This window comes from Mytilus galloprovincialis, chromosome 8, assembly GCF_965363235.1.
Source record: "Mytilus galloprovincialis chromosome 8, xbMytGall1.hap1.1, whole genome shotgun sequence".
NCBI lineage: Eukaryota > Metazoa > Mollusca > Bivalvia > Mytilida > Mytilidae > Mytilus > Mytilus galloprovincialis.
This window is the reverse complement of record NC_134845.1, coordinates 16,070,156-16,138,506: the sequence shown is the minus strand read 5'-3', so window position 1 is coordinate 16,138,506 and position 68,351 is coordinate 16,070,156. Positions and strand designations below refer to the sequence as shown.

The following is a 68,351-nucleotide window of genomic DNA, read 5'->3' as shown; positions in this document are numbered from 1 at the left end:
GTGGTCAAATATAATGCCTACCCATATTAAAATGAGCATAGAGCATGACATGAAGGAATTATTTCGATTCTAATAGGACAAATACAGTACTTTTATAGGTCAAAGCGTACGAAATTACCGTAAAAATGTTTGGCTGTTACCGTTTCCTCCTGGAGGAGTCTGTGCATTGCATTTCATATTTGATAAGTTTAAAAGCTACGAGCAGGGTAAATATATGTTGTTTCATAAAAAAATATAATAAAAGTTTATGTTAGCTGCTTAAATGTATATATTTTAAAGGATAACGATGGAAATAACGTTAATATAAACAGTAAGTTCGTGCGCATATGTCAAACATATTTTGTGCTCATTAGAACACGGCTTTGTTTACAAAGCGTAATAAGGACGTCATATTAGAATTATCATTTTACTTTCTACTATACTTTTTGTGTAGGCGTCTTTGTAAGATTTATTTGTATGTTTGTTTTAATGTTTTAATCAGTTGTGTTCTATGGCTGTAATGTAAGTTTTAACAGCTTGGCTTCTCAAACCCAAATATTGTCATGTTAACCTATACGGCTATTATGTCAGTATAACAGAACTATAAACAACTAACATACCACGGGGAGGTTCGCTCTTCTTATTAAGTTGCCTGTACCAAATCAGGAGTATAACGGTTATTTTTCATTTGTTCCGTTTGTTGATGGTGTTTGATATTGTCAGATTTTATGGACTTTCTCCCTTTTTTAAATTGCCTTGGAGTTCTGTACTTTTTTTATTACTTTTTTCAAACATAAAATCCATTACCAAAATAAAGCAAAGTGATCACCTTTTGTGTTTATATACATTTATTGATCTCCTTTCAGATTTGAAGTTGGGTTCAGTTGTTGAATCTTTAAATTTCTGCGCAACATTGTGAGGACTGTTACCTGTCATTATGTCCTTTTTTAACTACTGCAGTACTGTCTGTCTTTCTGAGATTTGGTGTTTTTGATTGTAACACTGAAACCTGTAATTTTGTATAATTATGTCATTTTATGATTGCTATTAAGTGTTTAATAAAAAGAAAGAAAAAAGTCCTCATCATTATGCATGGAAATACATTATACATATGAATCTCACTGTCGCTTATTTCCGATTGAATTTTATACTGCAAATCAGCTGTTTTGATATACAGATAAAGCTCTACGTATACACGTTATCTTTATACGTTAATGACCTCAACTAACCTATAAGCCCCGCCTATTAACTGGAACTACTGTATTTCATCAACAACGTCACGTCACAACCATGACATCGTGTAGTAACAATGGTCAAACTTCTATGAATTTTAACTTGTTATGTCTTCAAATTGGTAATTCATATACCATGTTTATCAAATGTTATTAATTAAGTTCATTTTCCCTTTCTGATTCCTTAAAATGGCAACGTCTTACCGCCTGGACAATGCTCATAGGGAAATACCCCAAAATGGTACCCCAAGAGGGAAATTCCACACACTTTTTTTAACAATATTTGTTAAATATTTTTTTAAAATTTTTAATTTTCTATAGATTTCAGTATAAAGATAATATACGTATAGTGTCTTGAAATATAAAATTTATTTGTATTCGGCACAAAACGGGAAAATTTTCGGTAAAACCCCGCATTTCCCCCGTTTCTGAGCCTCATACAAATAAATTTCATATTTCATACACTATACGTATATTGTCTAAATAATACGCTAGCTGGTTATTTTGTATGAGCCGATATCGTTATCAAATACCTTAACATTCTTTACATGTTATACTTTACTACTCAATTAAGTTGATTTCATATTTGACCTGTTATGACCATTTAATTCATAAGCAATATGAATTTCGAACTCAAAAACAGTTCAAATTTCATCCACCAACTTAAAACTTTTGAATCTTTACAAAAGCAAATCCTATAATGACAAGTGGAAAAAGTATGCAAGCATAAACAGTAGTAAACACATATACAATAGAGAGAATGAATATCGTATATTACTGAATATGTTAAAAATTCGAGAACGCGACAATAAAACTTGAGACAAGTGTTATAAAAAGCTAATTAAACATAGCGTTAGCGTTGATTGGAGTATATCGAAGTTTAAAAAAAAAAAGATGAAAATAAGCGCATGAATAATTTAATGTTTCGTTAAAAAGTGTCATCTAAGTTTGTTTGATAATATCTATATATTTAAAGTAATGAGCGTATTTTCAAAGTATACACATGCCTACATACAATACCAGTTTAATGAAACAATCATTTTCCAACCTATTTTAACGTATTTTTAAATGTTAAAATTAAACACTGATGTCAAAGGTTAAGGTATGCCTCGCATCATTCTTCATATGTGCCTATCCCAACCCAAGCAGATCACAAATAAGTGGTTGGTATCGGTTGCTCTTTGTACCATTGTGCTCGTGTATTGTTGAGGTATACATCAGGCTTTACAAAAACAAACTCATCGATAACAGATAACAGACTTATTGGTTTGTTAGCCAGACTCATAAAGTTTTCAATTTTGATTTGCTGAACAATATATAACAACACCATCTCTTATGGCTAACTAAACGGTATGGGTTTCGCTCATTGCTTAAATCTAGACAAATACCTGTAATTGGTAATTTCTTAACAATTTTGTCTTAATGGATAATTTGTCATTGGTTACCATACGACATTTTCTTATTTTTCTTTTGAGAAGGGTTAAATAAAAAAAATGTCAAATACATTGTGTTTAATTTGTTCTCTGAAATCTACAAAATACAGATAATAAAAACATAAAAATTAATTCGGAATTGTTTCTGTTGTATTGACATTAAGATGCAAAACATTCTGAATTTGAATTCATTACAAATTACGCAAATCTAAAACAGCACACAACATAACAATAGATAATGCGACACAAGCTGGGAATTCCCAGATTCGGTGTTTCAAAAAAAGACTGTGAAATATGTCATTCGTAACTTGAGAAACAGCCACATTATATTGGCAACCATGCGTGATTGCGACTGTTGTTATGTTGTGTTTATTTCTTTCGTTGTTCCTGTCTTCAAATTTGGAGCACAGTCAAAACTTTTGGTTAATCAAAAGATTATAAATTTTAAATCGAAATCCTTATCCCTCAGAATAAACCAATATTGCTACTAAAAGTAGTTAAGAAAAGCAGATCGTATCATATATGTCCCGAATCGCTTGATAGAGTGCAATAGAAAATAATGTCATTGTGCATATAACCATAATTATATGATGAGTAAATGAATGACACATTGTGCAAATGTGTGTTAGTCTGAAGAAAGGTTGTATGGAGCACACATACAGTTTTGATTATCAGAAACAAATCGGAGGAAATTTATTTAGGTGTAGGATGCATCTACGTCTGGGGTGGATATAATAGTAATATCTGATAACATCCAACTCAGTGGAGGTGGCAAAAGCAGGATAACAAAAAAGGGCCCTCCATCAGGAATGAATAAACTCATTATAGATTCCAGGATTAAATTTTGAATATACGCCAAACGCGCGTTTCGTCTACAAAAGACTCTTCAGTGACGCTCGAATCCAAAAAAAGTAAAAAAGGTCAAATAATGTACGAAGTTGAAGAGAATTGAGGACAAAAGTCATAAAAGTTTTGCCACAATTGTATAAATCACTTTAAAAAAAAATTGTCAAAATAAATAAAAAAAATGAATTTATAAATATTTTTGGTGAAATCGGACAGTTATACATGTCGTGTCTTTTTGTTCATTACTAGTATCTTATTCTGAATTTGAATGTCTCTGAAAGATACGAAGGCACCTTATTGTTGTATTGGGGGTATATTAAAAAAAGATTTGATATACAGTGAATATTTGTTTTAACAATTATTTAATGTACTTTGATGGATTTTTATATATATTTTCATTTATATTGTCAAAAATGATTACGGGGACTACAAGTGAACCACAATACGTTGTATACCAGCGCCTTTGTGTGTATTGTATTTATTCAGAAAATTCTTTGATATGTAATGGGCATTCATATACACGTCATGCAGACTTACTTGAAGTACATGTAGCATTCACGTAATTTCTGTAATAATAAACAGTGAATTGCAATGTCGGTGGTATATTGTCATTGTTTACTGTAGTTACCACCGACGCATAGGAGGTTTTGTATTGATTAGGATTTTCTTTTGTATATACTAGTTTACTGAATCGATTTGTATGAACGTAACATCTATTATATGGGTTATTTATTATGTTTGATATAAAAAAGCACTGCAAAAAATACTTAAGGGTTTGAATTAAACTTATAATGTACCTAACATCAGTATCAATTATCTTTAATTCTTGACTTATCACTTGTCAAAATTAACCTCAAATGAAAACGCAAATATTAAATTCTATCTCTGAAACATTCTGTACTACATTTGTATGTTTCGTTAATGTTTGTAGTGGCCGACCTATGTGTAGCATAGTGAATTTAAGAAGATATGTTTTTATCAGGTCGTATTCTGTCAAATTGTTTAAATGTATGTACATGTCTATCTAGAAAATGCTTTTGATGTCAATATTTTGATATTAAAATTTTATGCTATCTTCGGCAACTATTTCAATTTTACTAATGTTCAGATTTATATAATTGATTTCAAAACGCTTTGCAGACAAAACATAAAGAATCCAAGGGTTTTATGCAGTTGTCAGGTGTATCTGTTTGCAGCAAACATTAAATATGACTTCAAGTCGAAGTTGTAAGAGTGACGTTAGTTAAATATTGAAATAAACTATAAACTTCAAATACAGTTCCGTACCAGTAACGTACTGTACATTCGTTGTCTGCTTTTACGATAGTTATTATATATTCACTTTTCAATATTATTTATCTTTTCTCAAATTTCAATCTTTGTTACATCATAATATATATTCGTATAACTGAAAGTCAAGTTCTGAGTATCAGTCCACCGGTAAATGTACTACGTTGGCCCTAGCTACAAAATGCAAAATTTAATATTGCTCCTTCAGTTTTCATATTAATGATTATGTAACATAATTTAAATGTAATCATGCCACTTATATCTTAAACTGTTATATATTAATACGTTATTGATACAAGGATAAAATGTGTATGACATACGCACTTTTCGTCCACAAAAGTCTCATTAAAGTCGCTCAATCCAAAAAAATATGAAATGGCCAAAATACAGAACGAAGTTCAAATGTATTGCGGACCTAAAACTTCTAAAGGTTTTGCCAAAAAAAGCTAAGGTTACCATTTTCATTTGGGAGAAACTTCACAGTATTTCGAAAAAAAAGTTTTGTAAACAGAAAATTCATGGTTTATTAAGTGACCATATGAATGATAATTCATGTAAACACTGAAATGTAATCTAAATTTGAAAATGAAAATTTGCAGAATTCTTATCATTCCTGTTGCAAAAATGGTTTTTGATTTGAATATAAAAACTACATATTTGTTTGTTTTTATAGTAATTAAGATTATAATGCAACGATTATGTTTTCCTATTTTTGACATGTCTTATATTTTATTTTGTTCAGATATTGTTGTCAATATAATGAAAATTTATGCGACCGTCATACAAACGAGAGGTTACTCTAGCTATAAAACCAGCTTTAATCCACCATTTCTACATAAGAAAATGCCTGTACCAAGTCAGACATACGACAGTTGTTATCGTTTCATTTGAAATGTTTGTACTTTCGATTTAGCCATTTGATTATGGTCTGTCCGTTTTGAATTTTCCTAGGCGTTCAGTATGTTTGTGATTTTACGTTTTGCCCGGGATCACATACCGACGATGTAATCATTATAAAAGAACAAACAAATACTGCAAAGAAGAATGTTATCTATGTAAAACTCTTCTCTCTGAATTTCAGTAGGCACATTAGTATATCAGATTCCTCAATAGCCTGAATTGGTGTTTACTTTTGTTCAGAGCTCTTATGATCATAGTGTTTTTTTGGGTTTTTTTTTTTTTTAAATATTCTACATATAATCTGCGATTTTGGTGGGGTTCGTGTTGTTCGCTCTTTAGTTTTCTATGTTGTTCCTTGTGTACTATTATTTGTTCGTCTTTTTCATTTTTAGCCATGGCTTTTATTCAATTAATTTTTGATTTATGAGTTTCCTCTGGTATCTTTCGACCCTCTTTTGGTTTCTACAAAAGACATGAATTGAATACACGAGGTTCATAAAATTATTTTTACTATTATTTCAAATGAATCTTATTAAAGCTAAAAGTTCATACTGTATTGTTTATTATGTCAAAAATATATTGTCAATAGTAAATTATAGTACAGTAGCTATATATATAGTGGATTAAGTTTGTGTTGTTTTGTTATTGTCTTTGTTTGTAGAAAGGGGGGGGGGGTAATCGCAGGTCCCAATCCTGTCTGGGGGGGGGGGGTGATCGGAGGCCCCAATCCTGTCTGGGGGGGGGGGGTTGATCGCAGGCCCCAATCTTGTTTTAGTGGAATATTTGTATAATAATTTTTTTTTACCCCTATTTTTAAAACTCATGGTTTCTACTATAATATAAACAAAATATTATATATTGTAAAAACGAAATGCAGTACTAATATGATATCGAAAACTAACAATAATTCTATTAAGATTAAGTAACTATAAAGGGCTAGACAATGCCCTAAATAATATTGCAAGGACATTAGATGTACAGTGCATTACAAGCATATGAAGGCTTACTGACATTATAGAATACGTTTTATGTTTGTATTAATATGTTACATCAGGTTGCACATTGATAAAGCATTAAATTTATATAGACGATTTATAATTTCTAAGTGACATATTAAGGCCTCCTTACATATATTGAGGATAACATGGTTGAGGGAATTTTTATTAATAGTATCAGTTTCTGTAAGAATAATATTTATTCCAATTCTCATTTTGACTGTTTGGTAGAAGAGACATGTTTGTAAACCATGATAGTTCATTCATTGTCTTTTAGCTGTCACTATTTAATTGATAGGTAAGCTTTTGTAAAAGCCTTTATTTCGATATCATTATTGACGTTGATGGCAGTTTATTATCTGGATTATATTTGGAAACACAATATGATTTTAAAATAGAGCTAAATCGAGAATTGTTTGGACCACACAGTTAAAATAAACAGTTCTTTTATTACGTATTGAACATAATGTAAGAACTGATCTAATTCGCATACTTGACTTTGAAATACTGTGTGGTCCTAACAGTGTCTAATTGTAAGAAAACCTATTACTAGAAAGGTCTCATGGTTTTGTACTCGCTTTGTGCAAATAATTATATTTTGATATCAAAGTAGCATTATGATTCCTATGCTCATATCAACGACAAGCAAGTTCGAAAATGTCCGTTTATTTCCTCGATAGTAAAATGTATTGGTATTTCCACAGGATAACAGCGATTCCGTTTGTTTTCTGTATATTTGAAATATCATTTTTTCAAAGTACATGTATTATTGATTTAATTCTGTAGATTATAAAAAGAGAGATGGAATATGTCTAAAGGTGTATATTTGAGGACAATTAAGATTGTTGAAACTCAGGGGTCTCAATATATACAGTGGTTATGTTCTTCTCATATATGTTATGATGGTATGATACTAAACCCCTAACGGGAAGGATTGTGCCTGATGTTCATATGATGAAATCGTAATCTTTCAGTCAGTTTAATTGAAGTCTGGAGCTGGCATGTCAGTTAACTGCTAGTAGTCTGTTGTTATTTATGTATTATTGTCATTTTGTTTATTTTCTTTGGTTACATCTTCTGACATCAGACTCGGACTTCTCTTGAACTGAATTTTAATGTGCGTATTGTTATGCGTTTACTTTTCTACATTGGCTAGAGGTATAGGGGGAGGGTTGAGATCTCACAAACATGTTTAACCCCGCCGCATTTCTGCGCCTGTCCCAAGTCAGGAGCCTCTGGCCTTTGTTAGTCTTGTATTATTTTAATTTTAGTTTCTTGTGTACAATTTGGAAATTAGTATGGCGTTCATTATCACTGAACTAGTATATATTTGTTTAGGGGCCAGTTGAAGGACGCCTCCGGGTGCGGGAATTTATTTCTCGCTACATTGAAGACCTGTTGGTGACCTTCTGCTGTTGTTTTTTTCTATGGTCGGGTTGTTGTCTCTTTGGCACATTCCCCATTTCCATTCTCAATTTTATTAGTATGCTCTTTTAAACTTTGAATTTCATGTTTTGCTATCGAATACTCCTTTTTTGATTTTTTTTTTAGCTAAAGAAATTTGAAATAAAACTGACTGCTAGCATAATGAATAATGAATAAAGAATTACGAACCAGCCGCTGTACATACATTTTGTTTGAAACAGAAAAATTAGGTTAAACTCGAAGAGTTAAAACTGATATCTTTAAAAAGTGTGAAAGCAACCGACAGCCATACATGAAAGTTTTAAACAGCCCAGACAAGACCAAACATCACTAACTTTCACAAAATCACTTTGTTTACATTTCGTACCACCATCTAGCAACATACGGACGTAAAATACGTTGAGATTACATACTAGTCTGTTATATATACCAATATACCACCAATCTTTAATCTAGAAAGTTCTAAATATTTTGTTTGTTTAATTTTTAATGAAAAAATCTTAATTTTAGTCTATATAATCAATGAAATGACATTATTTTCAAAATGCGCATCTTGTGCAGTCAAATTGGGACCTTTAATGATATCATATGTATGATTTAAAAGTACACTTATATGAAAAATTAAATTTTATACTTTAGATTGACGATATGTATTGTTTCTTTGTATGCCTCGAGTAGTTGATTTAAACATCTTCAATGGCTGCTGAAAACTGCCCATGGGATGTTGCTACACAGAACTGGAAAGTTTGCTATAGGAAAATTAAAATCATCGCGTTTGTCATAAATTTTGGTATTCAACCTACCATCAGTAGTCGTTTCGAGAAAAAAGGTCTAAATATGAAGCAGATTTATCTGTGTCGGTAGTATCTTTAATTTCAAGTTCACTTGGATATATTAAATGTAAGTGATCACTGAATCTATTATTATTAAGAGACAGTACATTATCAATATACCGAAAGGTGAAATTAAAAGACTGGGCTTATGTCTTTTCTCATTTCTGTACAAGCCCTTGGATAAATTCTGCTTCATAGGAATATATAAACAAATCTGTAAGTAGAGGAGCGCAATTGGTACCCATTGGGATTCTAATAGTTTGTTGGACGACCAAACCTCCAAATTCAACAAATATGTTGTCAATTAAAAAGTCCAGCATGACAGTGATATCCTCTTCGGTGTATTTTTTCCTTGACTCTGTATGATTTTCACAAAGTAAGCTGAATTCCAGCCCAAACTAGATATTTAAAACGTCTAGTGCACTTTTTGTTTAAGAAACATAAGCTGACGAGTTCTTTCAGTCGAGCTTTAAGTTTAGTATGTGAAATAGTGATATAAAGGGTTGAAAAATCAAAGGTTTAAATGGTGGTACAATGTTTTAATATTGAGATTGTATATTCATCAATAACTCTTTTGAATTTTTCAGTATCCGCATCTGATTAACACCACTTCTTGAATATGCCGTTTCAGAATATTTCTGAAGTCTTCTTGACTGCATGAATATGGCTGTAAGAACTTAAGAAAGGAGTTAAGTGGAATACTTGGAAGAACCTGCAATATGCCTTTCCTTATAAGGATTCTTGTGAAGCTTAGGATATCCAATATAAGGATGGAAGATCCTTGTCTTCATCCTTTGGATTACCACCAAAGGAGATTAGAACCGATTTGTGGTTTTCCGGGATCTCCTGCTTCGCAAGCGTACTTAGTGTATATGTAGGATTTTCAAGTGTGTTATCTATCCCCAGTTCCTTAATCAGGCAGTCAATGTAGTGTTTCTTGCAAACAAAAACAATATTGATTGAGGCTTTGTCAGCTGGAACGACAACATATTTGTCATGGAGGCAAGACAGCTCCTCTATGATTTGAGGGTCTTTAAAGACGGAAAGCTTAACAGTTGTCCCAATACTATGTCATCATTTCATAGTTATATATTTTGTCAATTACGTTTCTTTTTAAAATTCTCTTTGAGTTTGGTATATGTTTTATTTTACTTTACTTTTTATAATCCTCTAAATCGATAACTACGTGGTAAAAAATATAGAAACTTATATTTAAGAATAAATTTAAAGCTTCCATGTTTTTTCTTGTCTTTCGAAGTCATATTTGTTTGTTTACTTTGATGATTTGCATTTAAATTCAAATTATCCTATTCCTTTATATAGTTTCTTAAAAAATAGTAATTATAGTAAAAAAGCTACATCACAAAGATTTACAATCGTGTGCTCCTTTGTTACATATATGTTTGTTTTTATAGTGATTAATATGGTACCACAATGTTGACTTCTATACCCCTATACTGATATTTTTACCTATTATGTTTGTTTGTTTTGTTACTGTAATACATTGAGGTCAATAAAATGGATTTTTTTTTTATAATTTTATGCGACTGTCATAAAAATGAGAGCTTAAGCAAGCTATAAACCAGGTTTAATCCAATGTTTTCTACATAACAAAATGCTTTGTATGAAATCAGGAATATGACAGTTGTTTTCCATTTGTTTGATGTGTTTCAGCTTTTAATTTTGAACTTTCCGATTTGAATTTGCATTGGAGAACGCCATGTTTTAATTTGAAGTGACACATGTTATACTTAAAATCGTTCCCTATACATGATGTAGCTTGACAGATTGATAATGTAGTTAACCAAATAATATCACTGATTGGTAAACATCTATTAATAAAAAAAAAATGGCATTTGGATTCAGGTCTAAAGTGCAATAAATTAAAGCAACGGGAAGTGTGTCAAATTGTTATCATGTTAAGTTTTACTTAAAAAGTGTCTCATATTTTTTTTTTATTTTAGCATAGAACCATTTCTAATTGATTTCTATGGCAAGCCGTTTTACTATTTATTCGAATTTCAAGATATCTCCTATAATATATAAGATATCTTCTATAATTTCATTTTTATAAGATATCTCATATATTATATAAGATATCTTTAATGTTATATGAGATATCATCTCATAAAGTTTATATGATATCTTATATACTCTATCAGATATCTTCTAAAGTTTATAAATAAAGGCAACAGTAGTATACCGCTGTTCAAAAATCGTAAATCTATACACAAAAAACAAAATCGGGAAAACAAACTAAAACTGAGGGAAACGCATTAAATATAAGAGGAGAACAACGACACAACATTCAAAATAACACACATAGCAACGGACTAAGCATTAGACAAAATCCGATGAGAATAACCAATATAACATCAAAACCAAATACATGAATTTGGGATAGAAAAGTATCGTGACACGTCTTATAGTAATGTGAATTCACACTCAAATATAGGAGAAAACAAACGACACAACGGAAACACAACGTAAATATGTTAAACACACAGAAACGAACTATGATATAACAATGGCCATTTTCCTGACTAGGTACAGGATATTTTTAAAGAAAATATGGTGGGTTGAACCTGGTTTTGTGGCATGCCAAACCTCGGACTTTCATTGCATTGTTAAATATAAGATTAAAATGACAACATTATAATACAGGACTTCAATACAAATAAATAGGAGAACGTATTAGGCAAAGAAAAACATGAATAATAGATAACAAAAGGCATCAGGTTTAAAATTCAATACGTCAAAACCGCGCCTTGTCCACACAAGACTTACCAGTGACGCCCAGATATAAAAGTTCGAAAGTCAAAAAATGGTACAAAGTTGTGCAGCTCTGAGGTTTAAAAGTTGAACAAGGTTGTGCCAAATACGGCTAGGGTTTTCTGCTTGTGATAATAACATCCTTATTATTTAGAACAATTTATTCTATTGCAAACAGTAAATTTTATCAAATGAATATAAAAGATTTACATGATAAAACTGACGTCTTAACTAATTACAGAAAACAAAACCCGAATACATAATACATTGAAGACCAACACAGAAAATAGAAACACCCGACTTGGTCCAGGCCTGAACGCAAAAAGTCATAAAATGACGTCACATACAAGTAGTAAAAAGGCACAAAAATTACATCACGCAAACATTTGAATTCCTGAAACAACACGAAAATGACGTCACATTTGAAGAATTATATCTCAAAAATAAGATAGAAATAGGATTAATTTGAGATTATAATAGAACTAAATACTGATATTATATTTAAACACAATGCACATTGCAATACTAATTAATAGCAATTAACTATATTATATATATATGTCCGATTTGTTTTGAATCTAACTTCAATCATAAAATATCGTACAGATTACGTTGAACAAAATCAAAACTAGTAAATGAAGGTGGTGATTAATTTTCTTTACCATAAGATATCTTATAAAGTATATGAGATATCTTATAAACAATTTTTATATAAGATATCTCATATAATTTATAAGATATCTTATATAGTTTATAAGATATCTAATATAGTTTATAAGATATCTTATAGAGTTTATAAGATATGCGATGTAGTTTATGAGATATCTTATAAAGACAATTATATAAGATATCGGATAAATTAAATGAGATATCTTATAAACTGTATGAGATATCATATAAAGTTTATGAGATATCTTGAAGTAAGAATAAATAGCAAAACGGCTTGCCATAGATTTCTCCTATAGGATTTCATAAAAAAGAGATAATTTAAGGTTAGAGATTGAAATAAGAAAATCCCTAATTCAAGGAAATGTTTGTTTTCTTCAACTTATAGTTTTTGATTGCTTCTTATGATATTCTCCTGTTTTAGCAACCTATGAAATATCCCTTCAGCTAGACAATTTAAACCACATTTGCTTATTGAGATTTAATACATAAAAAAGGTAATTCATGTTCAAAATATAGTCGTGTCATTGGAGAAATTGCGCTATGTGCAAATTATTTATACAAATTGATCATACGCATATAATACTCAAACATTGACAAAGATGTGACTTCCATTCTGATCCAGATGATTCAATATCTTAATATATTACAATTTTATTTTAGAAAGACAGAAAAGTATGAAGAAGAGGAAGCATTTGAAGGTAGCATATTGAAAACAGAAAGAGCATTTATAGCTTATAATTGGTGATCAGTATTTGTTTAGTGTTACGTCATATGGTCTATGGTGGATAGATTTCAATTTCAATATTATTCTCTTTGATGATCATCTTTTAACAACAACGTAAACAAAGGCAATAATTGTATACCGCTGTTCGAAAGTTAGGGAGAGGGTTGGGATCCCGCTAACATGTTTAACCCTGCCACATTATGTATGTATGTGCCTGTCCACAGTCAGGAGCCTGTAATTCAGTGGTTGTCGTTTGTTTATGTGTTACATATTTGTTTTTCGTTCATTTTGTTTACATAAATATGGCGTTAGTTTTCGCGTTTGAATTGTTTTACATAGTAATTTTGGGGCCTTTTATAGCTCACTATATATGCGGTATGGGCTTTGCTCATTGTTGATGGCCGTACGGTGACCTATAGTTGTTAATTTATTTGTCATTTTGGTCTCTTGTGGACGATTTTCTCATTGGCAATTATACCACATCTTCTTTTTTTTTCTATAAATCGATTGAAAGAAAACAAATCTGGGTTACAAACTAAAACCGACAAAAACAAATCAACTGTAAGAGGAGAACAACGAATCAACAGAAACAGTAAAGTGTTACAAAAGCCCAAACGACAATGTAACACACACAGAAACTATAAGATAACAATTGTCATTTTCCTGACTTGGTACTGGACATTTTAAGAAAAAAATGGAGGCTTGAACCTGGTTTTGTGGCTATCCAAATCTCGCGCTCTTATGTTAATGTTAAATGTAAAACTAAAATGAAAAAATTACATGACAGGACTACAGTACAAATCAATGCAAGAACATTCAGGACAGAGAAATACACAAATAAACAATACAATAGTAGTACATTTCGACATACTATAAATCGTTGGTTTCCTGTTGCATTTAATTTATGACCCGTTTGATTTCCTATTATTCGACAGCGTTGTGTTTCGGTTAATTTTATCAGTGATTTATATCAATACTTAAGTGACAAAAAAATATATATTATAGATAAATAAAAAAAAAGAAATGAAAAAGGATGAATTATACAGACAAGACAAAGATCATGATATGAATTGAATACTTTATTAAATTTATATTTGATAATTTTGTTAGATGATTTCGTCACACATGACATTTCTTGCGAACACCATATTTATTGTATGAAAGAAACGTATGGATATCTCCATACTAGCGTTCTATTCTAGACTTTCAAATGTTATACAAAGCAGATTTGATAACTGTACACAGAACGCATTCGATCTTTTAAGCACACACTTTTGGTGACAAAGATGATATAGATTCAAAATATTTAAAAATATCCTACTGCATTAAAGTTAATTGCAATAATGAATGATAAATTTAGATAGATTGATAGATGATGATATTGATGGAAGGAATTAATTCTTCAAGTTCGTTTTACGGCTTGGCTTTTGACTCAAATGCACGATTCATACGTTGCTTCAGTCCCGTTGTTTTTCTTGACAAAAGACGTCTAATATTCTTTAGATTCTGTTCGGTGTTTTTCCTGGCTTTTTCTTTCCCGTTGACCACCTTCTTCTGTTTTGTCGCTTTTATCTTTCTTGTAATCAGCTGGTAGACCTTTGTTTTAAGCTTTTTGTCATCGACACCTTTTCCTAAGTTTCTTTTTTTGATAGAATCCTTGGCTTTCTCTATTCCACGTGCATATACTGAAAGACATGAGATACATTTAAGGAATGACTGTAATATTTTATTTTGTCTTTGAAGAAAAAAACATCAAAAAGGCGGTGCACACTGTATAACGAGTTTTGAGGGTTATTTTAAAGTGTGCACCACATTTTTTTTTATGTTAATTCGAATAGACAGAAAAAAAAATTATTATAGTCATTCCTTCTTAAAGCCGGAGTAAATCACAAAAAAAAAAAACGTTGATGACGTCACGGTCACATGACAAATGTGTGTCTATGAGAGAATTGACAAAACACTCTCAGCCAATCAGAAGACACATTATATCCTAAATTAAATTATTATTTGATCAAATCTTAAGACAGGGAGAGCGAAGAGTTGCAACCAAAACTTTTTCATTGTCTTCAATTATTACTATTATTTATTTACACATGGAATTACTCGTTTCACGAATTTAACGTGTTGATTTTGATATAAAATATTTACAATGTAAAAGGTTAAATGATTCTTAATGAAGTTCGCTTGTTATGTTTTGGGATTTTTGTCAGATTTTCGGAATCCTCTGGTTTTATCCATTTAAACTTCTTTTAAAAATTTGCCAATTGACCCCCATTTTTCTTTTTATAAATCTTTAACATGTATAATGATAAGCCATCTGTAAAAGTCTTATGAAATTTTGACCTATATATTTTTTTTTGCTCTTTTGATGCCTTTATTAATCTCCTATCAATATAAACAAGTGTTTCGAAAAGTTAATGATTTGGAAAAACTGAGAAGCGAACCAGCTTAAGATTCAATCAAAAACTTTACATCGATGAAAAAAACCCAAGAACATACTGACCGAAAGGAAATGAAATTTGAAAAAAAAAAATAAAAAGTCTTCAAATTTTACAGAAACGTCATGAATTAATCGCTTAAGCCTTCAAAAGATATGAACCAATATGCTCTGATCTTGTACTCATTAGATTCTCAACTAGTTACACCAATCAAGTTATTAAAGTGTCATATATATACTTAAATGGGGTAAATTTATAAATATTTTCAACTTTAAATAATTTGAATATTTTTATGTGTTTTTTTTATCTTTAAATGATACAGTTCGGTATGGCAATAACGAATACAGTCGATATATCATAGGCTGTAATTCGTTGACATAAATCATATCCTTTGTCTTATAGAGTGTCTTGAATATTGACTGTCAGTATACCTGTACAGAACCAATCGTTTTCCATACTGGAACAACTGTCAACTCCACTACATATGTCATTGATATCCACACAGTCACCACTGATGCATTCTTTGACATTTCCATCTGTGAGATCTGTCATTAAAAAAAGAGACGGATTTTAATAATTCAAAAAAACTAATGCTAAATACACCCCTTACAGTAAAATCTATGTAAATGTTTGCATACAAATACTTATCTTAGCTGACGGAGGCGTCGGTTGACGAATGGTATGTGTATTTCATTAACTGTATCACTACAAAAAATGTAACCTGAGGTCACAAAAATTGATGAAAATTGCATTAAACTCCAAATATCATTCATGTTAGCTTACTAATCAGTTGTTTTCAGCTTGTCTACATAAATGTCTTTATATGTAAATTGTTTTACATTTTCACCTATTGACGTGTCTGAATGTTCATGATTCACTTACTTGACTGTGTTGTCAAATAAATCATGAATATAACTAAAGTCTGCATATGTCAATAACTGTTGACATTGTGATGACAAAGTGGGACAGTATTAAAATCTGACTCATGAAAGGCTTTCTTACGAAGGTTAATTATATATATATAATATATATGCTGCTAAAGTGAACAACCGAACTTTATGCAACTATATTAAACGACCATCGTTTTCTAGATTAAGATGTTTTGACAAGGGTAACAATTAAATCAATATCTTGAGGAGAATGCAATGAATGCATAACAATCTTAATCAATATTGCAACTTTATTTAATTTAGCATAACGTACTTACCGCAGTCATATTAATCATACCAATCGTTCCAATCATAGTAATCCCAATAATCATCACCATACCAATCATAATCATCATACAAATCATAACTATCATAATCCCCATACCAACCATAATAATCATAGTCTGTCAAAATACAAACACAAAAAAAGTAAATAGCATATATGTTAGCTGTAAGTCAATTAAAAGTCATAAACTAGGAAAGAATATTAAATTCTGAAAACGTTTTTAGAATTATATTAGTAATTAATTAATAGTAAATTAGTGAGATAACTTATCTTCTAGGAATTGAATAATATGGTGTAAAATACCGCCCGCAAATTTTCGTCTTAATCCAAAATTTGTATTCATAAACATTTCTATATTACCATTTATGTCAAAGTAGATATTAGAAGAATAAAGCGTTGTTTTATACAATCATATTTTCAAATAAAATTGTTAAAGAGGGGCAAAAGAAACAGAGAGACATTCAAACTCATTAATCGAAAATAAACTGATAACGTCATGGCTAAACAAATACAGACATTAAATAGTGCACAAAACACAACATAGAAAACTGAAGACTAAGCAACGCGAATCCCACCTTGAATGATGGGGGTGGGGTTCAGGTGCTCCGGAAAGGTAAGCACGTTAAATGCCTAAATGATCATACGATGCAATAAACGTTTGTTAATGTGATTAAGAAAGAAGACTTGTACTGAAATTTATAATAATGAGTTAGTATAAAAAAAAGGAGATGTATAATTGAAAATCAGACAACTGTTCTTTAATGAACAATGGATCAGGAGGTTATCATTTATAGATCAGCAGATGACCTCCATCACTGCGGTTAAAGTCTTATCGTATCGTAAGTTTAAATATATCCATCAGAGATTCATAACAAAACGTGAAATTTTTCAAAAGAAGCAACACTTACAACCTCACTATGTTAAATCACAAAACGGAAAATTAAAATGATGAACAGCAACAAACCACGACTTAATTACCCGCTCTCAACTCCAGACATGGACTTAAAATGTATCGGGGACAAAAAATCATCAAAGGGACCAAGTTTATGATTTAATACGCCAGACGCGCGTTTCGTCTACATAAAGACTCATCAGTGACGCTCAGATAAAAAAGTTATAAGGCCAAGCAAGTACAAAGTTGAAGAGCATTGAGAATCCAAAACTCCAAAAAGTTGTACCAAATACGGTTATCTATTCCTAGGATAAGAAAATTCTTATTTTTTCGATAAATTCAAAGTTTTGTAAATATGAAATTTATAAAAATGACCATATGATTGACAGTCATGTCAAGACCGAAGTGCTGACGAAACGTCAACCAGCAGTGGCATTGACCCAGGGGTGTAAAAAGTTATCAAAGGTACCAGGTTTATAATTTAATACGCCAGACGCGCGTTTTGTCTACATAAGACTCGTCAGTGGCACTAGTCAAAATAGTTATAAAGCCAAACAAGTACAAAGTTGAAGAGCATTGAGGACCCAAAATTCCAAAAAGGTTGTGCCAAATACGGCTCAGGTTATCTATTCCTTGGATAAGAAAATCCTTAGTTCTTCGATAAATTCAAAGTTTGTAAATAGGAAATTTATAGAAATTACCATATAATTGATATTCATGTCAACACCGAAGTGCTGACTACTAGGCTGGTGATACCCACGGGGAAGAAACGTCCACCAGCAGTGGCATTGACCTAGTGGTGTAAAAAGTTATCAAAGGTACCAGGTTTATAGTTTAATACGCCAGATGCTCGTTTCGTCTACATAAGACTCATCTGTGACGCTCAGATCAAAATAGTTATAAAGCCAAACAAGTACAAAGTTGAAGAAACTCAAACATGTTTTAGTTCTCGACAACACATTAAAAACATAACAGTTTATGAAACATAAAGACACTATAGTATTTCTTACCCCATCGTTTGTTCGCCTCCTTATGAGATTTGGTTGGAACAGATACAACTACTGTGACAGCAATTGCAATTAACAGCGTCAATAGCAAAGGGGTCTCCATTAAAAAACAGAATTATATATAATTGATACATACTGCCTATTACAAAATTGTGTTACCCAGGTTATAAATTTTAAATGTGCACATCCTCATACTTGAGATTAAACGAAAAACTCAAAGTAAGTCAAATCTGTCAATAAAGTTTTACTAAAACATAATTCAAACTTCATCGGAATAGCTTCAAGGTTACAAGAGGACACGTAATCGTTATGATTTTTTAAAGTGGTATTAGTGGGGTTCCATATCTAATTTTTTGAAGACTTCACAATCTAGAAAAACAATATTGGTACATGTAGCAGTTCCAGGCACTAGCTATAGCAATATCACCGTTATTTAATAACTAAAAATAACTAAAATATGTAGATGGTAATAAAGCAAAAGTTGACCTAAATTGCTATTGAAAAATATTGGCTTTGTCACAGATTTTGGTGAATTTTGCATAAAACTTTGGGTTATCGATTTATGTCATAAATTTGTTTCTTTTAAGGAATGACTGTAATATTTTATTCTGTCTATGAAGAAATAACATCAAAAAAGTTGTGCACACTGAATAAGCCGCGTTTATTTGATGTAAAATTTTAATTATGATGATAGAGTCACCGACTTCGTTTTAACGACATACATTAATTAAAGTGTGCACTAGCTGAAATAATACCAGAAAACAATGCGGTTATATAATCGCAACGACATCGTTTTGTTTGCCATAAATTAGCGATTGTAGATGCTTTTCACAACATACAAGATTACAGGTAATGCACCACAAAACCCATGTCGATGACCATATATATATTTTATATAAATAAAAGTAAAATTCATGTATCAGCAGCACATATTTAAAAAAAATATATGAATTTGAAATTGGAGATTTGTTAACACAAATTTGTGGACGTTTTCGCCGATATTATATTATGTGCTTTCTCTTAATAATCAAATATTCACCTTTTTGCAATTAGAAAAATATCATGCAGTTATATGGCAGAAAAAAAGACAAAGGCATTGTTTTTTTTCAATTTTTAGATATGAATAAACAAGCTAAGGTAGTAAGTTCTACCAAAATCTGTGACACAGCCCATTTACTTTCTTTGACTAAATATATATTGACCTGTGGTATCAGTTATTTTCAATGTATTGAATGATTCGTAGTGATTGTTATATGTTACGATTTGTTAACTTAGGTACCAGAATCCGAAAGTTAATTTGCCGGAAGCATTTCCACACGATGAATTTGTTTTTTTGCAATTATTCTGTACGGATTCTTTATAAATGTAAAATAGGATTAAGTAGATTTATATTTTTTCATTGGTTCAAAAATTCCCTCCACGTAAACATTTTAAACACTCATTCCATTTGACATTAAGAAAGAAATAATGTGTTAATAATTTTGTTATTAGCGAAATAAAATAATTGCTTCCTATCGGGTTTTAAGTATGAATCGAAAAAATAGCTATGTGATGAAATGGCAGAAAACTTACTTACCGAATTACAAGTGTACGACAGAGCGTTCAATTGGCAAACTATTTGTTTTATATCCCGATATTAATATCACATGGTGAACAGTGTAACCCGTACATTGTTGAACAAGCCAACGGAAGAATAAACTTGGTTTCGAACACTTTAATTAATTTGATATTGTTCTTTGTGGTCTGCAATGTGATATTCATCTGACAAAGCAAATTCTATTTTAAACGTCCGCTTTTAAAAAATCATGAAATGGAAAGAGATCGAACAATAATATTGTTGTTCATTTACGAAGAGGTCAATCTTAATAAAGATAAAGACATTTGTCATGTGTATGTAGTCCATATTTAAAAAAAATGTATGAAGACATGTGGCACCGAATCAAGGTTAAATTGAATGCTAGCTAAATTTGGAAACGCTAAATCATAGTTTAGATTATGTTGAATTGACATATCATATAATGGACTAAATTTTGGAATGGTTTATTCCGTATTTGTTTTAACTTGATTCTGCGCCTAAAAGACGTGCATAATACAGTAATGATTACATATAAAAAAATAACACTGAAAACAAAAGTTTGGTTCGACTAACCATGCTTAATCATCTCGATAGAACACATAAAAAATCGTATTTTTCAATCTTAAAACCAATCGTCAGACAAGTCACTGGACATAGTATAGTAATGATCTCATTTACCCCTGAATGCTGACTTGGAAGGTCGTATAGGTGCAATTGAAATCCACCAAAACTGCCCTTCCTTCCAATAAAAAAAAAAAAAAAACATAAACAAAAACGTTTACAAGGATAGAAAAGATTAAATGGCATCCACAAGAACAAATATTTAAAAACAATTGTTAATTGTTTGATTACTTTTAATGTAAACTATAAAGACTAAAACTGACTGAGTGTGAAACATCTTCGTAACAGTCACAATTCATAGAAGATGATGTTTTAAACGTTTTTCCAAAAGAGCAGGAAGCCGTTAAATTAATGCAAACACCCTACCTTATCGAAAACTATAGGTTAATAGAATTGAGACTGGAAATGGGGAATGTGTCAAAGAGACAACAATTCGACCAAAGAGCAGACACCAACCGAAGACCACCAATGGGCGTTAAATGCAGCGAGAAATTCCAGCACCCGGAGGCGTGCTTCAATTGCCCCATAACAAACATGTATACTAGTTCAGTGATAATAGACGTCATACTAAACTCCGAAATATAAAAAAGAAAATAAAAAAAATACAAGACTAACAAGACAAGACTTGGGACAGGCGCAAAAATACGGCTGGGTTACTCATGTTTTATGAAATAGTAATATCACACGATAAATTAAGATTTAAAGATTTCTAACGTTAAGTGATATAAAGTGAGTCATGCAAACTTTATCCCAAGCACTTAGACAAGCACTTAGATTTCAAATTTTGATGTACAAAGTAAAATGAAAAAATAAAGAAATCCAAGGAAACTCCAAATCGGTAATTTCCCCACTGAAAATAATTAGATTGCAGGTTTCCTTATTCTTAATATGCACAAAATGTATTTATCGTCATATCCTTGTTTAGTATTTTGAAGAACTTATTGATAAGAATGCATTTTCATCTGTAAATCTATGAAATGATACTTAAAAAGAAAATCTTACTTTTATACTTTACATTCGTTGAAACCAAAAACATAAGAGTTAACAAACATCTGATGGTTTGTATCGTACTTATTCATAAAAAGCTTATTGGTATGCAGTTAAGTGGTTAATAAGGCTGTACTATATCGTCATTGAAAGAAGCACTCACAGTGTTGTCATTTTAGAGAAACATGAATGATCATGATTGTTTTGTTATGATCTATAAAATACAAACTTCGACTGAAATGTTAACAAGAGGTCACAAAGACTCGTTTCGTTAGCTGGGTATGTGTTAATCTTCCACTATGGCCATACGCCAACATTGTAGTCTAGAATATAATTCATGAATACCATGTTTTTCCTATTGATCTTGTGTGTTGATCAATTTGCTGTCTACTGAGTTTTTCCATTCAAGTGTTTCCTTAAAAAAAAACGCAAAACACTGTGTAAGGAGCACATGCCCGTTATTCAGGTCCGTTATTGTGATGTAAACACTCAATGCAATATTGGTTATTAAGCGATTGAACAAGATCAATATTCGGTTGAAAGTAGGCCAGTACTGGTGCACAATAAGAACCAAATTCATATCGCACATTTCTATTCTGTCAGATTTCGTCTATCTATAGCGTTGTATTACAGAACAACCTACACAGTATCCAATGTTCCATACTTACCCATGTAATAATGTTGCCAAGGAAGCCACCAGGACAAATTATTTCATAGACTGTATAAAATAAGCAATAATAATCGTTCTAAGACAGGTATGATCAGATATACGGTAAGTTGCATATTTTTGAATCTCGGACGTGGAATAACACAGGCCTAGACAAATCGTCATTAAAGTGCAAAACTCTAATATTGGGAAGGGGGTGGGGGTAGGTGTCGTTACACGATTTCAACTGGCTTTCTGGTAATTTTGATGATTTTGAGATATTGAGATTTAAGACACGTCGGTGTTGACATGAATATCAATAATGTGGTCAATTCTATTATTTTCTTATCCCAGGCATAGAGTACCTTAGCCGTATTTGGCACAACTTTTTGGAATTTTGGATCCTCAATGCTCTTCAGCTTTGTACTTGTTTGGCTTCATAAATATTTTGATATGAGCGTCACTGATGAGTCTTATGTAGACGAAACGCACGTCTGGCGTACTAAATTATAATCCTGGTACCTTTGATAAATATTATAACATAAGCAACACGACGGGTGTCACATGTGGAGCAGGATCTGCTTACCCTTCCGAATCACCTGAGATCACCCTTAGTTTTTGGTTGGGTGCTTATTCTTTAGTTTTCTATGTTGTGTCATGTGTTATATTGTTTGTCTGTTCTGTCATTTTAAGGCGTTGTCAGTTTATTTTTGATTTATGAGTTTGACTGTACTTCTGGTATCTTTTGTCCCTGTTCCTTCATAAGGTCTATTTTTCGTATTAATTGTTCGATCGAGATAATTCAAAGCTTTACTAGAAAAAATTCCCACTGCCACATATTTATATAAATAAGAAGATGTGATATGAAAGCCACCTCTCAACCCATATCACAACGAATAAAAAGATAATCATTGTAGTTCAAAGTGCTACATTCAACACTGAGCCTTCACTTACACTGAACAACAAGGTATCAAAGGCATTAAAATGACTAGTGTAAAACAATTCTAACAGGAACACAAACAGTCTAATCTGTATGCATAAACGAGAAACAACAACCACTCAACAACAGGATCCTGACTTAAGACAGGGTTTAAATGTTTTAACAGACACCAACTTTCATCCTAACCAGAGACAGTAGAGTAACATTACGACACAAAAAAAAAAAACAATGTATAAAACATCGATTGAAATGGCTCAACTCGTTTGTTGCTGTGTTACACATATGCTTTTCGTTCATTATTTTGTACATAAATTATGCCGTTAATTTTCTCGTTTGATTTAGTTGTCAATTGTCATTTTGGAACCATTGATAGCGGACAATATCATATGAGCCTTTCTCATTGTCGTACTGGTGCCTATAGTTTTGATATTCTGTGCCAATGAGTGCCTTGTGAAGATTTATCTCATTGACAAACATACCACATCTACATTTGTGTTCTTTTAATTTAAACAAAAAAAAAAAGTTAACATTCACTGCAGAAATCAGTTCGATCTATGACACAATATAAATACAACTAGAACACACCCGCGAAATCGCGGGCATATAAAGCTTGTAAACTGTTGTAAGGTGAACTTTTGTAAAAGATATTATGACTGGAGAATTTCATATAAGGTATCAAAAGCCTTCTCCCTTTTTCCAAAGTCCGTTATTTGTTTCCTTTCTGTTAAATTCAATTATTTTCGTGTTTCTGGCCTTAAACCACAATTATTCTTCCCCTTTGCTACAATGCATTTTTTGGTAAAAGTCAAATTAGATTAAAAATTTGCACCGCTTCAAACATGAAATAAATGAATCTGCTTATAGACCATTATTATTCTAATAAAATATGCTTCTAGGACAATCCATCAGTGTTTTTCCTTTTGAGAGCCCTATTAACATACCAATGGTAGGATTTGAATCTCGTATAAATGACTAAGGCTCATTTGAGGTGTGGTCGAAGGGCTAACTCCCCGACAGTTCCACTTCCGATCTGCATACGGGTCCGCATACTACTCTACACATTGATGGAGTAAAGGAAAATAGTTCCGGAACGAAGACGATCACTGTACAGAGTTTGATCGGAGGGGCCCTGATCCCGTTATCCCAGGCTTAAAAACATGAAATCTCGAGGTGCGTATTTTAAGGAAATTCATATCCCGACATCCCGAAATTCAGAAAAAAATATTCCCGCATCCCGTACGGATCAATCCCGAAATTCCGAGCTATAAAACACCCGATCCCGACGTCCCGAATAATTAGTCCTGCCTCCCTCTAATCTCTGCCCTACTTTCATTGGCCAAATCACTACTGTCACTTTCAACAATATGCCCCATTTATTGACATTATGTTTTCTAGTCTGTGCGTCCGTTCGTTCGTTCGTCCGTCCGTCTGACCCGCTTCAGGTTAAAGTTTTTGGCGAGGTAGTTTTTGATGAAGTTGAAGTCCAACCAACTCGAAACTTAAAGTAAATATGTTCCCTATGATATGATCTTTCTAATTTTAATGCCAAATTAGAGATTTTACCCCATTTCACGGTCCACTAAAAATAGAAATGTGGCATCCGTATATAATGGAAAAAATAATAAATATTTCAGAAAGCAGTAGACAGAATACAGAGAGTCTTTATATATTATAGTAGTATAATCGTAGTTAACATGTGGATAAACGCTAAAAATAATTGTCTCTAAGGAGGTATAATAGTTGTGGTTCTTGCGAGCTAAAAAACATGATATGGAGAACGCTCTGATTAGCTTATTTATTTTTCATTTTTGTAATCTATCATACGATTGGTTCTTCCTGTGCATGTTTAAAACCGGAATTCTTAATTATGACTAAAAGTCAGTCTGATGACGGAAACAATATCCGGACACCTATTTTGTGGTTTTTCTCCCAAAATAACTTAATCTGAAAAATCATAAGAATGGATGACAAATGCGACTATGCATGTTACCTAAAGAACACAGAGGCATGATGATTCATTTATTGTGGAAGGAAGAGAAGCGACACACAAAATGAGGTCTTCTCGTTTAATAGTATAGATATGGAATTGTAAGTGCCTTTATAACATAGACACTATGCTTATCAGAATTCGATTCTCAAACTGTCCATGCAGTCAATTTTGTTCGTCATGCAATTCACTCAGTTTTTTTGTTTGTTATCACGATTTTTCTTATTAATCTATTCATTGTTTTACATCGTCATTTCGGGGCCTTTTATAGCTGACTATGATGTATGAGCTTTTTCTCATTGTTAAATGCCGTACGGTGGCCTATAGCTGTTAATTTCTCTGTCATGTTGGTCTCTTGTGGAGAGTTGTCTCATTGCCTATCATACCACAGCTTCTTTTTTATATCATATTACATCAACATCGGTAAACCATTTTGACCAAATTCATGGTATCAAGCTTGTTTTATACCAGATTGAGATCATCATAGAGATGTTATCTGATAAAATACTTTCAACAGGACTCCAGCACGTGCAATGCAAAATAACAAGAAAGATATTTGTTTTAACTAAAATTTTATTTCAATAGTAGAATTTGTTTTCCTTCATCTCTGGCCTAAAAGTTTCTCCTGATCTGAAAATTTCTCTAAATTTTTGTCTTTATTGGATCGTAAAACAAGGTAAAAACAAAACAGAACGATCAAAATTTGTAAAAAGTGATTAACTTGGAAATATCGAATCAATTAGTTGGAAAAAAAGTACAGAATATATGTAAACATGACCAAGATGTCTATCTACCATTGTCACCTGAAATATAAAGGAAACATGATTAAAATCTACTATAAATACCCAAATATAAAGGAAACCCAAAACTCTTGAACCATATAATTTAAATGATTAAATTAAGATGTCAGACGAAGCCACATTACTTTCATTTATTCTTGTATCGGACTATCTGTGATGCTTATAATAATATAAACGACGAATCATTCGAATATTAAACTTGTTTTCCTTTTACCAAAAAAAAAATCCGATCAGTTATAGAATACACGTTCATACAATAGTAAAGAAAAAATATGTTGCAATAATATGTAACTTTAAAAGCTTTGGTATTAATGACTTTAAACATCGAGGACCTATAAACTGGTTACCACTGTTCAGAGCATTAGCAGACGCATGTCCTTAGTCAAGTTCTTGGAATGATAATAGTTGGTTTAATGATGTATGCATAAAAGTTTAAGTTTGTATTTAGAAAACACTACATATTATTCAATGTCTTTAAGGCCGTACATTGACCTATAATGGTTTACATTTTTCTAAATTGTTATTTGGATGGAGAGTTGTCTCATTGGCGCTCACACCGTATCGTCCTATATCTATGTTAAGTTAAAAGGAACAAATGGATATTTTTTTATAAACATACGCTGTCTATATAGAAATCTGAATAAAAGTATGTGTTTGTTATAATTGTGAAATTCATTTATATATACAAATCTAAGAGCAACGTATTAATACATTATTTTATGTTGTATTTATCTGTGCTTGTATTAGACAATGGAAAAAAGGTCGCTATTTAGTGTCTAAGCAACTTAATATAATGTGTATTGATTACATTCCGTAAATACTGATTTTTGAGGATTTATCTTTAACTTGAGGACGGATCGTACTTTCGCTGATGTTTGATTTCGTAGTTTTGCAAACTAAGAATACAGTCATAAAAAATTGTAATTCGGCTTTTGAACGCATAAGCTACTAACTAATGTTATAAGGTTACATTTATTTCCAGAAATATGAAGTATTTCGACTTTCATAGAAGTTTGATATATCTGACTAGGGTTATTTCATTTTACAATATATTTTGGACATGATTGATCATGGTTTGTCCTTTTACTTCTTAAAACAATGTAACACTATTTAATCTTTATCACCAATATATCTAAACTAGCTTACCATTGCAGTAATAGGAATAACATGATTTGTACATATAAGCTGAAACAAAACATGACAGACTTGTTAGATTAAAATCATAAAATAAACACAAATAATAACCAGAGCAAATATATAAAATAAAATTGAATGGTAATAAATTATTCAATTGACACTACATGTAGCAAATATAGGAAAACTAAGATTGCATATTTGAGATGTATATAATATCAAGATGGTATACATGCATACGACAACCACTTTAAGTTGAAAAACTTGTGACTGATCCTTTTGTCATTTTTAACAATAAAATATGTTTAAACTAACCATTTTTGATGATTTTGACTTTATTATGTTGCAGGAGTTTTCCTCAGTGAAATATAAAGATGAACGTGTTGCTGCTGTATTACAACTTAGTTATGCATCAGCAGATTCCTTGGTGTTGTGACATTTGATTTTGAACGGTTTTGAAAAAGCTTAATAAAAAAGGGTGCTTTGGTCGTGAAAGATTCAAAATTCTTTGAAATATCTTGCGATTTAATCTTTTGAAAAAATATTTAAAGAAAAGTTTTGCTTACTAGTTTGATTTTTTGTTTTCTTTGACACCATCATTTTTAACATAATAGAGTGCATTCAAAATGAAAATTGAATGTTTCCGACTTGCCTTTTATAATTATCTTGTTTTTACCGTTTTGATAAAGATAAACGAAAATATGGTCATCGGAATTTTCAGAATCGTTTCCATTTACTACATTAATTGCCCCCTCCCCCAACAAAAATTTGATAAAATAAATGACTTACTTCCCTCTGTATATTGCTTACAGATAACTTTACATGCTACAAGATAAGAATATGTAAATTGATATGCGTTATCAATTCCCTGTTTCAGAATATAATGCATTCTGGGTAATATTTTCAAAACCGTACACCAAAAACGTTGTAATTGGTTAAAACGTTCTAAACAATTGAAATTCAACCAATGATGTAACGTTATTTTCATTTGGGTGTTCGCGATTACCCAAACAATGCTTTAAGGCGAATTGCTCAATAATACTAACATTTGATATGTTTCTTCTTCAGTGTATTCATATACTTGCTCACGTTTACTACTCAGAGAATTGTAGCTGATCGTTTTACGTTTTTTTTCCAGAAAAAAATGCTCAGGAGTTCATTGTTTCAGAATCTAATCCACTCTCGGTAATATTGACAAAATCGAACCCCAAAACACTATCATTGGCTAACAACATCCAAAACAACTAAAATTCAACCAATGAGGTGATGTTGTTTCTTTTTGTTTTGGTACGAACTATGAGATTATCTATGGTCTTTCAAATTCTGAAATGTCGAAGCGAACTCATATAAACGAACTATTTTAGTGGAGACCAAATTGTTTGAAAGACATAACCAGAATTAAATAGTACCAACTTTTCTGCTTACAATGCGCATGTCGAGTAAATCACATCTTCTTTTTTATGTTCAGTGCTGCTCGATGCCAAATGATTTGCAAAAATTATTCAAAATATGAAGTGCTGATAAAACCAAAATGAACAAAAGGTAAAGCAAAATGAATTTTGGCATGTGCGACGTTTTTATGTGAATATGCTAATTCTAAACTGATCTGAAATAAGGAAATACAACTCTGTGTGATCGAATATTGGAGGGACTTGTATTATTATTTTTTTATTGAAAAACTTATTGCCGATACTTACGATAGCACTTTCCAGTTTTCTTGTAACAGTATTCATTATAACTACATTTCACATGAGGACATTTCGTAGCGGCTGAAATATAATGCATAATTGAAAATTACTTTAAAAAAACAACATTTGTTATAATAAGGCAAAACCGCTGACTGTGCGATATGGGTTTAACTCATCAATGATTGCCGTATGGTGACCTGTAAATTTACCTTTTACGCCATTTACTCTCCAGAAAAGAGTTGCCTTATTGGCAATCACATCACATCTCATTATTTCGTTTAGGTTTTTCTTAAAAATCTGATGTGAATCGTTTTGATTTATAGGAACAACATAAATAAAAAGAAACATATCAAGATATTAAGAATAATTAATCTCTTTATTAAAAAAAACCCGTTTATTCTGTCAAGGAAACGATATAGATCTGTTTACAATTCATAGCATTACGCAATGTTTGTTTTATCTTGATATATACATTAGAAATTTAAGCATAAACACAGTTTTGTTCTTAGCGGTACTCAGTGAACTTACGCATTTACGAACGTGATCTTGTCGTCCGTAAACAGTTAATACCTAAAACAATGGCATTGAAAAGCAAAAACTAAGAACAATTGAGTATTAATTTGTTTTAAACATATACATTTATTTATCTATATAAGGTACGTTACCGTTCAAAAATGTATAAACGATGAATAGAAAGCATTATTACCTTTACACGCGTTTTCATGGTAATAGTACCCCTGCTGACATTCACATTTGGGTCCATGATCTGTATTTTTACAAACTTCGTTGTATTCACACTTATTATAAGTTGCACATGTTGCCACTGTAAAATATAACAATAACGTTCACACTTATATGAGTTTTGATTGAACTTTATTTTTGTTGATTGTTCTTCATTGAATGAATCAGTGGTCTTTTCCGGTGATATTTTTTTTACAGTGTCTAAAATTAGTATAAAGTAATTGATAATTTGATGAAAGTATACTACTTCTGAAGAATATATTATTTGAGGTCAAACACTGTGAAAATAAGGGGATGTGGTACGATTACCAATTAGACAACTATCCGTTAAAGACAGATATTAAAAAAGACACGTGTTAGGATATTTTTTTTTCTTGCCCCTTGATCTTAAAGTAAAACAAAACACAAAAAAATTAACACCCTCAAATGATTTAAGACATCAAGGTTGTTAGATATATAACATAAAAATATTTCATATAAAAGAGCTATCCACAAACGATCAAAGGACTCCGACAACAATTTCAGGTCGCTGTACGCAGCCTTCAGCAAGACTCAATCTCTTATCCTTATCAAGGAGAAAATTAATTCACAGAAAAGACCCGGTTTAGAACTTGATTAATAAAATAAATTCGGGACAGACAGTAACCATCGATGAGCACTGATCTACACGATCAGGTTAAAGGCAAGAAGCAAACACACATTGAAATAAAATTAAATATGTTTGTGAGAGGTCTTAACTTACAATTTGACAGTGATAAATCAATGCAACATTAGAAAAGCCATTAAAATTCCGTTTGAATATTTTGACTCGGCAGATTTTATTAAGAATACGTAGAAGCAAATAAGCTTTAAAAAAGTGGTCCTTTCTAAACCCGGGTCATGATGTACAGATATGACAAATTTCCTTATCAAAAACATATTTTCTAATAGTGTTTTATATATCTTTCAGAAAACGTATAGAAATAATCTCATTCACACCAGAATATAATGTTTCCAGTGATTGAATAGTTTGCCTTTTTTTGTGAAGAGTGTGGTTCAAAGGTCTTTCCATTTTGAAGATCTCTTGTAATTCGTTATTTTTGTTATTTTACTGTTCACAATTGAGTATATAAGCGTAGAAATTGAGGCTAATTTAGGTAAAATTTGATAACTTTATCTTTTTTTATGTAGCTCATTTATTTTTTTTCCTTTCAGAACATAGCAATTAAAGATGAACTGGTATTCATGCATCAAAGTTGAAAATCAATAATAAATATATCCTATAGACTTTGTACATTATATAATCAATTGTTATGTGTTTCTTTTTTAATTGATATATTTTAAACTGTCCTCATCATATCCCGTGATAAAGGAGAATGCATTGATAATAAAGATTTACCTTTACATTTATCTTCATGGTAGTAGTACCCCTTTTTACATTTACATTTGGGTCCGTAAGCTGTATTTTCACAAATCTGGTTGAGTTCACAAGTATGTTGTGCGCATGTTTTCACTAAAATAGAAATCGTACGCATACACATGCATATAGGGTTTTGTGTTTCGTTATGTCTCAAACACATGTGGATTTTGATCCAGTGAATAAAACGGGTGTATTTATTTTCTAGGTGAGCTTAAAATCAGACCCGTTGACCGTTTGTTTTGGTTTCACATGAAATTAAATGTTCATTTTGTGTTCAGAAATTTACCTTTCTTGACGTTTAATTTTTCGAAACATGTTTAAGCATTTCTAAACACAGACCAATGCTCAGCTGCATTTTGTACAACTTGTCGACATGTTTCTTTTTGTTGCGGTTCAACTTCGGCTGTTACTTACGTAATGCATTATTTTGTTTCAAGCATCATATGGGGGTATATAAAGACTTATGTGTGCGGTTTGTATCTTTAATCGGTTGTTTTAATAATCAAATTTTTTTGTTACAAAAAAAAAGAAAAAAATGAAGTATATAAAGTAAGTTGAGTTGAGACTTTATGTTTTGAATTCTCCTCTGAATTATTGTACTTTTGATTAATATTCTTTCTCGGCTATTGATACATTTTGATTAATATTCTCTCTCGGCTATTGATACATTTTGATTAATATTCTCTCTCGGCTATTGATACATTTTGATTAATATTCTTTCTCGGCTATTGATACATTTTGGGTTGAGTTTTTGTTTTGTTTCCTTGAATTGTATCTACATAAACCATTACTTCATTTTAACATAGGTTAACTACTATCGCCATTATCTACCTTTAAATCCATTTGCAGTATAATAGTATCCTTTCACACATTCACAATTTGGTCCCTTTGGTGTTTATTTGCACTTTGGTATTAGAATGAAGATTGTACGTCACGTGACTTATATTCAACCTATAGTTACTAGTAACTACTATATTTTTGAGGTAATCTTTATAACTTGTTATAATAAATAAAAAAGATATGCAGGTGCTGTGAATGTGTTTGATTAAAACATTGTTTAATCTTTTTCCGTCATTTGAATAAACATTTTCAAATTCTTAAGTCAAATTTGAATTTCATGATGCTGAAACTCTCTTTAGTTCTGGGCATTTGTTCGGATGTGAAGTAAAAATGTAGATAAGACTTTTAAAATTAACATAAAAATATTGGTGGTATACATTTCATCATGTTTCTTGGATTTGTATATACTTTTAATTTTAACAACCGTTAACTACTGTGGCCTTAATTTACCTATACACTCGTTGTTCACAGGGACTTTTCCGGCTGGACAATATGTGCATTTAAATGATCCTTGTAGGTTCTCACATATTTGTTTACTCCGATCACAATTATCTTGTTTTGTGGCACACTCGTCGATATCTATATGAATATAACAAAACACATATTACTATATATTAAAATTAATTGAACACAAAATGAAAATTGTGAATCAATTACTTCAATTAAATAATTAAAATTTGACAGTGTGTATCAATCTGGAATTAAACATAGCTCTTCATATAACTGTTATTGAAATCTGAGCACATCAAAAGTAAAAAAAAAATCAATTAATTCTAGATTTAGAATAAAATATGTTTTTACCACATTTCTTCTTAATTGTAACATATTGCAAAATTGAAATCTCAGGGTTCTATTTATCATTTCCTGTTAAATTCTAGTTTAAACAGTCCGTGTTTAAAACAAAAAATTGTGACGGGCGTATAAAAAGTCGTAAATAAATGAAAGAAATCTAAAAACAAATATAAGGGAATACACGTGTATTAAACCATTGTATGCCTTAACGTACAGTAGAAATTATATACATATTCAACCCTAATATACTATTTGGCTTTCTGCGAGTTGATCGGTTTCCACTGTTACACCTAAATAATGGGTGTTTGGAATACATCAAAAAGGTGTATATTTTATAATATTTTAACTTTATTTCTGCATACCATAATTAGAATAACAAATAATATTGTTTGTAGTAAACCATATATGACATCTGAGTTTATAAACACGGTTATGTGCAAAGTAATTTTAATATGCTTTTATAAAATTTCGTCTAAATACTCGAGTTACGATCGTCTTTCAAAAGTTACGACCATCTTGTGTAAGTTACGACCATCATCCAAAATACTTTATACGGATATGGTGTTAAAAACATTAGCACCGTTTGTTGTGGTTTACCATCTTTGCAGCAAATTTATTGTTCTCTACTTCGTATTAAAATTAATATAGAGATTCATTTTGTTACACCTTGTGATGAATTTATTTGGCGATCGCCAATGGCAGTCAGCAGGGTGAAAGAACATCAGTTGTTCGACCTGCTAGTCAAATGCGTTTTGTTATAATATATTTTTTTCACTCTTTTGATCTTTTGGAAAATGTTGTTTGTGCTGTATTTAGACCCCTCAACAACGAAATTTGTTACATGTGCACGTATAAAAATTGCGGTTTTTATCCAACGCAATCATAGGTTTGTACGTTGTTTTCAATTTAGACTTGTTTATATTTATATCGTTTGGGCTTGTATTATATTTTCCCTCCAGTTTATATAATCCGCTCATCCTATTTTGACTCTTTAAAATCCAAGAGTCTATCCTTAATTGAGGTTAATTAAATGGTCTTCCAAATACTTTTCGATCCCTAACATCACTGAAAAACATTAATTGTCGAAATCCGGATATGGTGTAAAACAATTAGCACCTTTTGTTGTGGTTGATCATCTTTGTCGCAAATTTATTGTTTTCTACTTCGTATTAAAATTAATATAGAGAACCATTTTGTTACACCTTGTGATCAATTTTTTTGGCAATCGGAAATGGCAGTCAGCAGGGTTAAAGAATATCAGTTGTTCGACCTGCTAGTCAAATGCGTTTTGTTATAATATATTTTTTTCACTGTTTTGGTCTTTTGGAAAATGTTTTGTTCTTCCCTCGCACGGATTGGAACCCATGCTACTGAGATATCGTGACACCAAATCGCCTGCACTGTAGTCGTCCCGCTAGACCAGACGACAGCCTGGGCTTCATAAAATGAAGCTTTCGGTGGCCGGGTGTTACCTTTCAACGTCAGTTTTAATCTAGCGTCGTACTACAGTACATGATATATAAGGCATGAAGATGTTATTTTTACAGATCAGCTAAATTATCAAAGTAAATATATATATATATAAACGCCTACAAAATGTACACAACAACACCAATAACAAAAAAGAGGACTTATAAATGTAATTATTTATAAATATTTCGGATTACAGATATCCTTCATCAGTATGATTGTGATGTTAAATGAATCATATATCAGTCTACTTAGATTAAACTATAACAATCTTATAAATTTCAAGATTGTTATTGTTTAACGCCTGCTACTCTGAAACAACATACATGTGTACTTCGACCCGCAGTATTTGACCAAAAAGTGGAAATTACTGTCACTCTTTCGTTGAATAGGTTTGCAATTAATTTTGGAAACTGAATCTCTTATAGGTATTTATGTTTATATATAAATATATATTGGTGGTAAAAATTCCATCATGTTTCCTGGATTTGTATATACTTTTAATTTTAACATCCGTTAACTACTGTGGCCTTAATTTACCTATACACTCGTTGTTCACAGGTTCTTTTCCGGCTGGACAATATGTGCACTTAAATGATCCTGGTAGGTTCTCACATATTTGTTTACTCCGAATACAATTATCTTGTTTTGTGGCACACTCGTCGATATCTATATGAATATAACAAAACACATATTACTATATATTAAAATCAATTGAACGCAAAATGAAAATTGTGAATCAATTACTTCAATTAAATAATTAAAATTTGACAGTGTGCATCAATCTGTAATTAAACATAGTTCTTCATATAACTGTTATTCAAATCCGAGCACATCAAAATGAAAAATAAATTTCAGTTAATTTCTAGATTTAGAACAAAAAAATGTTTTACCACATTTCTTCTTAAATGTAACATATTGCAAATTTGAAATCTCAGGATTCTATTTATCATTTCCTGTTAAAATTCTAGTTTAAATAGTCCGTGTCTAAAACAAAAAAAATTGACGGGAGTATAAAAGGTCGTAAAGAAATGAAAAAAATCTTTAAAAAAATATGAGGGAATACACGTGTATTAAACCATTGTATGCCTTAACGTACAGTAGAAATTATATACATATTCATCCCTAACATACTATTTGGCTTACTGCGAGTTGATCAGTTTCCACTACTACCCCTAAATAATGGGTGTTTGGAATACATCAGAACGGTGTATGTTTTAGAATTGTTCAACTTAATTTTTTCATACCATAATTAGAGTAACACATAATATTGTTTGTAGTAAACCATATATGACATCTGAGTTTATAAACACGGTTATGTGCAAAGTAATTTTAATATGCTTTTATAAAATTTCGTCTAAATACTCGAGTTACGATCGTCTTTCAAAAGTTACGACCATCTTGTGTCGGTTACGACCATCATCCAAAATACTTTATCCGGATATGGTGTTAAAAAAATTAGCCCCTTTTGTTGTGGTTGCCCATCTTTGCCGCAAATTTATCATTTTCTACTTCGTATTTAAATTAATATAGAGATTCATTTTGTTACACCTTGTGATCAATTTATTTGGCAATCGCCAATGGCAGTCAGCAGGGTTAAAGAACATCAGCTTTTCGACCTGCTAGTCAAATGCGTTTTGTTATAATATATTTTTTTTACTCTTTTTATCTTTTGGAAAATGTTGTTTGTGCTGTATTTAGACCCCTCAACAACGAAATTTGTTACATAAACACGTATAAAAATTGCGGTTTTTATCCAACGCAATCATAGGTTTGAACGTTGTTTTCAATTTAGACTTGTTTATATTTATATCGTTTGGGCTTGTATTATATTTTCCCTCCGGTTAATAATAATCCGTTCATCCTATTTTGACTCTTTAAAATTCAAGAGTCTATCCTAAATTGAGGTTAATTAAATGGTCTTCCAAATACTTTTCGATCCCTAACATCACTGAAAAACATTAATTGTCGAAATCCGGATATGGTGTAAAACAATTAGAACCTTTTGTTGTGGTTTATCATCTTTGCCGCACATTTATTGTTTTCTACATCGTATCAAAATTAATATAGAGATCCATTTTGCTACACCTTGTGATCAATTTATTTGGCAATCAGCAATGGCAGTCAGCAGGGTTAAAGAACATCAGCTTTTCGACCTGCTAGTCAAATGCGTTTTGTTATAATATATTTTGTCACTCTTTTGGTCTTTTGGAAAATGTTGTTTGTGCTATATATGTTGACAAATGTTTCGGCTTAACTAATAGCCTTCTTCAGTGTCAAATCACTGTAGAAGGCTATTGGTTATTTATATATATATATATATATATATATATATATATATATATATATATATATATATATATATATATATTTGATAAATAAAAAGTCCTTGGTACAGAAAATATAATTTAAAAGTAAAAAACACAAAAAATCACATCATAAATCGAACATTGTTTCTGTTAGCGCTTTCACCGCATCTCCAGCGGTTCATCAGACAAAATTGTTATCGTTAATAGTAACGACTTGTGACGTTACGTTATAGTAACGTCATGCGGTAGTTGTATATATCTTACGGAATATTATACATATATAGTTCGAATCCCGGCGAGGGAATAACAAAAAAGTTGCTAATGCAAATTTACAGATCTAACATTGTTAGGCTGATGTTTACACGAATTATATATCTATATATTTAGACGAATATATACATGTTCTCGAATTTGGTAACATTTTGTCTTGATATAATTCAGTTTCTTTTTTATGTCTATGATTTGCCTATTCTTAGTAGATAAACGAAAGTTTAACATCGGGTAACTATTTTAGCCTTTATTTACCTTTACATCCGTTTTCAGTAGAATAGTATCCCGCTGCACATTGACATTTTGGTCCCCCTATATTTACGCAAACTTCATTGTCCTTACACTGGACATGGTCACATGTTTTCACTAAAATATAATTCGAACGTTATATACATTCATTTTAAAGAAATAATGTTTCAATGGCATAGGAATGAATTTTGTACCATTTCGCAATACTTTAATTGCGAATTCAACAGTTAGTAACAGTTAACTACCGTAGTATGGAGAGTGTCTTTTATAACTCGGTCTAATGAATGAAAACAATACAGAAACGTCTGCTACTCTGAAACAACATACTTCGACCCGCAGTATTTGACAAAAAAAGTGGAAATTACTGTCATCTTTCGTTGAATAGGTTTGCAATTAATTTTGGAAACTCAATCTCTTATAGGTATTTATGTTTATATATATATATTGGTCGTAAAAATTTCATCATGTTTTCTGGATTTGTGTGTTTTTTTTTTATTTTAATATCCGTTAACTACTGTGGCCTTAAATTACCTATACATTCGTTGTTGACAGGGACTTTTCCGGCTGGACAATATGTGCACTTAAATGATCCTGGTAGGTTATCACATATTTGTTTACTCCGATCACAATTATCTTGTTTTGTGGCACACTCGTCGATATCTGTATGAATTTAACAAAACACATATTACTATATATTAAAATCAATTGAACACAAAATGAAAATTGTGGATCAATTACTTCAATCAAATAATTAAAATTTGACAGTGTGCATCACACTGGAATTAAACATACTTCTTGATAAAACTGTTATTAATATCCGAGCACATAAAAATGAAAATGTAGTTTCTAGATTTAGAATAAAATAAATATTTAACCACATTTCTTCTTAATTGCAACATATTGCAAACTTGAAATCTCAGGATTCTATTTATCATTTTTCTGTTAAAATTCTAGTTTAAAAAGTCGGTGTCTAAAACCCTAGAAAGAACTTTCTTTTACCTACTAATAAGCACTGATCATAAGGAATCTTGATATCAGATTAAATAATCTTGACTTATGATACCACATAAAATGATCATAGTTGTATAACCGGCAGTCCAAAATACATGCAATAGTTAAAATGTTTCCAAATTTGATAAAAACGTGGTATCTACTGGTGACAATCAGTGAAAAGTTAAATTTCTTATCATTTGGATAACTTATGTTAACTGAACTATTAAATTACCTACTACAAATATATATATATATAAAATCGTAAGTCTTTTTGTTTGAAAGCACTAATTTGTGTATTTCCGTTATGTATAACCAAACAAATAAAGTACGTGAGTTTCTTTTAAACAGTGTCAATAGAAAAAAAAGGTGAACACTCGAATAATAATACCTAGAACATTTATGGCAAAACTGGAAAAATATTAGTTCTTAATGTCATGAAACCGCAAATTAAAAAGAAATGATGCATATGTTTTAACTAAATGGATAGTTTTCATTACAAAACGTTATTACATATACTATTTATTGAAGAAAATTCTGTAATATGTCCACATTTAGAAGAAGTATATTTTTTGAATTGCTTGCTTCCAGGAAGCAATTCGCCGAAATCATTTCCGTATGTAAGTAACCTAAGCATGAACCTTCTCGTTAAAATCCGGTGATCGCAATACGCAAAGATCTGTCATTGAAAAAAACTGTTATCTGATTGTATATGTTATACACGTGCTCAATATCTATGCTTCTTTGTTGATTGTTTACTATAAGGTGATAGTCGATAAACTACGGTTTAAAGACAATCTATTAGCTGCCATATTTCTTATATCATAACAGGCAGAGACAAAAAGTAAATGACCATTATACGATATTTTTGCATAATAAATGATGGAATATTCCACAGAAAACTAAGTTCATAATATATACATGCATTGGTTTAAGAATTGGATAAACATTATCTTTTCATATGACTTTAAACAGAAATGTAAATGTATTTACCTACGCATTGACCGCCTTTCTTCTCGAAACCATCTTTACAGTCACAAACTCTCCCATTATCAGTATCTCTACACTTTTCAGTCGCTGCATTGCATGCATCTGGTTTGTCTTCACATCTTGGCGCTGTAGTAAGTTTATAAGACTATTGTATTTCCTTCAATAGTGTTTCAGTGTTGTGCGATTATAAGCAGTTTTATTGCAGTTCTATTTACGGGGCGTACAAACACGTGATAAGATTTTAATATTTAAAACTAAAAAAGTGATAGACCGTAAGAGCAAACCATAACATTGAGGTAGAAAGCATGTCCCCAATTAATAATTGACATCTAATACACGCATTGTTGCGTATTTCCTAAGGTACTTTGTTAGTATTTTTATTTGTTTTCATTTATATGTTTCGGACTTTCGTGTGACGTTTGTTTTCGCTGATCTAGTATAAAAAAAAATTGGGTCAAGCTGAAGCCTGCCTAAGGATGCGGTATTTAGGCACTGTGTTGAAGACTCATTGGGGTCCTTTGGATATTTTCTACTCTTTAGTCGGTTTGTTCTTCCTTTGACACATTTTCCATTTCCATTCCCAATTTTATTTGGTTACAGAATCGCTGACGAAGTAGTTACAAGTTGGTAACCGAACAAAATTTCACCAATAAAAAAGAAAATAATATATATCACACACGGTATAGATGAAGTCACACCAGGCCAATGCAATAATGACAAATGTTCAGATTTATGAGTAGGACCATATGTTTTATATCTTATGGTACCAATAAATTAATAAATGAGCTATTTCATAAATCACTATAAATACCCAACACTAAATTATATTTATTCATTATGTTAAACTAAAAAAACTAAAATAGCGTGCCTAATCGAGTCCGTCTTATTCATAAACATACGAAAATGTGCTAAATTGCAAAATCTGCCACAGGGACTTAATGCAATAACAGTTTACAACTATAGGTCATCGTATGGTCATCGTCTAAACAGAGAACATTACAGTCGTAATGATCTAAGTAATCGAAATATTAACTATCGATTAAGATTTAAAAAGAAAGTTTTAACAATGCACCCCTTAACTCTGAATGCTTCGATGTTGTAGATGAGTGACAAGGACTGTTTTTATAATTTTACATTATAGTTAAAGATTTGACTTATATTGATATCAATTAATTGTCTTACCTTCACATTTCTTGCAGTCATCCACAACTACAAAAAAAAAACCAGTTGAATAAGGATAACATGTGCTCCAAAAATAGCCAAATTTCGAATTTTCAGTTGCAAGTATTTAAGGAGTAGTGTATACTAGTTCAAAGGTAAATATGAAAATTAATATTGATTTAAAAATCTAGTCATCAAAAAATTTTTATTGCTTAAAAACTATTTTATACACTCAAGTTTCAACTATTTGCCTATATCACGAAAGGTAAATTCCAAAAAATTGAAAGCCTCGTTTCCATTTGTCGCAAAGCTTTTGGAATAAACAATGAAAACGTGTTTGATGATTCGATTGAATTGTTATCTTCTTTCCAGTACACGTACAGAAAGTAAATTTGTATTTGCAATTTTGGGCCCTCAATTCTCTCCAACTTCGTACTTATTTTGTCTATTTAGTGTTTTTTTCATAAGAGCGCCACAGGTTAGTCGTTTGAAGAATATTTTTTTCCACAGATTGTTGAATAAATGGTGGGAATTGAGGGCACATTATATATATTTCCATACTTTGAAATGATAATCTTAGGAAAATGTCAATGAAATGTAGAGGCATTACCTTTGTACATGGTAGACAGGTTAAACAATAATCAAATCACTCGTGTTTTATATTTTAAAAAAATCAATCAGCCATGATAAATACAAACATCGCCCAAGAAGGCTTTGGATTGAAACTGTCTTTTACAAAAATCATACATTTGTATGGTTCACAGATCAAAATTGTAGTAAAAGTTTGAGACAAACAACAAGAGAAAATTAAATGGGAGAGTAAAAACGTATTAACAAAATTACAGAGCTCGAAGGTAAATTCAAAAATGAGCAAGTCCATAAAAATGACAAAATTAGACGTTAGACTGTACGAACGAATAGAAAACAGCTGTCATATTCCTCGCTTTGATCGGTGTTTTCTTTTTTAGATTAGAAATTGGAGTGTTAAAATCATTTTTGGTACCTAAATATTTTTTTCATTGGAAGAATGATAAAAAATTAATGGCATAAAAATTACGACACAGATGTAGTCCTTTAAAAGCTGATTTATACAGAGTTCATTTAGTAAATGACCAAAGTTGTGAATGTAGATGTCAATCAAAAGATTCGAATATTTTTTTCCTTAGAATGTTCACTCTACATAAATTAAAGAAATCAGCTCTCTGAAAAAAATCAACACTTAGTTACCATAATACATATTTTATTTGGAACAGACGAAATTAGTGTTGAACAAAACACAATCCTTTTCAGAAATATATATAGATATACACGCAATACAAAAAGATTCTTTGATTAATATTGCTGAATTTTAAAGTGTACTCGTATCCAACTGTAACTGTTTAAAGATACTATATTTATTTTATATATTTTTCATATTGTACGGAATTATATAGTTGCTGGTCATCTTGAAATTTTGTAAATTGTACTTATTTCTAGAGGATTATTTAAGTTGTTATAACTTGTATCCAATCTTATTGTATATTTAGACAATAAATATTAATAAACTAAACCATTTTTATTGCTAGTTAAACATCCCACAAATTTCAGGTAATTTTTTCTCCGAGTCTTTATACGGTATGAAATATTAATTAATAATTGCAAAATAAAACAATGTCAATTTGACACAGAGGACAAATGAAAAAAAAACATTCTCACGATAAACATCGAAAACATTCCACCTATAAAATCTAGTACAATATAGAAACTTCATTTGTGAAAAAATACATACCTCCACAATCCCAAAGACAGTTCTCATATCTCAGATGATGAGAACCTGATAAAAATAAAATAGTATACGATATTCATATTTGTATAGACAAACACTTGAACAAAGTAATAATCTCGAGACACTGAAATGCAAAGAACTGTTTCAATTGTAAACACTTCAGTAAATAAAAAATAAATGTTTACGATCACAAAATTTCGAAACAAGTTGAAAAATAGTTCACGTGAAATTATTTTAAAAAAAATAGCTATTGAACATCGGTAAAATAATGATACCGTATAAACCGAAGTTCAAACGTCATAAATCTATTGCAATGATACGCCTCGATATGGTAAAGGGTATCCGGCTATGCACTATGTATCACCTGATATATGAATTTACGCAATAACATGTCGCGCAGTGAGTTTTGACACCAACACATAGAACCGATCTTCTATATATGCTTTGGAAAAAAGTCCAGCATTTTTTATTTTATTTATCATCGGTGATTTTTAGTTTTAACACTGTTGATTTGTCGCGACCTTAAATAAGGAATATTTGTCTTCTATCTTAATTTTGTAATAAAAAAACATAATCTTAACCCGAATTACAAAGGAGACAACTCTGTAGACAATTGCCATCGTCCATTGATCTGGTTCGGACCGGAAGGACAATTAGAAAAATATCTTCAAAATTATGTCAAAATCTCCTACACAATTGTGTTATTTCTTGAATGTATTGTGAATTGTAGAATTTCTGAAACTTTGGATAAAGGCAAAACAGTATTGCAAAATATTTTTAACAAGTGTAAACTATTTTCAATTGAATTGTAAAAGTAAAAATTTATCTTCTGATTTAATGACTTTGATATCTAAAACTTAACTTAAATTTATAAAAGATTTTCATTAACACAAATAAGTTAAAACAAAGTTTACTATTTAGATCACATATCACCGTTCAATGTAGATACATGTAGCTGTTTGGAATAAATAATTGAAACATCATTGTATTTTATTTACCAGCACCAGGCCTCGAAAGTACAAGTGTCAGAGATGAGGGACACGCCAGAAGAAGGCAAACATAGACCTGAACATGAGCGAGCTAGTATTCCCCAGATTCTCCGAAAGAAGCTAGAATCCCCGTATACATAATAGCGAGACAAAGTAGTTCCTAGTGAAAGATGACAGTCCCCCGACATTCAAGTATACTAACATTTTGGAGGTAAAGGGGAGACAACCTAACAGAGCAGCGATTCTTCCCCCTTTTCCTGCATTATAGGAAAATTACGTACAAATTCAAAATAGAAAAAAAACATCATAAAAAACTTACTCAGATGTTTGCAGAATTGTTCACAATCTGAAAAGAAAAACGTAAATATTATATAAGTAAGGACACAGACGGCATTGTTTGAATACAGTGGCATTAAATTAAATACAAAGTATGTAAATGTTCTGTAAGTAAGGATTAATAAATATAAAATTGGTATGAGTGCCAATGAGACAACACTCTTTCCAAGTCGCAATTTGTAAAAGAAAACCATTATGTGTCATAGTACGGTCTTCAACACAGAGCCTTTGCTCTCACCGAACAGCAAGCTATAAAGGGCCCCCGGAAATGGCCAGTGTAAAACCATTTCAACAGGAATTCAAACGGTCTAATCTCATCTAACACTTACGAACTACATCAACAAACGACAACTACTAAACATCATATTCTTGATAAAGACGGTGACGGTGACCGTATTGATTGTTTAAATACAGTGGCATTCTGATTTGTCCTTAATGAACTTTCACTTCCATTTTATACACATTTTTATTTCTTTATTTTGTTATTAAATCAAATACAAATCTATCAAATTATTTTCAAACAAAAAGTCTAAAAGGTTATTAAGTAAGTTGTAATGAATTTAGTTTAACAATTTATTAAAGATACCAGACTTAAAAACACCTTTCAAAGAAAAAAATAATGAAATATAATCAGAATACTTCAACTTAAAACGGACTAGCACAATTTTGTTGGATAGGATAAGCTTGTTTTCTTATGCGTTCAGTACCCAGTGGATTATAAACGGACTAACTTCTTATAAGATTACAAAGTATACTAAAAAGTGTACAAAATACCCAACCGCACATGGTAAATGACAATGAAAAATGTTAGAAATAAATAAAAGAACAGAAACATTTAGTCTATAAAAATTTGGAATTAAAGTAATTATTTTAGCCTTGCTACATCATAACAATGCCAGGGTAGTTACGTATGTTTAAGGTAGACGGGGATCTAAGTTTAAATCCATAGATTTTTTTAATAATTTTTCAAATTTTAGTTTATATCATGCTTTTAAAAAAAATATAATAAAAGTATGGGTATAAATGCATCTGTAAAGATGATAAAAACATGTCATTTTCTGTATTGGCATGAAAAGACTTACATATGAATTACCTTCTACTCTCAACATTTGCACATTTCATTTAAGATCTAGACCAAATGTTATCTGGTATTTCAAAATCCAAGATGGCGGAAGACACCCTATCTACCTTATAATAAGTTAATTGTATCCTTTTATCGGCAAAATCGTAAAAAAACCTCCTAATTATAAAGGGCAACATTAACACCATAAGCCGGAGTAAACTATATAACTATTACTATATTGAAAGTTGGGAATAAGAAAATGAAATTTTTCCGTGTGTCAAAGATATCAATCAGCTTTAATTTCGTGCAAAAAAATCAATTGTTTTAAAAGATTTGGTTTTAAATAAATTATATCAACTTCGCCTGTTTTGGAAGTAATTTATGTATGTTCATTTTATAAAACAGTTATAAACAATTATGTGTAGTATCGAATATTCCGAATACAGGCGATAACCGTTTCTTTTCTGTTAAAGATGCTGTAAGTATAATATATTTCTTTACGTTTAGACATGTTTAATAAAATGGTTGTGTATTAATTATAAGTTTATATATTAGTCAGTATACTTACTGGTAGTAGCTGAAACTTGGCTCATAAGAACAACTGCTATAACACCTACGAACAACATTGTTCTGTTAATTTTCTGAACAGATTGAAAACTCTATGGCGCAACAGTGAATTATACCACCTCACTACAAAATTAACCAATCACATTTAAAAAAAACATATCACGTGATCAAATACCTACACGTAAACTGCTCAATAATTAAGAAACAAAATATTCAAAAAGAACCAGATGGCTTCGACAAGAAAACAAAATTTTGTGTAAATTTATGAAAACCATGTAGTGTTTCAGCATCTGTTTGGTACAACACTTTACTTGTTAATTCAATATTGATTTGCATTTCGATTTTTATGTTTTAATATTTCTATACTTTCCCAAAATCTTATCAAAATGTTTTTTTTCTATTTAATTAAATCTAACGGCGTGATTCCTATACAAAACAATGAACGAAAAAACAAAAATGATAGACAGCAATAAATGACAAACACTGAATTACAGGCTCCCAAAATTCAACTAACCTCAAAATATTCTATTCATTTTGTTTGATTAATTCAACAAAACATTTTATTATCTTGATGATACTGTTTCGTCAAATAACCAAGAATTCTCTAATATAATGCCGAAATCTACAGAAAAATCTTAGTGATTAAAATGATTAAAATGATTCAAATATAAACAGTTACAACTGTATACGTTTACTTCGTAGATTAAGATATTTTCAAGACAACTTACACAAAAATACTACAAAAGGAACGATTTTTTACTCTTTAATGCTAATTTTCCTTTTTTGGACTGTTATGTTCTTTTTGACTTATAAACATGAATGTATTATTAGTTGTTATTTGCTTTGAGCTAGATGTCAGTAACTCCGAAATCCCACCGTGCGAGGGCTGTATAGCTAGTCAGGATCGTTAAAAACTCTCATCAATATCAGTAACTACGAGTTCTCTCGAAAATGAAATCTCTGTCTTTTTTGGTTTGTGAGGGATTAAAGTTAAAAAAATGTAGATTTTAGTTTGCTTACATTGTTACATTTGTGATATCCTAATTACATTCCAGTATAAACTGCTTATTAAAAAAACATTTTTTTTGTCAGGATTGTTTTTGAATGAAAGGTTGCTTAATTTTGCATTTTGATTATATATACAGGTGTACTCCATCTGCATGTATAACTTCAAGCTTGAACTGTTATATTGGCCCGAGTGTTGAATGCATATAGAAGGTGAATATGTATATACTCAAGATTTTTTATTGTATAATTTTCTGAAAATGACAGAATTTTGAAATATGTTTTTCGAGTAAAATTTTGCATACAGTTTGCCAAGGGTTTTCCGAGTAGCTACGTACACAACCCACACGTTACACTATACATAACATACTTAATTAAGAATATGTAGTTCATCAAGAATTTAGATATTGATTGTATCTACGTTTTAACAAGTAACAGAATAATTAACCTTTTTATATGGCTGCATTAAATGGTTCTTTTAGACTTCACTATTTCAAATTATATTGTATCGTCTTGAACTTGCTTGAAATATTGACACTGTACGTTAAACAACCGTCATTTAATCAATTAAACTTGAACTTGAACATCACTGTTTACTTAATCAACTTTTTGTAGGCACTCATGTAGTAGCGGTGGCATTACCTTTGTCTCGTTTTGTTGGGTATATTTGAAGATTCATATTAATTCTAATTTATTAAAAAAAACTATTTCGTATTGTTTTATTTATTCTTTTCAGTAATGGGCATGCATTATTATTAGCATACAAGATATATTTTATCTTGTTTAAATCCCAAATTAATCTATTCAAATGCCATAAAAAGCCGAATAAATCTGTTTCCGACGTTCAACTTTATTGCAAATATTTTAGTGTGAAAAGAGATTTGCACTCTAGGATTAAGAGGATATCACCATCAATAACCTCATCATTTGATATATACAGCTCGTTTCGTTGTTTTCGTATACTTTTGTAAAATGCTTATTAAAATCAATTATCCTGTACTTCTGTAAAGATTGATCGCATTTTCTCTAATCTAATATATGTAATTTGCTACTTGTACTTATGTTTTTAATTTACATTTACATGTACGTCTATTTAAATTTCTTCTTACATATGCATAAATATGTTAACAGTACTGGAAGAGATTGTTAACCTGTACATTTTTCTGATTTAAAAATTGTAAGACTTTGAAGTAAATTATGGTAATAAAACAAACATAATTATGAATATTATTATAAATGTATGTACCTTTTTTATTTACTAGGTACTTTTTTTTTATCATGAATGCCTTCAACGTTTTTGATACTAGGTTTTTAAGCATTCCTTCTTAATCCAAAAAAGAGCTTCGAATGCTGAAATAAATAACTTGTTGTGTTCTTTTTTTTAGGTTTATATTTTATGATAAACCATCGATTTGTTATGAGTATAATATTGCTGAAGTAAGTTTTACCAGCATTACTGAAAAAGGGGTTGACGACTGAAATATATATATAGTAGCATCGATTGATTGATAGAATGACTGACCGTTTAGTGTGAAACTCATTTCAGTGTTATTTTGCGGCTGTCAGTATTTATTTGTGGAGGAAACCAGAGTGCCACGAGAGAACCACCGACCACCGGTGGGAAACTTTCAATCTAAGTCAATTGATATCGGGTCAACCAAGTATCCGATATCACAAACTAGTCAAAACATTTACTATATTTTATCATCGGTATAAAGACATCATTCGTAAATATAGCTCAACATGCAGACTTCTAATACGTTCAGGTATTTACATCCAATTTTTTATGGAAATATTCTTTATAAAGCACAAAGGTGTCAGTATTCACCTCAGAAACTTACAAAACCTTTGAATAGACTTATTAAGAAGAGATATAATTACGATACTGTTGTCAAGTCATTAAAGATTGCATATTTTGGCGTTAATATTGAGTCACTGATAAGGTCTTTGCATCGGAACTAAACATATTTATTCTAAAAACAGTTGTTGGCATGACACGGGTTATGTTCTTCTCATATATGTTATGATGGTATGATACTAAACCCCTAACGGAAAGGATTGTACCTGATGTTCATATGATGAAATCATAACCTTTCAGTCAGTTTAATTGAAGTCTGGAGCTGGCATGTCAGTTAACTGCTAGTAGTCTGTTGTTATTTATGTATTATTGTCATTTTATTTATTTTCTTTGGTGACATCTTCTGACATCAGACTTGGACTTCTCTTGAACTGAATTTTAATGTGCGTATTGTTATGCGTTTACTTTTCTACATTGGTTAGAGGTATAGGGGGAGGGTTGAGATCTCACAAACATGTTTACCCCGCCGCATTTTTGCGCCTGTCCCAAGTCAGGAGCCTCTGGCCTTTGTTAGTCTTGGATTATTTTAATTTTAGTTTCTTTTGTACAATTTGGAAATTAGTATGGCGTTCATTATCACTGGACTAGTATATATTTGTTTAGGGGCCAGCTGAAGGACGCCTCCGGGTGCTGGAATTTCTCGCTACATTGAGGACCTGTTGGTGACCCTCTGCTGTTGTTTTTTATTTGGTCGGGTTGTTGTCTCTTTGACACATTCCCCATTTCCATTCTCAATTTTATCATCTGTATAATTATATATATTTCAAAGGTATGAGAGAGTTAGAACATCACATTATCTCATGTGAAATTCTTTTTCTTAACTTATTGTGTTGTTGTTTTCATATGTGAACCTTTACTCTCCCCTGATTTACATTAAAAGGGGGGACTAGACTTAAGTTTAAAAGACCAGTATAAGTAATATACTTTCTAACTGACACTTTAGTCTCGAAAATAGATCGAGAGCAATGATTTATCTTTCAGCAACTGCGAGCAGTCATATTTTGTTATTTAGTTCTTTTGTTTTTGTTTTTTTTTGCTCGGTGCTTATCCATTGTGTACCCGGTAACCCTCGTTTCGTTTACAACCATCAGTTACAATCAAATCAAAAAAGTGTAAAAGGCAAAATAAAATACTATGTTGACAAGCATTGACGACTAAACACAATCCGAAAGGTTTTGTCAAAACGAGATGACAAATGTTACTGTGTTAATGTCTTACTAACAACTAAATCTTCTTTTCATCTGCCTACGGTGTATTCTTAGTCATTCTACGTTCCAAATATCAATGTAAGATAAGGTGGAAGTTTTATTTGCCAAAAAATGTTTTTATGTTTGCTTAATTTGAATTCCTATTTTTTTTTTAGAACTATCCTTTTTTGTTATTGAAAATGATTTGCAGACATAGAGGCATTAACTTACATAATCGATGGTTCTGTTGGCATATTTTAGTTTCGTTGTAACAAAATGTACAGAAATTTCCGCAAAGAACGATAATTGACTTTCGTCTGTAAGAAAATGTGTCCACTAGATTCAATAACGTCTTTATCTTTATCATTTTTATATTTTATGATATAAGAAATACATATTGTATAATCAGTTGCTGACTTTATAAAGAATAAAAAAAAAACGGAATCACATTTCCACGATAGGCGCAAATACTAACATTTTCTGAATTAACAATTTGTATGATAATTTGATTGATTGATCGATACATGAAGCTGTTGAACGTCACTTTCAACATTAGTTTGCTATTTCGTGGGGGTCAGTTTTGATTGTTGGAGGATGTCATCGCTACCGGATAGAGCTATAAACGTTCGGTAGGAAAACTGACATTCATATTCTATCAAAATTGGAGTCGAGCAACTCCTATAATGCGGGATTCGAAATCACAATCGCAGTATGGACAGCCAATAAATAAAGTAGTTGGCATACTTAGACCACTCAGCCACCGAGGCCACCTCTGTGATTCAAACTATGACAAGAAAGTTCTGTGTGTAAGCTTTTTTATACTATCCATAGGAACCATTACTTACATAACGTTGATGAAAAATCAGTAGCCTGTCCGAAGAATTCTAACCCAAATATGCTTCCGTGTATTCTTGTCTCACATTTTTGTAAATAAAGATTTTTAATTGGAACAACTATTTTTTTGTCAGGAACGAATATGATTTAGAATCTCAAGAGCTTTTTAAAATATGCTTTGTTTATAGAAAATAGACATTATTTATTTATATGACTTATTGATACATATGGCTCATTACCTATACATTTCGTCGTTGTGCTATTGTTCTATGATATCTTTTGTATTCTTGTCTTTCGTTTTTGCGACTATGATTTGTCTATTTGGCTGTTTGTGTGTCTTTGATGCGTATTACGTGGCTCTGTACTTATACATCCCGTCGTTGTGCTATTGTTCTATGATATATTTTGTATTCTTGTCTTTCCCATTTGCCAATATGCTTTGTATGCCTTTTCGTGTTTCTTCGTTTCATATGACGTAGCTCTTGTCATTGTGCTATTGGGCCATGGGAAATGTGTGTTTACATTTTAGTATGTTTTTATAGTGATTAATATAATAGCACAATGTTTGACATTTTTACCTTTAATGTCTGGTTTTGTTCACACATCGTTGTCAATATAATAGAAGTAAAGGTTTAGCTAGCTATAACCAAGTGTAATCCAACATTTTCTACATAAGAAAATGCTTGTACCAAGTCAGGAATATGACAGCTGTTGTCCATTCATTTGTTGCTTCATTTGATGCTTTTAAAGTTTTTATTTTGCCATTTGATTAGAGACTTTCCGTTTTGCATTTTCCGCGTAGTTGATTTTTTTGTGATGTTACTTTTTTCCAATTTTATTATATAAGAGTTCAAATTGCAGTTTTTAAAATATGAACTAAAACAAATGTTACACTTATTTTATATCTCTTTATCTCAGTAGAGAAAAGGTCAACTAATTCCAGGAAAATTTAATACTATTGTAGTCTCCTTTTATCTTATCTTATCTTTAAGAAATTATGTTCTGTATTGAAAGAACATTCCGGTAAGAGCAAATTTGTTTATTTTTAAGATTTATGCTAAAACATGGCTGCATGTTACAATTTACTGACAACATATTTGTAACGTTCGCAGGACGTGTTTTTCAACAGACTGTCGGTATCCCAATGGGAACAAACTCTGTCCCTCTACTTGCCGACTTGTTTCTTTATTATTATGAGGCTGACTTCATGCAGGAACTTCTTAGGAAGAAAGATAAGAAGTTAGCAATATCCTTTAACTCTACTTTCCGCTATATAGATGACGTTCTTTCACTAAACAATTCAAAATTTGGTGACTATGTGGAACGCATCTATCCCATCGAATTGGAGATAAAGGATACTACAGATACAGTTAAGTCGGCTTCATATCTTGACTTACATCTAGAAATTGACAATGAGGGTCGGTTGAAAACAAAACTTTACGACAAAAGAGATGATTTCAGCTTTCCAATTGTGAACTTTCCATTTCTAAGTAGCAACATGCCAGCAGCACCTGCATACGGGGTATATATCTCCCAATTGATACGATATTCCCGTGCTTGCATTTCCTATCATGATTTTCTTGATACAGGGTTACTGCTCACAAGGAAGCTATTAAACCAAGAGTTCCAAATGGTGAAGTTGAAATCATCCCTTCGTAAATTTTACGGACACCATCACAAGCTGGTTGACCGTTATGGAATAACCGTTTCACAAATGATATCGGATATGTTCTTTACGTCGTAACTACAATCCTTCCCTTTCATGAATGTGACCTACCGAATTAGACTATTTACCGGATTTGTAATCACATATATTAAGCAACACGACGGGTGCCACATGTGGAGCAGGATCTGCTTACCCTTCCGGAGCACCTGAGATCACCCCTAGTTTTGATGGGGTTCGTGTTGTTTATTCTTTAGTTTTCTATGTTGTGTCATGTGTACTATTGTTTTTCTGTTTGTCTTTTTCATTTTTAGCCATGGCGTTGTCAGTTTGTTTTAGATTTATGAGTTTGACTGTCCCTTTGGTATCTTTCGTCACTCTTTTATACTGTTGTGTTTTGTAGACACTTGTTCGTCTTTGAGTCGTTTTCGTTTTTATTTGTCAACTTTTCGTCGACTTAATTTGATTTTGATCAAATTATTGAGATCTTCTGCCTCTTTTTTTCACTCTTTTTTGTTAATCACGAATTCAGTTTCATAATACATGATGATTTTTTTGGGATAGACATATATCAAACTAAAAGTAACAATTTTATTTTGAGAAAAAAATAATAAGCCCGTCATTGATATTACATATTACAGTAGCTGTTTATATTCCTTTACAGCAGATCATTATTCTTGCTGCTTTCATCACATAAACAATATCTGGTAAAATAATCATCAATACAGCTATTAATATTATAAACCCACTGGACCACCCTATTACCATGGTAGAAAACCTATCGTCTGCAATTGAAATAAAGCGGCGACGATATGATGTTAACCGTTTTTTGTTTACATGCAAATCAGAGAATACTAACTGGGAAGCGTTGCTCGGAGTAAAGTTTGGAGTAATACACTTGTGTTCACAAACTGTAGAAGTACTGTTTGAGATGGATCCAGACGTACAAATGTAGTACCTGTCTGCGTTAATTCAGACATTGTAGGACTACTGCTCTGAGCCATAATAGAACTTGTAGGAGTATTGGTCAGAGGTAAAATAGGTTCTTGTGTAGTTATGCTCGAAATCAAAAAAAGATCTGGTTGGCGAACTGCTCTGTGGCGTGATAGAACCTGCGGGATAACACATAGTGTTCGATTTATGAGACATGTATAACAGGAACTCATCACATAAATTATGTTTCATATCTGAAATGATCTACAATAAACAATTAAAGCGATGACTAATATGAGGAAAACGATATATACGGGGTCAGTTAATTTCATATAGGGCAAAAGTGAGAGAAGCCCTCGATGAAATCCTTCGGAGCACATAAGATCACCATCGGCTTTTGGTGGGGTTCCTGTTATTTTGTCTTTAGTTTTCTATGTGTTTTGTAGATTCTGGTTTGTCTTGTGGTCTTTTTTCGCTATGGAATTGTCAGTAGATTTTCGACTCATTTGTCATACTATCCGTTTAGTATCTTCCGTCTCAAGCTTATATAAAATGCTGCAACAGAAGTAACTGAGTAATATTTTGCTTGGTAATTTCATACGAAATATTAAGAAGAATCCAAGGCTCGTGATGCAGTTTAGTACAACAGTTGTCTTCTTCAAGTTCAGATGTAAGGAACTTATATTTAGATTTTTGATTCAAATTTTCTTTCTGTAAACATATATGTTTCGATATCATTTAGTTGTCAAATCTCTGTGTTACCTAAACTTATTCTTTACAGCATGAATTTATTATGCTATATTAAAGTTTAGTTGCAAATAGACTCATACTAAATACCAGTCAAAACATTCTGTACGCACACAAGACTCATCAGTGGCGATATAATATAAAACATTAAATATAAAGAGATATAGGAAGATGTAGTTTGAGTGCCAATAAGACAACTCTCCATCCAAATAACAATTTATAAAAGTAAACCATTATAGGTCAAGGTACGGCCTTCAACACGGAGCCTTGGGTCACACCGAACAGCAAGCTATAAAGGGCTCTAAAAATTACTAGACAGTGTAAAACCATTAAAACGGGAAAACCAACGGTCTAATCTATATAAAAACAAGAAACGAGAAACACGTATGAACTACATATACAGACGACAACTACTGTACAACCGATTCCTGACTTAGGACAGGTGCAAACATGCAGCGGGATTAAACGTTTTAATGTACCACATATTAATGGCTACAATGAAAAGCTCGAACAATGAACAATCAAGCAAAATACAGATTTCTGTCGTTTTTGCAGAGATAAGTGAATATGGTCTCTAGAATGTATTAGTAGTTAATGAATTTCAAAAACCTGATATGATTAAAATAAAAGGCATCATCGATAGACCAACTAGTAAACAATGAGTTTTATTCAATAATTAAGTAAACCATGTGTTTAAAATTTTATAGAATGATCATTTGTGTATGAATGATATCAGTTAGTTGTTCAATCCTTTATCATTTATGATTCATCGTCAAAGGTTTTACCTGTAGTATCACCAACTGTGTGTGTGGTTTCCGTTGAATGCTTGCTCTGTACTCCAATATTTTCATTAGGTAATGACTGTGTCGTAACACCATAGTACATGCCTTTGTATTTTATGAAGTAGAAAAATTAAAGTTACTTGCAAACGTTTACCGCCGAAACATGAATTTTTAAATTCCTTGTATTCCTTGTTTGAATCCAGCTTAAGATCATGTCAAACAAATGTTTAATTTAGTACATGTTCTTTTTTTCCGGTTCCCAAGGTCTAAAATGGCACACTCATGTCACCATTGAACTCCTGGATTACCAACCAAGTATTTAAATTATATTTTTCCTATTGTTAGAGGTAGTACGATGACTTGTGTCTTAATAATAGATGTTGAACCACAAATTCACTGACCCCAATCGAGAACATAATAATGTATCCAATGCACTGACAAAAAATGTGCTTTCGATGTCAGTGAATATGTCAACTAACAAACACATTTGGAGAAATGGAAAAAAGGTTATTGAAAGATTAAGATATCTATAATGATAGAAATTATTATAAATTAAGGAATGTATCGCCCTTATGCAAAGCTCTGATTCCTTTCACGGATTTGGCTATACTTTTTGGACCTTTTGGGTTATAGCTCTTCATCTTTTATAAATGCTTTGGATTTGAACTATTTTGGCCACGAGCATCACTGAAGAGACATGTATTGTCGAATTGTGCATCTGGTGCCGGAAAATTGGTACCTTTAATGTTATAATATGAGCTACACTTTACTTTGATTCATTCTGTGTTTAAGTTGAGAATTAATGCGCTCAGTGTATATACAAAGATGTGAAATCAGTGCTAATTGTACACTTACTATAAGGAGTTATCTTTAGAAGCAATTGACCTCCGAACAGTAGTGGTCCTCTACAAGTTTTTAAAACCTTTTCTTTGAAATTAGCATATAAAAAGGCGATGCAAGTACAATAATAGTTATCAAAGGTACCAGGATTAAAATTTAGTACGCCAAACGCGCGTCTGTTCTACATAAGACTCATCAGTGACGCTCATATCGAAAATATTTATAAAGCCAAACAAGTACAAAGTTTAAGAACATTGAGGATCCCAAATTCCAAAAAGTTGTGCAAAATACGGCTAATATAATCTAAAATAAAGGTTTCCATGGAATTAAATTAAGGCAAATTATTTAGAAATCTGTGAGAATCGAAAGCTTTGTTTGATTATATAGGCGGTTTCATTTGATTATCTTAAACCTATACGGCATTTGGTCTCGAGTGAAACAGTGTTCTTGGCAATCAGACAACATCTGTGTTAGTCTTCAACTTTTCACTTGTTTGGCTTGATAACTATTTTGATCTGAGCGTCACTGATGAGTCTTGTGTAGACGAAACGCGTGTCTGGCGTATTAAATTATAATCCTGGTAACTTAGATAACTATTACTCGTAATATATTCGATAGAATTGTAACAAGAAAGGTAATCGAGAAAAATTTCTGTAAACATGACATTTGTTCAATAGATCGATTTCTTCGACAAATAATGCTGAGACTAGATAAAATCAGACGTTTTCACAAATTAAGAAAAAAGTGGATGAAACGAAGCACAAATTGAGGATACAGATCCATACTAGATCTAAAACAAAAAAATATATATACCAATTTGACGAGGGACAAAAAAGTAAATAATAGATAAATTAGAATGTGTGGTATGAGTTCCACCGAGACAACTCTCCATACAAAATTTCAACAACGTAATTATGAGATAAAGTACTGAAACTTCAATTGAAACATTTCACAAAAATGTCAGTATTCATTTCAGGTCATTCTTGGTGAACCGACAGGATTTGACTGGGTAAAAAAATATGACCCCCCTAAGGCATTCACCGTTTGGTCAGAATAAAAACCTTTACAAACGAAGAAAATTTTCGAAGTGGTGATTTCAATATCACAACTTGGAACTCTTTCTTTAATAGATTTTTTCTTATGAAAAGCAAATCTACATCAAAGAAATTATGATAGAAAGCACAACTATTGAAATATTATAATAACTCGGAGATATATACTTCATAGCAGGTGCTGTTGGAATATTGCTACATAGAAATGGAACGTTCACAACTAAGTAGCGGAATTCATCTTTTTGTCGTCATGTTTAGTTGTCAACCAACCTAAATGAAATGTAATATTTATCAGACTGATTTAACTGTATCTGTTGTATCCTTTATTTGTGCTTATATGATCAACACAACGGCTGACGCATGTGGAGCAGGATCTACATACCCTTCCGTAGAACATAATATCACTCCCAGGTCAAAGTGGATTCCGTGTTTCTCGTGTTTTCAAGTTTTATGTTCAGGACGTCAAATGTTATGACATATCAAAATCAAAGATATTCTAAAATTTTCTGAGACAAATGAGGAATTACAATTTGTCCTAGTTCCTGACATGCTTTAAAACCTTCCTAGTATTATAGGTCTGTATGTACTCATTTTTCTGTGTAAACACGGCCATAGTTTTGAATGAGTTGGTACATCTAGCCTGGTTTGTACCACATATTTATTAATGTACTTGATAATTAGAATAAATGACATACTTACAATTCTCGGATTGCGGTGTTTGGATTTGTTGCGTTGTGTTAGGATGATATACTGGCACAACTGTAAAAAGTACAAACATTTTGTCATTATTTGAAAGTTTTTAACTAACATTTTGTTAAATTTACAAATATTTGTCCCTTCTGACTATTGATTTTACCAAATGATTTAGAATTATAATACTTTAATCGGAGACTATTAATAATCCTGTGATCAGTGAAACAGTTTTATGACAATTTTGATGTCCTCTACCCTTAATGTACATCAGATATATACGATAGCAGCAGTTTTGTCAGCTTCTTCTATTGACGTACATAAATATATTGTAAATGAGTAAACTTTGGGGCAAAACAAATCATTATTTTTTTTTCACCTTTTCACTTTCTTTTTTTTTTTATGTTGTAACGTACAAGTAATTCTTACATATGTAGTAAAGCCAAACAGAAAAAAAAGAGTTATGCGGTTTTTAATATACTTTTTTAATGAATTGTTCGTGTTGCATTTTATGTACATTTGAATGCCTTAAATTATTTTTTGTTCCGATTCTCTCGACTTGACATGCATGATACCCAAAACGGGATAGCCACATTATCAATCACTGTATTCTTAATACATTCATCTCCTATTGTTTTGACAAAAGTGATAGTATTAATGTCGTACTCAATCAGTACTCTAACAGGGTATATTACAGTCTCTTGCTGATAAACGACACATTCTCCGTTTGTACGGTTATACACAGATGCAAAACCTAGAGAATTGTATGATTTCGCAATTTTCTTTTCACATGTTTCACATGACACCTCGTTGAGATCTTTTCGGTATATCGTCGGTTGATATTCCAGCTGTGAACTGTTGATCCTGGAGTTGTTGTATTTATTGGTATCTAATGTAACTATATATATAAATAAAAAGAAATAATGCTTCAATTTAATGAACAGACCATGTAAAACTTTGATAAGCTTAAGATTATTAGGAAAACAAAAATTGAAAAAATAGAAAAATAAAAGTAGGTTGAGTAGTAGAGCTAAAATTAAAACAAAAGTATCTATATCTTTTCAAATGTGAGTCTCCAATGAAAACAAATATCCAATGATGACACTTTTAACTCTTGGAAAAAAATATTTTTCTTTTCATTTAAATAATGATCTTATTCTCAACACGGGTTATTAATGATTCGATTAAAAACAGTAATTTACGTGAACTTGTGAAACTTTCAATCTTCACATTTCAGAGAAACTTACTAAACTACCTATAAAACTTTCAATGACATTTAGCTAGGATTTCCAACCTTTGAAAGTAGACGTTTATTTAGTAAATGAAAAAAAAGAAGATGTGGTATGATTGCCAATGAGACAACTCTCCACAAGAGACCAAAATGACGCAACAATTAACAACTACAGGTCACAGTATGTATCCGTGACAATTATTTTATAGAATAGGGCAAATATCTGAATATGTATCGAAATCAAAGAACACGTCTAGCACTTAAAAAACATAGAATATGTAAACCATTTTCTTCTATACTGTCATAATAATAAAATAGTACGTATGAAACTTTTTAATGACATCACAAAATTGATCACAAAAACGGGACCAAGTTCCCGCATAATATATTTAATATAATGATGCAAAAATGCGTGATATTTAAAGATAATATTTATAAATAAATTACAAGTAAAGCGTTGGTGAATAATAGAAGAATTGCACAGAAGTTAAAGAGAATATTTATCATTTAATTGAAAAACAAAATGACAGAGGAATAAACGTAAATAAGACAAATAAAAGAAAGTTTAACTTGTTTATAGAACAATTTCCTTAAAATATGAATGTAAAGTATTTAATCTTTTAAGCATATTTGATAACGTTGTCTCAAAAATGTCCCCCAGCTAATGGATAAATGTGTCAGCTTCGAAGGCATAAAGCTAATTGTATATACTTTAAAAATTTATGGACTTGAACAATTAAGATTAAGTATTTCTGCCCTTATCCGATATAGTCCATTGTTTACTAAAAGAGATCAAAGAAAGCTATTGTATTGAGTAACAAAATATTACATTTCAAATTAAGTCCAGTCTGCTATATAAAGTCGTGCAAAACTATTTGGTTCATGAGACTGTGAACCAGAATAAAATGTAGTTAGCAGACTGAATTGTCTTTTAAAGGTCCCGTTGTCATGCCGAGTCCAAACTAGTTCCCAAATTATGTAACATCAATGTAAGCAGTTCCCCGCAAAAAGAATTGATAAAACCATGAGAGAGAGAAAACAACACAACAACACGAATCACAAAAACGGGACCAAGTTCCCGCATAATATATTTTGGTGGAGGCGAAGTGGTAAAATCATCGGTACCTACAACAATGAACAACATAAAGATGGACTTCGGCACAGTTCGACAAATTACAACTTGCAGTCAACTGAGGGACAACTGAAGAAAAAGAACAGGACAACATCATAATATCAAGAGAACATCATTGCTGAACCACATGGTAATGTACATTTTAATTATTTTAACATAATAACACCTCCTATGTACAATGGTTCGGGAAACCCGTCAAATTGGTTATTATACTTTAGAAACTGGATAAAAATTAATTCAATATTAAATGAAAATGCTTGTCATTACTTGCCGTTTTATTTTAAAGAATCAGCTAAAGTTTGGTTTGATGGTTTAAATGAAAATATTCAAAATAGTACAGAAAATTTAGAAATAGGTTTAATTGAACGCTTTTCAGGAGATGAAAACGATGTAGAATTAGATGTAAAACAAAAAGAAAATGAATTTGTTTTAGAATATTTCGACAGACCAAGAATAATTGCAAAGGCTTTAGAAATACCTGAAAATTTAGAATTCATCATGGGTAAAAGGGATTACTACATAAATTAAATACTAGTATAATTTTGAGAAACTCGAAAAATGTAAATGAATTAAAGCAAGCGGCAATAATAGCTGAAAAATGTGCTAACGTACGTAAAACAATAAAATATTCTGATTGTTCAAATTTAAATGTAATAAAGCAAAATAAAGATCTAGATGAAATAACTGAGAAAATAGACACATTAAATTCAAAAATAAAAGAACAGATGCCACAGATGAGTGAGTATAGAAATAACAAAGTCAATATTATAACAAAGCAAAATCATGTATGTAAATATTGTGGTATGTCATATTACCATAACAACCATAAATGTAAAGCTAGAAATAATATTTTGTATGAAGTCATATAATTCACACATCTCTCTATTATATGTATGGTTTTGGTTCTCGGTGGTACAGTGGTCTGAGTAGTCCAACTACTGTTATCACTAGCCAGTCAACACTGAAGTTGTCAGTTCGAACAACGTACGGGCAGGGACGTTCGACTCAAATCATAATTGACTTTGATTGTTAGTTGTCCTGTTGAAGGTTAGCGCTTTTTTTTCCGGGAACTCTGTCTTCCTACTCCAGTAAAAACTGACCGCTAGTGCTGAACGTGGTGTTAAACAACAAGCAATTAACCAATACCAATGCTTTGCTATTCATATTTTCTTTGTCGTTGTTAATGTGTATTGCATATGTAAGGAGAGGAATTGATAAGCACGTCAATTGAAGTGGCATAGATACATTGTAGATATGTTATTTTGAGAAACGAAAAAGAAGCATTGAAGTGGCAGATAGTTTGGTTTCCATCTGATTTTTTTCTTTATAATAATGTCGGATTGAACTTCGATTTGAGAGCCAGCTGCAGAGTTGTCACTGGATATAGATCTGATTTCAACATTAATAAAGCAATAGACAGTTGGTAGAACACGTTCATCTCAATTGTGTCCTAGTCTTAGTTGTTGTTGTAATGAGGATAATAGATACCAACTCATGACTCAGAGACTACACCTATTAAATTTTTTATCAAAAATATAAATTGTATTATTATTTTTTTCGTACCTATAGAGACTTGTGGTTGACAAAGGTATGAATGTTGTTGTTCACATGGCGCCGGATAGGCCACATCTGTGTCACTTGTACCGGACATATTCAGCAACAAACATTGAGGAAGACCTGCGAGTACTGGCGGAAGGATGTCCTGTAAAGTTGTTCCGGCTTCAATGCAGGTTGTGTCCTTAGTGACCGACCAGGAACTGAACCCATTTGACATTATACCAATCCATATATCTATATTTGGCCTAGAACGATATTTACTCTAATATATAGAAATACTGTAAAACCACAGTTTTAGTCAGTTCTTTTTCCTGAAGTGATATTTATGTGCAATGTAAACTTTAGAGAAACTGGTTACTCATATATATGTAAGCCTCAAATCTATGTCCGGCCTCAAATCTATGTCCTTTCCGCAAATCTATGTGTTTTAATATTGCTTCATATACGTTCCAAATCTATGTCCTGTATTGTCTCACATCTATGTCTTTTATTTACTCAAATCTATGGCCATTTTTGGCTCAAATCTATGTCCTTTCATTGACGTAAAACATAACAAAACGTCATCAAGTAAACAATGAAAAGTTAACAATTACAGGTGTAAGTACGGCCGTTAACACGGAGCATTAACTCACACCGAACAAACGTTGAACAAGTGGTTTATATGACAAAAGCAAGGTTAACATTTTGTCTATTAATACACATTGTTTAAAATTGCTTTATGTTTTGTTTTTTAAACTGGAGGAAAATCTGTTATGAACAGTGGACTGATGAAATATTTTCAAAAACGTCAACTAGAGATTTATCCTCTTGAAATGTTTTCTGACAATTATCGGGATATCTACTTATATTTAAAATTCAAAACAAATCCAGCCATGAACAAAGGGACTGCAGTGTTTACATCTGGTTTCTGGAGAGAAGGAATGCCAAAACATAAAGAATGATTCTTCTCTGGAAAAATATTGTCGTTATTTAAAAGACATCATTACAAGTTTTATATTTGAACTAAATAGATATCAGCTAAGACCAAACAATTGATATATGTACTATTGTGATTCACAAATATTTCAAATATAAAGAACGTTTTATTTTTATCAATTTAGAATAATTTTTTGATACTAGTATTCAAGGAAAAACATAGATAAAGTGGTATAAATGTCAATGAAACAGCGATATGAACAAATTCATAAGACAAAACGAAGCACGTCGAAGTTGCAAACAAATATTCATTCTTTTCTGTCTTTTTTTTTAGTAAAATAAATATGTATAGTTTCATTCTTAAAGACGGCATACAATTATAACCCATGCATGTAAAGATTTTAACCATAGACATGGAAAATGACTTAATAAATCAAAAAGCATATAAGAGCGTACTTGATACAATATTATAAATACCAGCTAAATAATTTAGCTGGATTTTCTTATACGCATACTATACTTCAGCTCTTGCACATACATGGAGAACACACACCAACTTAATATTGAATTATGGGAAATTACTGAATAAAATAAAAAACCTATAAGACCAAACTTATTAGACGGGCATAAATTTGCGCATGGCGAAACAAATTGGGAAAAACATTACACAGATTTGAGACTTGTCTTTATAACGGACACAGATTTGCGAATGACGTCACGATTGAAAATTGGACACAGATTTGAGGCCGAATCTCTTTTACGGACATATATTAGCGATTGACGTCACTATGGGGCATAGATTTGAGAAACGGACACAGATTTGAGGTCGTACACAGATCTGAGGTTTACATATATACACATAAAATATAAACAATTATGTTTTGGTGTTACTTTGTTTACTTTAAAACGTAGGTAAGTATAAGAAGATATAAGAACATGAGACAACCTGCATAAGTATATGCCTTGCATTTGTAGTAACAGTTAGTTAACATGATAAAGAGATGTGACAGATTTGACAATGAGACCAAGACAATATGATGATGAGTCTTATGTAGACGAAACGCGCGTCTGGCGTACTGAATTATAATCCTGATACCTTTGATAACTACTATAATCCTACCAATAAGAGACAAGTTGACGTGACCAACTTATAGGCACTGCATGGCCTGGAAATTCAAGTAAGAAAATCAACGACTTTACTAATATGGTAACTTATTAATGAGAACCAACAAGAACATCAGATGGAAAGCAAATGAAAACATCTTTGAGTTACAGGCAGATAAAGAATCCTTTGGAATATGCACATACATAGTGTAAAGAGTTTAGAAATCTTTGTGAATGTTTTTACGTTTATACATGTTCTTAATAGAATCTTGTTGACCAAGAGACACAAATCGGAAGATCTGGATATCCGCGGATTTATGGGATTTAACATACAATGTTAGAAAGAAATATAGTGAGTTAATGATCAAACATCTAATATTTATACTTATACTACATATATATTCCAGTTTGTATTTCTGCTTTGGTGAAATGGTATTGAAGTTATTAAAATCAGATATTAAAGTTGAAATCATCACGAAAATGAATCAAATGCAATCAAAGCACATTTAAACAAAACTCATCACGACACCCGACTTAAAATTTTCTACGCCAGACATGCGTCTGACCTTGAAAATACTCATCAAGGACGCATAAATACACAAATTTAAAAGATCCAATAAATTAAGAAGTTTTATGCCGTTTTTTAACGTCTAACACAAGCTGGTATCGACATGTGTTAAACATTAGGCTCATTTGTACTGAATTATATGTTTTTTTAATGAAGCAATATATAGTATATTACTGATTTGCGTAAATCTTTATCAATTGTAATGAATTTCCTTCTGCGAGAAGCACTTAAAAATTCATTTTTATTCTGCAATTTATTTTAAAAGCCTTTATCAAATCTTTTATCTGTGAAAAGGTAAACTGATTTCCGTGCGTAAGACAGACACGCATATCAGGATTGAATGTCATCAGGTTTGTACAACTTAAGGTTCACTTTTCCACAACGTAGTTATAATAAAATTAAATGGTAAATAAACTTTTACACCAAAATCCTTTTTATACTTGTATCTGTTTTATACTAGTATGAAAGTACCAATCACCTTACGGATGTTCACCGAGTCTTTTGTTGCATTGGGCATGTTGGAGTCGCAAACATACTTGTTGTTTCATTGATTGATGTTTCATCTATGCAGCGGTTGAGCAAAAAGGCTATATCGCGGCGAGTCAAACTTAGAGTAGTATTTTTACTAACATATTACAAATATATTACTATGTCATCAATCATTCTACATTGTGTACAAGAAAATATATAGGCGTATATCTCTTTGGTCATGCTTTTGTCTGTTTTTATATTTTCGTTTGTTGTCTCTTTCGTTAAGTTATTGTTTGTTTTCATTCCAATTATTAGTTTTCTCTTTGGTCATGCATTTGTCTGTTTTATTCCTTTTATCTGTTATGACCTAAGAGAATTAGGTCATAATTGTGTCTGCTCGACTGGTTTTAATTGACATCTTGATATCTTCTCATGCTTTAAACATTCCTAATTTTAATTATTTTTAGATTATGAAATGAGCATTTTGTCAAAATATATTGTTAGATTTGACAAACAATAGCAAGCTTCACTGGGGTAAAGCTGATGACCGTAACTGCACTCACGGTCATCCCAAGATGTCGGATGAAAAATTAGGTCAGTATCTGTATCGTATGTTAAAGTGTTTCTATATCATTTTCTTTACAAATCATATATTGATACGATGTAGATTTATAAAAGATTCACACGGAAATCACTAATGACTACCAAGAAACATGCATGACACAGAAATTTCGATTTGAAAAAAATCGCCAAGATGACCGTAAATCACAATCGAGATGACCGTAACAGAATCAGCGATTCATTACAACGGTGACCGTAATTGGTTTTAAGATGACCGTAATTTATAAATGATGACCGTAACGTTTAAAGGATGACCGTCAATTTTAAGAAATATCCGTATTTATATAACTACCTTTTTTTGTATCAAATGATTAATTGTGTTGGTATAAACTTATTTATATGACAGTATTATCCTAGGTAGAAGAAAATAAGACGTGCTTCAAATAAATAGTTCACGATATGTATCTTTTGTCGAGCCTGCAACTTTTGTTGAAGAAAGCTCGACATAGGGATAGTGATCAGGCGACGGCGGCGGCGGCGGCGACGTTAGCTCACTTCTTGAAAGCTTTATATTTTCGAAGGTTGAAGACATGGATGCTTCATACTTTGAATATAGATGTGTTATGGTAAGAAGTTTCCGTCAGTCAGTCACATGTCCTATGTCCTTGACCTCATTTTCATGGATCTGTGACCCCTTTGTAATTGTGAATTCTTTCTTATTATAAGTAATAGGATAACTATATTTGGTATGTGCGTACCTTGCAAGGTCTTCATGCCAGTCAGACAGTTTTCACTTGAACTCGACCTCATTTCATGGATCAGTGAACAAGGTTAAGTTTTGGTGGTCAAGTCCATATTTCAGATACTATAAGCAATAGGTCTAGTATATTCGGTGTATGGAAGGACTGTAAGGTGTACATGTCCAACGCGCAGATGTCATTTGACCTTGACCTCATTTTCATGGTTCAGTGGTTATAGTTAAGTTTTGGTGTTTTGATCTGTTTTTTTTATACTTTATGCAATAGGCCTACTATATATGTTGTATGGAATGATTGTAAGGTGTACATGTATTGCGGGCAGATGTCATCTGACCTTGACCTCATTTTAATGATTCAGTGGTCAAAGTTAAGTTTTTGAGTTTTTGTCTTTTTATCTAATACTATATGTAATAAGTCAACTATATTTGGTGTATGGAAATATATTATGATCTATATGTCCGTAGCGCAGGTTTTATTTGACCTTGACCTCATTTTCATGGTTCATTTCTCAGTGTTAAGTTTTTGTGTTTTTGTTTATTTTTCTTAAACTATTAGCAATAGGTCAACTATATTTGTTGTATGGAAGCATCGTTAGCTGTACATGTCTGTCTGGCATGGTTCATCTGACCGTGACACATTTTCATGGTTCATTGATCTTTGTTTAGTTATCTTGGTTAATGTTAAGTTTATGTGACAGTTGTAATAAAGCTCTATATTTAGGACTATCAACATAATATCAATGAATAATAAAGAAGGTGAGACATTTCAGCGTGTGCACTCTTGTTTACGGTAGAGGGTTTAATTTTTAAAATGAATTTGCAACAAGACATGCACAGGAACAAGTTGGGAAAACATGCAAAAAAGCGCGATAAAATGACACCTTACTAGTAAAATAAAAAAAGGCGGTGCACAGCCTACCTAAAAGTCAAGAGATTTATTATTTTATTTCTGGGATTCCTTTTTATGACATATAAATAATACACCCTTTTAAAAATGCTAATGCATGTACACCCATTGATATTATATCGTCTTTGAAAATGTTTTTTTTTTTTTTTAAATAATACGACCAAACTAGCAAAATAGATCCTTAAAATAGTTTTGTACGAATAGCATATTACAAGGGGGAACCTTGTCAATTTATATATATACAGAAATGTTGTTCATATATCAAGACAAATTAAGATTTTAATCTGCTTCCTCTGGAACCATACGCATCGGCTCGATTACCGGATATTCAAATGTTTAATTAATGTTTTTTTATGCTCCATTTATGGGCATTATGTTTTCTAGTCTGTGCGTCCGTTGGTCTGTTCGTTTGTCCGTATGTCCAGCTTAAGGTTAAAATTCTTGATCGAGGAAGTTTTTGATAACGTTGAAGTCAACTTGAAACTTAGTACACATTTTCCGTATGATATGATCTTTCTAATTCTAATGCCAAATTACAGTTTTATCCCATTTTTACGGTCCACTGAACATAGAAAATGAAAATGTAGATGAGGCATCCGTGTACTAGGGACACATACATGTTTGAAGTTCTTCAACTTTTCGTCGTATCGCTGTCGATTTGTATTAAAAATTTAACGTCGTTATCAATGAATATCTAGTTTTCGAGAAATATGCAATTTACTATCATTGTCATGAACCCAAAATACGGCAAATATTTAAAAAGAATTTAATGAAACATATTTATATCCGCTAACCGAGACAAACTCAACAAAAAGATATGAATACAAATACGGGTATTTCTAAGAATTGACGGCCATCCTTTAAAAGTAACGGTCATCCTTTACAAGTAACGGTCATCATTTTACCAATCACGGTCATCCTTGTTATACATGTTATATGTTACGGTCATCTTGAAAATATTTTTATGATGATTTACGGTCATCTTAGCGATTTTTTCAAATCGAATTCCCCGTTTCATGCACATTTCTCGGTAGTAATTGGTGATTTCCGTGTGAATTTTTTATAAATTTACATCTTATCAATGTATGCTTTGTAAAGAAAATGATATAGAAACACTTTAACAGACAATACAGAAACAGACCTAATTTTTTATCCGAATCTTGGGATGACCGTGAATGCATTTACGGTCATCAGCTTTACCCCAGTGAAGCTTTTTATCTCACCAATTCTTTTGTTTCAGTAGAAATCTATCATACATAAGATGATGTATTATTCTGGCTGAAAACTTCCCAAATAGTCGTCCATCTGGGGGATATTCATGTAGACATAGATCAAAAGCATCTGCCCACGACACATTGGCCATGATGGCATAATTTCTTTTCAAAACTCCTGTCCCGAAGTGACCTACACTTTTTCAAAGAAAGAAAACAAACACATATTAATGGGATTTGTATTTATTCCCGGGCAGAAACTACTCAATTGTTATTAACACCAAGATGTTGGTTTGTACGATGGCCAATTCAATGATTGCAAAATATGTGTTTTCATAGGAACACAAAAGACAATGATTTAGACACAGATATAACATACTCCATTACCCCCAACAACGGTATACAAAACAAACAATGATGCAGTAGGCTGGATTTGAACAAAAAAAGATTCCAAGATATATTTTGATCATTGAAAAAACCCCACCAAAACTATCTGGCTTAAAATTTAATGCCAGACGCGTGATTCGTTTACAAACGACTTATCAGTAACGCTAGAATAGAAAAATCCGAATAAAGTGCGAAGTTGAAAAGCATTGAGCACATAGACAAAATGAAACATTCCAACCCAGATTTCTAAATGACAAAATAGTTAAAATTTCATCACCAGTCGATTATTTGTATAGTTTCACTGATTTGGCATAAACAAGAAACATGGATATTTCAAATGTATAAACCAATACGAGATATTCTGAAACACGTATTTATCAACTGATGTCCTCATGATAACAATAGGATAATTAAATGTTTAATTCTAAAGTATAAACTCTTGTCATTAGAAAAGAAGTAGATGATATAAAAATAGGAACATGGACTTACCGTAATCTAAAACTGTACCTTCTATAAACCCTGTAAATAAGATATGAAATGTTTATGGCGCAATTCATTGGTTGATATATTTTATTGTTTACTAGTTTCGATTTGTTAAAACCAATTTATTAAGCAACAAAATATTATCATCGAATTTTATCTATGGTATACAGTTATTTGATGTCATTATTTTAAATAATAAGTCTTGACATCGTCATTGTATAAGTGATAGTTTTGTATCTAGGCATTAAAAAAAAATGTTTAAAAAACCAAAAAGGACTGAGACGTTAGGAATATAAACCGTCTTATATCAAATTCATATCTGTTATATTTACTTATCGTAAATCACTTTGTTATAAACAAGACATTTAGTTTTCTTGTTTGAATTGTTTTTACTTTCTTACCAAGTCAGAAATATGACAGTTGTTATTTATTCGTTTGATATGTTTGAACCTTTAATTTTGCCATTTGATTATAGACTTTCCGTTTTTAATTTTTCCTTTGAGGTCAGTATTTTTG

General features: G+C 31.4%; 1 protein-coding gene and 1 long non-coding RNA gene across 2 annotated transcripts; both read right to left on the bottom strand.

Annotated features, from left to right (window-relative positions):
* Positions 1–14,162: 14,162 nt before the first annotated feature.
* LOC143085177 (uncharacterized) lies at positions 14,163–18,788 on the bottom strand. Its single transcript, XR_012981259.1, has 4 exons — positions 18,654–18,788; positions 16,744–16,869; positions 15,968–16,081; positions 14,163–14,783 (listed from the first exon to the last, which is right to left on the bottom strand). It is a non-coding gene; the product is annotated as an uncharacterized LOC143085177 (long non-coding RNA).
* Positions 18,789–25,962: 7,174 nt separating this feature from the next.
* Positions 25,963–40,860, bottom strand: LOC143042969 (uncharacterized). The gene is made up of 13 exons (XM_076215471.1): positions 40,851–40,860; positions 40,262–40,288; positions 39,083–39,205; positions 37,631–37,759; positions 37,106–37,216; positions 34,812–34,940; positions 32,460–32,588; positions 31,149–31,262; positions 29,736–29,852; positions 29,039–29,110; positions 28,131–28,166; positions 27,354–27,392; positions 25,963–26,210 (listed from the first exon to the last, which is right to left on the bottom strand). The coding sequence occupies exons 1-13, from the start codon at positions 40,858–40,860 to the stop codon at positions 26,194–26,196; spliced, it is 1,053 nt and encodes a 350-aa protein (XP_076071586.1). The 3' UTR covers positions 25,963–26,193.
* Between the last annotated feature and the right edge of the window lie 27,491 nt (positions 40,861–68,351).

What these genes read in the sequence shown, in the direction of transcription:
- LOC143042969 (XM_076215471.1), bottom strand. An exon ending in TGTGAACAACGAGTGTATAG is followed by an intron (nt 31,263 to 32,459) that starts GTAAATTAAGGC and finishes TTTCTATTTTAG; the next exon opens with TGAAAACATGCGCACAACAT. An exon ending in TAAGCAATATACAGAGGGAA is followed by an intron (nt 27,393 to 28,130) that starts GTAAGTCATTTA and finishes GTTTTGTTTCAG; the next exon opens with CTTATATGTACAAATCATGT.